The sequence below is a fragment of the Leopardus geoffroyi genome, chromosome C2, assembly GCF_018350155.1.
Source record: "Leopardus geoffroyi isolate Oge1 chromosome C2, O.geoffroyi_Oge1_pat1.0, whole genome shotgun sequence".
Classification (NCBI taxonomy): Eukaryota; Metazoa; Chordata; class Mammalia; order Carnivora; family Felidae; genus Leopardus; species Leopardus geoffroyi.
This window is the reverse complement of record NC_059333.1, coordinates 129,241,417-129,306,164: the sequence shown is the minus strand read 5'-3', so window position 1 is coordinate 129,306,164 and position 64,748 is coordinate 129,241,417. Positions and strand designations below refer to the sequence as shown.

Below are 64,748 nucleotides of genomic sequence, written 5' to 3'. Positions count from 1 at the left end.
TCCCATTTATAATAGCACCAAAAACCAGTTGATATCTAGGAACAAATCTAGGAAGGATGTTCAAGACCTATAAAGTGAACACTACAAAATATTATCAAGAGAAGAGCCAGTAAGGAAGGCCTTCATGAGTGCAGGGATATACCATATTTTTGACTTGCAAGGGTTAATATTGTGGAGATGTCAAATCCCTCCAAATTGATCTATATTTCTGTATAGTTCCAATCAAATCTCTGCAGGTATTTTTTCTGGAAATCGACATGTCAATTACAGAATGTACGTGGAACTGCAAAAACCAAAACAATAAAAACAAACATACCCAAGTCCATCTTGAAGAAGAACAAACCAAGAACTCACATTATGAGATATCAAGAGTTACAATAAAGCTGTAGGAATTGAGACAGTGAGATATACAGATCAGTAGAACAGAATGGAGAGTCCTGTAGCACATATTCGATTGCCTGATTTTTAACAAAGGTTGTACTAAAGTGCAGTGAGGAAAGAAAAATCTTTCCAGTAATGGTGCTGAGTCCATTGGACATATACATAGAAGAAAACATGAACACAGGCTCCTGTCTCACCATTCACAAACATCAATTCCAAAAATCTAGGCCACATGGTTTAGCTTTGTCTTCCATGACATTATACTAGCTCACCAAGTTATTCAGTTTATAATTATACTTATATAGCATGAATTAAAGGGCTTATAAATCCTTTGTTAAATTTAAGAAGACCTAATGAGTGAATATTTGGGACAAAAAAAAATGTCACAATAAGAGAAGTCATCTGCTTCTTTTAACTTAATTTCACTTCAAAATGAATGGAAAATAAATCTATGTATTAAAAAAATCAGTTCCAGGGGTATCTGAGTGGCTCAGTCTGTTAAGCGTCTGATTTTGGCTCAGGTCATGATCTCACAGCTTGCGAGTTCAAGCCCCGTGTCAGCTTTGTGCTGACAGCTCAGAGACTAGAGCTTGCTTTGAATTCTGTGTCTCCCTCTCTCTCTGCCCCTCCCCTGCTCATGCTCTCAAAAATAAATAAACATAAAAAAATTTTTTTTAAATCAGTTCCAGATGGATTCTAGATCTAAATGTAAGAGGAAAAACTATGAAGCTTCCAGAAGGAAACACTATTTTCACGAACTTGGTACAGGCAAAGACTTTTTAAGCATACAAAAAGTGCTACCCATAAATAAATATGTTGAAATTGACTCAAATATTTTAAATTTCTGTATATGAAAAGACACCATTTAGAGAGAGAAATGCAAACCACAAAATGTAAGAAAATATTTGAAATACATACATCCAACAAAGTTCTCATAGCTACAATATATAAAGAACTCCTACAACTCAATGAAAAAATAAGCAAATAATCCAATAGAAAATTGGGCACATCACAAAAGAAGATACGTAATTTTCCAATAAACATGATAAAGTATTCAACTTTATTACTTATCAGGGAAATTAATATTAAAACTATAATAAACTGCATCAAGTGCTCCAGAATAACTAAAATTAAAAGAAAACTTAAATTTATATCTCATCCCAAACCAAGTATTTTTAAGAATTTATTTGAGAGTGGGGTGCCTGGGTGGCGCAGTCGGTTAAGCGTCTGACTTCAGCCAGGTCACGATCTCGCGGTCCGTGAGTTCGGGCCCTGCGTCGGGCTCTGGGCTGATGGCTCAGAGCCTGGAGCCTGCTTCGGATTCTGTGTCTCCCTCTCTCTCTGCCCCTCCCCCGTTCATGCTCTGTCTCTCTCTGTCCCAAAAATAAATAAACGTTGAAGAAAAAAAAAATTAAAAAAAAAAAAAAAAGAATTTATTTGAGAAAGAGAGAGAGAGAGTGCAAATAGGAGAGGGGCAGAGAGAGAGGGGTACAGAAAATCCGAAGCAGGCTCTGCACTGACAGCAGTGAGCCCATGTGGGGCTTGAATTCACCAACCACCAAATCATGACCTGAGCTGAAGTCGGACACTCAACCAACAGAGCCACCCACGCACCCACCCAAACCAAGTATTAGTATTTGGTATAGGGCAACCCACATACTGTTGGAAGTGAAATGAGATTGGAAACTGTACAACCATGTTAAAAATTTGTTTGGCAGTTATTAAAGCAGAATATAGGAGCACCCTGTGATCCAGCAATTGCCCCCTGTTTATAGACCAACAGAAATGCATACACATGTTCACCAACAGACATGTGTGAGAACTTTCACAGCAGTATTACTTCATGATGGCCTTAAATTAAAAAAAAAAAAAAAGACAACCAAATTTCCATTAATACTCATTGATATATTCACCATTGGAATACCACAGAGCAATAAGAATGAACAAATTACAATAAAGACGCACCTCATTTGATTGCACTTTGCTTTACTGTGTTTCAGAGATACTGTGTATTATATTTCACAGATTGAAGGTATGTGGCAACCCTGTGTCGAGTAAGTCTAGGGGCGCTATTTTTTCCAACAGCATTTGCTTGCAGGGTGTCTGTGTGTCTCATTTTGGTAATTCCGACAATATTTCAAACTTTTTCATTATTATCATATTTGTTATGGTCATCTGGGATCAGTGATTATGACTTCCTGAAAGCTCAGACTGGTTAGCATTTTTAGCAATATTTTTAATTAAGGTATGTACATGTTTATAGACATAATGCCATTGCACACTTAATAGACTACAGAATGATGTAAGCATAAGTTTTATATGCTCTGGGAAACCAAAAATTCATTTGAATCCCTTCACTGGGATATTTGCTTTGTTTTGGGGATATGGAACAAACCTGCACCATCTCTGAGGTATGCCTCAGAATACATATGAAACAGCAGAGTTGACTCTCTCAAATGTCAGGTTTAGACAAAGAAGCTAGACAGAGAACAGTGCTTACTTTCTGATTTCATGTATATGAACTAAATAGCAGGTGAAACTCAACTATGGTGTTCAAAATCAGAATAATGATTACCTTTGATCATTGGTGACTATAAGGCAGATGAGGGGGCTTCCAGGGTGCTGGTAACATACTCTTTCTCTATCTTCTGAATACTGGCTACTCGGGGTGTGCTCATGTTGTGCCAATCTGGGCTGCACACTTACGATGTGTACATCTTCTATGTGTATGTTTAAATTCAACGAAAGGTTTGCATTAAAACTGTATACATTCCCTTTCCTCTAGATTAGACAAAGGAAGGCACTCCTATTCTCACTTTCAGAAATTCTAAGGTCAAAGGATTCCTTGACTCCAAGCAGCTGTAGAAGTAGATAATCCCCTTCTTGGAATCTCTGCCCTCGAGGGTCTTTGGCATGGGGTGGATGTAGCAGGTGGCTTTCAGGACTGTGTGTTCTCCTCATAGCAGGTTTAGAATAAGGGTTTACCTCTTAGCAATCCTTGGGGCAAATCCCAGGCCAGGGACATCCTGATAAGTGTCTCAACAAAGAGAGGACTTGTTCATTGTTTTCTCTGGGATGCTCTTTAGCAGGGATCACTCTTTAATCTCTGATGAGAAAGATGTAACTATTTCCAGCTTAAGTGTGGATGGGCTGTGGTCAGCCTGACAGCCTCTTTGCAAAGCACAGACCCTGTTTGTGCTTCGTATGGAGGCTCGTATGCTTTTCTCAGTGGACTCTAGCTGGTCTTCGCTCCAAAGCCCAAAGAGTCACCAGATGTGAGAGGTCCTCCCCTCACTCCACCCTGTCCCTATTCATGTGGCACATAGAGAGAGACAGTGTACATTTATTTAAATTTATTTATTTTTGAGAGAGAAAGAGAGACAAGAGAGAGAGCACGCGCACAAGCAAGGGAGGGCAGAGAAAGAGGGGGACACAGAATCTGAAGCAGGCTCCAGGCTCCGAGCTGTCAGCGCAGAAATGGATGCAAGGCTTGAACCCCCAAACTGTGAGATCATGACCTGAGCCAAAGTCGGACACTTAACCAACTGAGCCACCCAGATGCCCCTACATTTCTTAAATTGAAAGCTTAGTTGGCCAGAGGTGGTGAGAAAGGGGAGATGAATTGGGACAATCTCCCATTGGGTCGTCTAAGGATGCTGATGTCTGTAAGGTGCAGAAGGAAGAGGACAAGCTGTTTACTTTGAGGTGTGTGTGTGTGCATGTGTGTATATTACAGAGAAAGAAAGGAGAGCCAGGTTTGTATATCAAGGTGTCTTGCCCTTGACCTTGTGAATTCTGTGATTTACAATCTCTTATAACTACTTCAGCACTGTCTCTGGCTCAGTGGACGGCAGGGTTAATCTCTGCCAGAGAGAAGAATTTTTCACAATCTTAACTGGGGCTGAAAAAAAAAAAAACAATAGTTACTTAGCAAAGATTCATCCTTTTTTTTTTTTTTTTAATTTTTTTTTTTTCAACATTTATTTATTTTTGGGACAGAGAGAGACAGAGCATGAACGGGGGAGGGGCAGAGAGAGAGGGAGACACAGAATCGGAAACAGGCTCCAGGCTCTGAGCCATCAGCCCAGAGCCCGACGCGGGGCTCGAACTCACGGACCGCGAGATCGTGACCTGGCTGAAGTCGGACGCTTAACCGACTGCACCACCCAGGCGCCCCGAAGATTCATCCTTTGCACATGAGAAGAGGATGCAGAATAAAGAGTTATGATGGGCTAAAATAATATAACACAGTCTTACATTCTTAAGGCCCAAATCTGAGGATACTTTACTAGACAAGCCTCGGTTTTGTAGTTTGAATAATTGTATTGCCAGTACCAAAACTTAATTCAACAGAAAGCCTATTTAAAATGTATTCAATGTTGGAGTACTACGTGGTAATAAGAATGAAATATGGCCCTTTGTAGCAACATGGATGGAACTGGAGAGTGTTATGCTAAGTGAAATAAGCCATACAGAGAAAGGCAGATACCATATGGTTTCACTCTTATGTGGATCCTGAGAAACTTAACAGAAACCCATGGGGGAGGGGAAGGAAAAAAAAAAAAAAGAGGTTAGAGTGGGAGACAGCCAAAGCATAAGAGACTCTTAAAAACTGAGAACAAACTGAGGGTTGATGGAAGGTGGGAGGGAGGGGAGGGTGGGTGATGGGTATTGAAGAGGGCATTTTTGGGGATGAGCAGTGGGTGTTGTATGGAAACCAATTTGACAATAAATTTCATTAAAAAAAATAAATAAAATGTATTCAGTGCAAAAGACTTGAAACAATGCTTTATATGAGATGGCACCCAAATAGCCAATATGCACATAAAATGATGCTCAACTTCATTAGTCATCAGAGAAACTCAAAATTACAGTGCACAACTAGTTATACTCCCACCAAAATAGTAAAAGATGTGGAGCAACCAAACTCTCATACCCTTAAGTTGGGAGTATAAATTGGTTCAGCCACTTTGGAAAACTGTTCGGCAGTATGTATTAAAGTTAGACATACCTTCTACTTTATGACCAAGAAATTACACTTCCTGGGAAATATCCTGCAGAAATGCATACCTACATGTACTAGAAGATGTGCTATGTGCTAGGATGTTCATAGCAGGGCTCACTGGCTCTTTGTAAGAGCCCAAACTAGAAACTACTATCATCAACAGGAAAGATAAGCGAAATACAGGATAATATGCAGCACTGAGAACATGTGAAAGACAGCTATACACAACACCATAGATGATTCTTACAAATATAACAAGTGAAAGAAGCCAGACACAGCATTGTACATATCGTATGATTCCATCTCTACCAGCAAAATTCGTCCATGCTGTTAGAAGCCAAGAAAATGTGTATCTTTGTGGGGGACACGGAAAGCAACTGGAAGAAGCACTAGGGGGCCATCTCTGCTCTGTGAACGTTCTGTTTCCTGATGTGGGTGCTGGTTATACGGATGTGTTCACCTGGTCATATTTCATCAAGCTGTACATTTAGGATGTGTTAAGTTTTACGTATATTTATTGTACTTCAACAAAAGTTGTTAAAACTGCATCTAAACTTTCCCTAAGTGAAGCTCACCGACTTCAGGACTGGGAGGCAGGCTGCAGAACCAAGTAGAAGCAGCCCTCTCGGGGTTCAGCGCTTTGCCTGACCTCAGCCTTCAGCAGAGGGTTGCAGGGAACCGTGTCTTTTTTTGGGGGGTGGGGTTCCGGGAGGCGTCCGGAGTGGGCGACTTAAGAGGAAGAGTCTGAAGATGCCTGAAAATGGTGTTCAGAACTTTGTGTGTCTGTGTGCGCATGCTTTTCTGGGGGAAGAGTCCCCAGGTTTCATTCTGTGGACTGCCCCCCATTCCTCTGGAGCCTGTGTATCCTGTGCACTCCCCCCAATTCCTCTGGGGTCTGTGTTTTCCAAACATTTAAGAGCTGCATGGCTAGATGAAGGACGAGGGTCAGGGAACTTAGGTCCTAGTAACTCACCTGGGACCCAGCCGATCACCTGCCTTCTCCCTCTGTGAAGGCGGCCAGTCCAGCGGGCTCCGAGGTTACTTCCGCTTGCACCTCCGGCATGCGGACCCCTAACCCGAGAGAGTGGTGCGGTCTAGCAGCTCCCGGAGGTGGGCGGAAGGAGTGGCCGCGGGTCGGCAGGAGCGTGGCTCGAGTTTGCCGCCCTCTAGCCCTGCGGAGGGCTGGGGCTGGTCGGGGGTGTGGCGAGAACGATCTGCCCAAAAGGTGAACCCTTCGGGGGAGGCGGATCCGCTCCCCCTGGGGAGGGTCAGGTAAAGCCTGCCTCGGCTCCCGGAGCCCGCGTCAGTGTCGTATTCCTGCAGCGGACGATGAAGTTCGCCATCTGCTCCCTGCTGTGCGCAGGGACCCTGGGTGAGTGCGCACTGGGAGCTGAGTGGGGGCTAGCCCTCCAGGGCGCGGACTGGGTGCCAGCAGAGGGTCAGCCATAGTGGGACTGCACAGCCTGGGTGTTAGGGGCCCGGAAGCAGCCCAGCGCCTGGCTCGTTCCAAAGTGCCTCTGCTTGGGGGGGGCGGAAGGAGGGTCGGGAGGCTGGGGGTGGGAGTGAACCCGGGCACCTGACAAACTTTTGTAGCCTAGGGCAGGGGGCCAAATCCCGCTTGCCGCCTGATGTTGTACAGCTGGATGAGCTAATGATGGCTTTTACATCTTTAAATGATTGAAAGAAAGTGAAAAGAACAGTAGTTTTGATACATGAAAATTATATGAAATTTAAATTTCAGTGTCCATAAATAAAATTTTATTGGAACACAATCATGTTCATTCAGGTAAGTATTGTCTGTGGCTGCACTCAGGATTCAAGGACAGAATTGAGTAGTTGCCACAGAGACCTTACAGCCCACAAAGCCTAAACTATTTACTCATTAGTCCATCGCGGAAAGGAATTATGACACTTAGCCTGGAAGCTGTTGATCCTGTTCACAGTGAAGGAAATATGATCAAAGGAGAGAAGGGATTTTCCCCAGGGCTCCTGGCTCCTAAGCGGAGGAGGGGCTTAATGTCAGGTATGCTTGACCTATCAGGTATCTAACCAGAAGGGATTTTCCTGCTTTGAACTGTACATCTCCCATCCCTATCACACAACAGGGAGGTAGAGGAATGTACGAGAAAGGCAGTCACCCTAGAGTAGGATCCACTGCCACTCAGTTCTGTGTGACTCAGTTCCAGGCCATCCCTTGACCTCTCTGAACTGGTTTCCTCATTAGTTCAGTAGGCATTGCTTTTTCACAACCAACACTGCGAAATTGGAATGAGATAAAGTACCTAATGACAGAACTCTAGACACAGGTGAGTTACCACTGGTAAAAATCCTGAACATCAATGTAGCAGGCCCCTTCCTGTGCTGGGCAGGGGGAGCCCAGGGCTCTTGGCTGGGTAACTGTAGGAAGGTAGGCGATGGTACAAAGTCAATGAGCTCGTGCATGTGAAAAACAGTTGCATGGCTCAACAACTGTTGGTTCTTTCTAGCCCTGGTTCTGTCTGTTCTCAGGCTATCTTAAATAACTTCTGGAGTGGTAAGGTAGCTTACCTGAGGAGAGGGGTAACTTGGGGACGGCAGGAGGAAAAGGCAGGTAGGGCAAGGAGTGCCACATAGGGCCACACAGGGAGCTCTGCAGGGGCTGGGAAAGGCTGGAAAGGGAGTGTACAGCTGTGTTCCAACTACAGCCAGCAGGGAATCCAGAGTGAAGCTCCCTGGTTGCTCCTTAATTGCTCCTGACCAGGGCTTGTGTTGTTTTTTCTTCCTTTATCGCCTTTCCTGGAAATTCCAGGCACTGACCAAAAGGTCATTTTCCCAATCAGGTCTGTATTTACAAACCAGAGGCAAGAGCTGCCTACCTCCCCCATGCCCACCCCCATAGTCCTTCCCAGTGGGCCACTAGATATGAACCAGCCTGGAGTCTAGGATGTGCTCTCTTCAAAGCTCAGTGTTCTTTTCCGACAAAAAACTGATGGGCAATGACAGAAATGCAACCAAAATAGTTTAAAATTTAACAGATCAAAGGAAAGGGGTTTGTTTTTAGTAGACCTTGCAAGAGCCAAGAACCAGAGGGTCAGAACAGCCTGCACCTCCGCTTTGGCCTCTACCTTCTACTTCAGCCTCTCTGGGGCTTAAGAGATTTCTCCACACAATGAGCATGTGGCCACCAGAAGCTTTTCCCTCCCAGGATCAGTCTCAAATATCCACAGTGGGCTCAGATTGTCCTTTCTTGAAATTGTCACATGGCTGTCACAGAGTGTTACTGAATTGGTATAGTCTAGCTTGCTTGCACTTTCTTTCCTTTCTTTTTCTTTCTTTCTTTCTTTCCTTTCTTTTTCTTTCTTTCTTTCTTTCTTTCTTTCTTTCTTTCTTTCTTTCTTTCCTTCCTTCCTTCCTTCCTCCCTCCCTCCCTCCCCTCCTTCCTTCCTTCCTTCCTTCCTTCCTTCCTTCTTTCCTTCCTTCCTTTTTTGTTTATTTATTTTGAGAGAGAGAGAGAGACAGAGAGAGAGAGAGAGAGAGAGAGAGAGAGAGAGAATCCCCAAGCAGGCTCCGTGCCACCAGCGCACAGCCTGATGCAGGGCTCAAACTCATGAGCCACAAGATCATGACCTGAGCTGAAACCAGGAGTGGGAAGCTTAATCCACTGAGCCACCCAGGAACCCCTCTCTCTTTCTTTCTTAGAATAATTTTTACTGGGGCACCTGGGTGGCTCAGTTGTTTAAGCATCCAACTTTGGCTCAGGTCATGATCTTGTGGTTTGTGAGTTTAAGCCCTGCATCAGGCTCTGTGCTAAGAGCTCAGAGCCTGGAGCTTGCTTGCTTCAGATTGTGTCTCCCTCTCTCTCTGCCCCTCCTCTGCTCACACTCTGTCTCTGTCTTTCTCTCAAAAATGAATAAACATTTAAAAACATAAAATAATTTTTACTGAAGTATAATTTATATATAATAAAATGCACTCATTAAAAAATTTTTTTAAATGTTCACTATTTTTGAGAGAGACAGAGAGATGGAGCATGAGCAGGGAAGGGGCAGAGAAATAGGGAGACACAGAATCTGAAGCAGGCTCCAGACTCTGAGCTGTCATCACAGAGCCTGATACAGGGCTCGAATTCATGAACTGTGAGATCATGACCTGAGCCACAGTTGGATGCTTAACTGACTGAGCCACCCAGGCATCCCAGCACTCGTTTTAAGTATACATGTAGTTCAATGAATTTTGACAACTACACGTACCCATGTAACTACCATCATGATCAAGATATAGAACATTTCCATCACTCTCAAACTATCCTTTTCCTAGTCATTCCCACTCTCTATCACTCTATGTAAGTTTTGCCATTTCACATAAATGCAGTTGTACAGTACATAGACGTAGTCTTTTGAGTCTGGCTTCACTCAGTATAATTGTTTAGAGATTCCTCCACATTTTTGCATGTATTAAAGTTCATTCCTTTTTATTGATTAGTCGTATTCCGTTGTATGGCTTTACCACAGTTTGTTTACCTATTCATTCGTTGGTGGACATTTAGCTTCCCCACTTTGGGGATATTATGAATAAAGCTGCTATGAACATTAGTGTACAAGTCTTTGAGTGGACTTATGTTTTCATTCCTTTTAGGCAAATTTCTAGGAGTAAAATTGCTGGGTCATAATGTAAATATATATGTAATTAGTTAAGAAAATGCCACGCTTTTTGAGTAGTTGTACCATTTACATTGCTGCCAGCAATGTAGGAGAATTTCAGTTGCTCCACGTCCCATCAGCACTCAGTGTTGTCAGTCTTTTCCCGTTTAGTGATTTTAATAGGTGTGCTGTGGTATATCACTAGAGTTTTATTTTGTGTTTCTTTGATGAGCAATGATGTTGAACATCTCTCTATATTCTTATTGGCCACTCGTATATCTTCTTTTATGAAGTATATGTTAAAATCTTTTCCCATTTTTTTAAGTTGGGTTATTTGACTTACTATTGAGTTAAAAAGCCCTTTATATATGCTGGATACAAGTCCTTGGTCAGACTGATGTATTGCAATTATTTTTTCCAAGTTTGTGGCTTAGCTCATCATTTTCTGAATGCTATCTTCTGAAGAGCAGATGTTCTCCATTTTGATCAAGTTCACCTACCAAATCTTAAGTTTTGGATTTTATACTCTATGTCCTCTCTAAAAATATAATTGGCTACCCCTAAAGCTGCAATAACTTCTTTTGGTTTATTTTAGAGGGTTTTTTTTAAAGCTTATTTATTATTTTGGGAGAGGTAGAGAAAGAACCAGTATGGGAGAGGCAGAGAGAGGGGAGGACAGAGGATCTGAAGCAGGCTCTATGCTGACAGTCGAGAGCCCAACGTGGGGCTCAAACTCACGAACTGTGAGATCATGAAGTTGGATGCTTAACTGAGCCACCCAGGAACCCTATTTTAGAAGTTTTATAGCTTCAGCTTTTGTGTTTTGGTTTATGATACACTTTTAGTTTTTGTGTATGGTTAAAGTAAAAGCTGAGATTCATTTTTCTCACATGAATATCCAGTTATTCCAGGACTTGTTTTTGAAAAGGATATTCTTTCTCCACTGAATTACCTTAGCACCTTTGTTGAAAATCCACTGACCCGGGGCGCCTGGGTGGCGCAGTCGGTTAAGCGTCCGACTTCAGCCAGGTCACGATCTCGCGGTCCGTGAGTTTGAGCCCCGCGTTGGCTCTGGGCTGATGGCTCAGAGCTTGGAGCCTGTTTCCGATTCTGTGTCTCCCTCTCTCTCTGCCCCTCCCCCGTTCATGCTCTGTCTCTCTCTGTCCCAAAAAAAATAAATAAATAAATGTTGAAAAAAAAATTAAAAAAAAAAAAAAAGAAAGAAAATCCACTGACCCTATAAATGTGGGTCAATTTCTAGTCTCTCTATTCTGTTCTGTTAAGCTATATGTCTCTTCTTGTGCCAATATCACACTGTCTTGATTACAGTAGCTTTACAGAAAGTCTAGAAATCAGGTAGAATAAGCCCTTCAACTCTATGGTATTACATCAGTATTGGTTTGCCATTTAGATCCTTTACATATGCGTATACATTTTGAATTGGCTTATCAACTACTATAAAAATCAAGTTTAGTATTGAAATATTGTTGAGATTGCATTTAATTTATGGATCATTTTGAGAAGCGTTAGCCTTAAAAATAAAACTGTCAAGAGAACAAACTGAAGGTTGCTGGTGGAGTGTTGTGTGGGGGGATGGGCTAAATGGGCAGTGGGCATTAAAGAGGGCACTTGTTGGGATGAGCACTGTGTGTTGTATGTAACTGATGAATCACTAAATTCTATACCTGAACACACACACACACACACACACACCCCGAATAATAAAATAAAACTGTCAAGTCTGGGGGTGCCTGGGTGGTTCAGTCTGTTAAGTGTCTGACTTCAGCTTGGTTCATGGGTTTGGGCCCTGCATTGGGCTCTGTGCTGACAGCTTAGAGCATGGAGCCTGTTTTGGATTCTGTGTCTCCCCCTCTCTATGTCCCTCACACCCCCCTCAAAAAATGAATAAACATTAAAAAATTTTTTTAAACTGTCAAGTCCAAAACCTTCAGGATGCAGCAAAGGCAGCCATAGGAGGGAGGTATATTGCAATACAGGTCTACCTCAGGGAACAAGAAAAGTCTCAAATACACAACCTAATCTTACACCTAAAGGAGCTAGAAAAGGAATAGCAAATAAAGCCTAAAGCCAGAAGAAGAAGGGAAATTATAAAGATTAAAGCAGAAATAAATGATATAGAAACAACAACAACAAAAACCCCCAGTAGAACAGATCAACAAAACTAAGAGCTGGTTCTTTGAAAGAATTAATAAAATTGACAGCCCCTAGCCAGACTTATCAAAAAGAAAAGAGAAAGGACCCCCCAAAATAAAGTCACAAATAAAAGAGGAGAGATCATGATCAACACCACAGAAATACAAATAATAATAAGAGAATATTATGAAAAATTATGTGCAAAAAACTTGATAATCTGGAAGAAATGGACAAATTCCTAGAAACATAAAAACTACCAAAACTGAAACAGAAATAGAAATTTGAACAGACCCATAGCCAGCAAAGAAACTGAATCAATAATAAAAAATATTCCAACAAACAAAAGTCCGGGGCTAGATGGCTTCCCAGAGGAATTCTACCAAACATTTAATGAAGAGTTAATGCCTATTCTTCCCAAATTGTTTCGAAAAATAGAAATGGAAGAAAAACTTCCATTTCCTTCTATGAGGCTAGCATTACCTTGATTCCAAAACCAGACAAAGACCCCACTCAAAGGAGAATTACAGGCCAATATCCTTGATGAACATGCATGCAAAAATTATCAACAAGATATTAACAAATTGAATCTAACAGTACATTAAAAGAATTATTCACCATGATCAAGTGGGACTTATTTCTGGGTTGCAGGGGTGGTTCAATATTTGCAGATCAATCAACGTGACACAACACAGTAATAAAAGAAAGGATAAGAACCATATGATCCTGTCAATAGATGCAGAAAAATCATTTGACAAAATACAGCATCCATTCTTGATAAAAACTCTCAACAAAGTAGGGATAGATAGAATATTCCTCAACATCATAAAGGCCATATACACAGCTAATATCATCTTCAATGGGGAAAAACAGAGCTTTCCTTCACTGTAAGGAAAAAGACAGGGGTGTCTACTCTCACCACTACTATTTAACATAGTACTGGAAGTTTTTTAGCCTCAGCAATCAGACAACACAAAGAAATAAAAGGCATCCAAATTGGCAAGGAAGAAGTCAAACTTTCACTATTTGTGGGTGACATGATCCTCTATGTTGAAAACCCAAAGAATCCACCAAGAAATTGCTAGAACTAACACATGAATCCAGCAAAGTCACAGGATATAAAATCAATGTACAGAAATTGGTTGCATTTCTATACACCAATAATGAAGCAGCAGAAAAAGAAATCAAGGAATCGATCCCATTTACAATTGCCCCAAAACCCATAAGATATCTAGAAAGAAACCTAACCAAAGAGGTAGATGGTCTGTACTCTGAAAACTGTAGAACACTTATGAAGGAAATTGAAGAAGACACAAAGAAATGGAAATGAATTCCATGCTCATGGATAGGAAGAACAAACATTGTTAAAATATCTATACTACCCAAAGCAATCTACACATTTAATGCAATGCCAAACAGCAAAATACCAAACAGCATTTTTCACAGAGCTAGAACAAACAACGCTAACATTTGTATGGAACCACAAAAGACCCTGAATAGCCAAAGCAATTCTGAGAAAGAAAAGCAAAGCTGGAGGCATCACAATTCAGGACTTCAAGCTATATTACAAAGCTGCAGTCATCAAGACAGTATGGTATTAGCAAAAAAAAATAATAATAATAAAATAAAAAAAATAAAACCCAGACACATAGATCAATGGAACAGAATAGAAAACCCAGAAATGGACACACAACTATATGGTCAACTAATCTTCGACAGAGCTGGAAAGAATATCCAAAAGACACTCTCCTTAACAAATTGTGTTGGGAAAACTGGACAGAAACATGTAGAAGAATGAAACTCGACTACTTTCTTACACCATACACAAAAATAAATTCAAAATGGATGAAAGACCTAAATATGAGACAGGAAACTATCATAATGCTAAAGGAGAAAACAGGCAGGAATCTCTTTGACCTCAGCTGCAGCAACTTCTTACTAGACATCTTGCCAAAGGCAAGGGAAACAAAAGTAAACAGAAACTGTTGGGACCTCATCAAGATAAAAAGTGTCTGCACAGCAAAGGAAATAATCAACAAAACTAAAAGGCAGCCTAAGTAATGGGAGAAGATATTTTCAAACTACATATCTGATGAAGGGTTAGTATCCAAAATCTTGAAAGAACTTACCAAACTCAACACCCAAAAAACAAATAATCCAGTGAAGAAATGGGCAGAAGACATGAACAGACACTTTTCCAAAGAAGATATCCAGATGGCTAACAGGCACATGAAAAGATGCTTAATATCACTCATCACCAGGGAAATACAAATTGAAACCATGATGAGATACCACCTCACACCTGTCAGAATGGCTAAAATTAACACAAGAAACAACAGGTGTTGGTGAGGATGTGGAGAAAGGAGTATCCTCTTACACTGTTGGTGGGAATCCAAACTGGCATAGCCACTCTGGAAAACAGTATGGGGGGTCTTCAAAAAGTGAAAAATAGAATAACCCTATGACCCAGCAATTACAGTACTAGGTATTTACCCAACAGACACAAAACACAGATTCAAAAGGGTACATGAACCCCTATGTTTATAGCAGCATTATTAACAATAGCCAAAATATGGAAAGGGCCCAAGTGTCCATCGAATGATGAATGGATAAAGAAGGTGTGGTGTATATACACACAATGGAACATTACTCAGCCATCAAGAAGGATGAAATCTTGCCATTTGCAATGATGTGGATGGAGCTAGAGTGTATTATACTGAGCAAAATAAGTCAGAGAAAGACAAATACCATATGATTTCACTCATATGTGGAATTTAAGAAACAAAACAGATGAACATATGGGAGGGGGGAAAAGAAAAAAAAAAGAGAGGGTAACTAACCATAAGAGACTCTTAAAAATAGAGAACAAACTGAGGGTTGATGGAGGGAGGTGGGGGGGATGGGCTAGATGTGTGATGGGTATTAGGAGGGCACTTGTGATAAACACTGGGTGTTGTGTGCAAGTAATGAATGACTGAAGTCTACTCCTGAAACCAATATTGCACTGTATATTAACTAAGTAGAATTTAAATAAAAAATTGAAAAAAATTGTCAGTTATTTTACCAGCAAAAATGGGTTTCTTTGGGAATAGCAGAAAATCACATTTCAGGACATGCAAGCTATGGCAAAACCATAGGCAAGACTAGAGGACAAAAGACAGGAGTTTTTGTTTTTGTTTTTGTTTTTGTTTTTCCCCCCGTAGAGAAAGGGGGAAGTTGGGAGGGGCTAAGGGTAGTGGCTTTTCATTGGCTAAGTTGTGATAGTCTCTCATTAGCTAGGCTGTTTCCTGGCAAGGAGAAAATATTTCTTCCTCCTGCTAGGGCAGTAAAGTATAGGCTTCTTCCTGTTAGGAATGCAGGGTACCTCTCTTCCTTTTTGGGTATGCAATCCACAAGGAGTGGTAAGGTGTGAGAGCTCCCACTTCTGGCCTTCTGGCTTTATTTTATTTTTATTTATTTATTTTATATGTATGCTTTTTTTAAACTTTATTTATTTATTTTGAGATAGAGACAGCATGAATGGGGAAGGGGCAGAGAGAGAGGGAGAGAGAGAGAATCCCAAGCAGGCTACACACTGTTAGTGCAAAGCCCAACGGGGCTTGATCTCACCAACCGTGAGAATATGACCTGAGCCAGAAAGTACAAGTCAGACACTCAAGTGACTGAGCCATCAGGCACCCCCTGGCTTTACTTTAAAAATGAAGTTTTCTTTACTTGGTTTCACTGAAGAATTTCATCTTAATAATATTGAGTTTTGTAGTTCATGAGCATTCTGTATCTGTTTAGTCTTCTTTCATTTATCTTAGGAATATTTTGTAGTTTTTATTGAATAAGTGTTATTGATAATTTGTTAAAATTATCCCTAGATGTTTCATATTTTTGGATGCCATTGTAAGTGGTATATAAAATTTTTTCATTTTACAGTTTTTTTCTTTTTACTATCATCAAAATTTTATTGATTCTAGTATATCAAATCAAATCCTGTGACCTCTCTAAAATCATTTATTAGTTCCAGTAGCTTTTTTGCAGGGTCTTTAAATTTTTCTGTATAGACAAACATTATCTGTGGATAAAGACAATTTTATACTTTCTTTTCCAACTGGTATCCCTTTTTTCCCATTTTATACCTTATTAAAATGGCTAAGACCTCTTATACAATGTTAAATAGAAATGATGAAAGTATATGTCTTTGCCTTGTTTCTCAACTGGAGAAGCATTAAATCTTTCCCCATTAGGCATGATGTTAGTTGTATGTTTTTGAAGATGCTTTTATCAGGTTGAGGACACTCCCCTTCTATACCAAGTTTGCTTGGAGTGTTGAATTGACAACTACGTCTTCTGTATCTTATCAAGATAATCACGGATTTTTAAATTTTGCAGTATGGTGAGTTTTACTGATTGGTTTTGCATAGTAAAGAATTTTGTAAAGAATTTTTGTGTCTATGATATTTGCCTATAGTTTTCTTTTCTTGTAACATCTTTGTTTGGATTTGATATCAACTTAATACAGCCTTAGAAAATTAGTAAGGAAATCATGCCATTTGCCGCAATGTGGATGGAACTGGAAGGTATTATGCTAAGTGAAATAAGTCAGTCAGAGAAAGACAGATATCATATGTTTACACTCAGATGTGGATATTGAGAAACTTAACAGAAGACCATGGGGGAATGGAAGGGGGAAATAACAGTTAAAAACAGAGAGGGTGGGAGGCAAACCATAAGAAACTCTTAAATATAGAGAACAAACTGAGGGTTGATGTGGGGTTAAGGGGAGAGGAGAAAATGGGTGATGGGCATTGAGGAGGGCACATGTTGGGACGAGCACTGGGTGTTTTATGTAAGCAATGAACCATGGGAACCTTCCCCCAAAACCAAGAGCACACTTTACACACTGTATGTAAGCCAATTTGACAATAAATTATGTTAAAAAAAAAAAAAAGGAGTTTTCCTCCCTTCTTTATTTTATAAAATAGTTTGTGCAGCATTCGTATCTTTCTTTTTTAAGTGTTTGATAGAATTCACCAGTATGTCACTTGGGTCTGGCACTTTCTTTAACATGTATTTGTAGTGCAAATTTGCTGTCACCAAATTCCCTCAACATTTTTTGCCTGAAAAAGTTTATTTTTGCCTCCAGTTCTGAAAGTTAATTTCATTGGATATAGATTTCTAGGTTAACAGGTTATTTTTATTTTAGCATTTTGTCTATGACTTAATCTTGATTCTGACAAAAAAGTCTGTGGTATTCATTATCTTTGTTCCTCTAAATTTATCTCTTTTCTCTGGTTGCTCTAGAACTGAGTTTATAGTTTTCATAACATTTGGGAAAATTCTGCCCAAATATTTCTTCACATATTTTTTCAGCCCCCCTCCCCACGTTTTCCCATAGGACTGACTGCAGTTACATATATATTAGATCACTTGACATTGGGTGACAAGTCACTGAGGCTCTGTTTATTGGTTTTTCATCCTTTTTTTCCCCCTCCCTGAGCTTCATTTCAGAGAGTTTCAAGTAATGTCTTCCAGATTATCTTTTTTCTATTGCAGTATGTAATCTGCTGTTATTCTCATTCAGTTAAATGTTCATTTCAGATGTTCTTTTTTTTTTTTTTAAGTTTATTTGTTTATTTTGAGAGAGAGCAAGCAAGTGTGAGCAGCGGGTGGGGCAGAGAGAGAGAGGAGAGAGAATCCCAAGCAGTCTCTGCACTGTGTGGAGAGCCCCCTGTCATGGGGCTCCATCCCACAAACCTTGAGATCATGACATGAGCTGAAATCAAGAGTCAGATGCTCAACTCACTGTGCCACCCAGGTGCCCCTCAGACGTTCTGTTTTTTTTTGTCTCTAGCAATTCCTTTTAGCTCTTTTTATAGCTTACATTGGTTTCCTCATTATGTTCATGCTTTCCTTTGAATCTCTGAGCATACTTATAATACTTAAAATAGCTGTTTTAAAGTTATTTTCTGTTATTTTCATCATCCCTTTTACTTCTAGTTCTGATTCTGTTGACTGTTTTCCTCTTGATTATGGGTTACATTTTCCTGCTTCTTCACCTGCATAGTAATTTTGTGGGTTGCCAGACATTGTGAATTTTACCTTGCTGAGTATTGAAATTTGGTGTGTACAGTGTGTGTGTGTGTGTGTGTGTGTGTGTGTGTGTAATGAATTTTGTTGTTTTTATTTAAAGAGTGTTAAACTTTGTTCTGGCAGGCAGTCATATGATCTGCAGATCAGCTTAATTCTTTCAAAACTAGTTTCTAAGATTTTTAGTCTGTGTCTAGAATATTCTTTATTGTAGGGTAGTTTAACCTACTTCTGGAACTTTAATAACTGTACTATTTATTCAATGAGATTTTTATCCACTCTGAATCATGGGAACTTGAAATGATTCCTGACCTCATTCAAGTTCTGGAAAATGTTTGGCTTAAGCTCCCCATTGAATTTTCTTTCTCTAGCAGTTGTTATTGCCTGGCTTCTACAATGCTCAAGTTGGAATTTAGCCAGAATCTCAAATGTATGTAGACTCTAGATTTCAATCTCCTCTCTCTCTCTTCTCTCCTTTTTGGCATTCACTACTGTTTGCTAATCTGTGCTACAAATTCTAATTGCCTTAGCCTTACCTAAATATGATCTCTGTGTCCTCAACTTGGTAAGACAGTCAGGCTACTTGGTTTTCTTCTCTCTGCTCTGCCATCTGGAAATCTGGTCCAGAAAGAAAGTTAGGATGATTATAGGACTCACTTTATTTGTTTTCCTTCTCTCAGAGATCACAGTCCTGCACCTCCCATTGTCCAATATTTTATGTTATATTATGTTATGTTATGTTATGCTATGTTTTTATTTTAATTCCAGTTAGTTAACATACAGTATTAGTTTCAGGTCTACGATATAGTGATCAAACAATTCCATACATCACCTGGTGCTCATCATGACAAGTGCATTCCTTAATCCACATCAGGATTTTAACCCATTCCCTCCCACCCCCACCCCCTCTGGTAACCATCAGATTATTCTCTATAATTAAGAGTCTGTGTTTTCCTTTGTCTCTCTCTCTTATTTTTTCCCTTTGCCTGTTTTCTTCCCTAAATTCCAGATTTGAGTGAAATCATATAATATTATTTTTCTCTGACTGATTTATTTTACTTAGCATTATACTCTTTAGCTCTGTGCATGTCATTGCAAATGGCAAGATTTCACTCTTTTTTTTTTTAATTTCATCCTTTTCTATAGCTGAATAATATTCCATTGCTGTCTATTGTTGATGGACACTTGGGCTGCTTTCATATCTTAGGTATTGTAAATAATGCTGCTATAAATATAGGGGTGCATGTATCCCTTTGAATTAGTGTTCTTGTATCGTTTGGGTAGATACCAAGTATTGTGATTTCTGGAATCTAGGGTAAGTCCTATTTTTAACTTTTTGAGGAACCTCTATACTGTTTTCCACAGTGGCTGTACCAGTTTGCACTCCCACCAGTAGTGCATGAGTGTTCCTTTTACTCCATATCCTTGCCAACACCTGTTTCTTTTGTTGTTAATTTTAGCCATTCTGATAGGTGTGAGGTAATATCTCATTGTAGATATTTGATTTGCATTTCCCTCATGGTGAGTGATATTGGGCATCTTTTCATGTGTCTGTTGGCCATCTGGACGTCTTCTTTGGAAAAATTTCTGTTCATGTCTTCTGCCCATTTTTAATTAGATTATTTGTTTTTTGAGTGTTGAGTTTTTGTAACTTCTTTATATATTTTGGATACTAACTCTTTATTGGAGATGGTTTGGTTGTTATTTCTCATCTCTCATTTGTGATTTTATTTATTTGAGTCCTTCCTCTTTGTTTCATGGTAAGTCTGGCTAGAGGTTTTTTGATTTTTTTTAAATCTTTTTTCAAAGAACCAGCTCCTGGTTTCATTGATCTGTTCTATTGTTTTTTTTTAGTTTCTATAACATTTATGTCTGCTCTAATATTTATTATTTCCTTCCTTCTGCTGGTTTTTGGTTTGGTTTTGTTGTTCCTTTTTTTTTTTTTTTTTAGCTCCTTTAGGCACAAGGTTAGATTGTTTATTTGAGATTTTTCTTGTTCCTTGAGGTAGGCCTGTATTGCTATAAATTTCCCTCTTAGAAACACTTGTGCTGCATTCCAGAGGTTTCCATGGACTTTTTAATTTCTCTTTTGATTTCCTGGCTGACCTATTCATTGTTTAGTAGCATGTTATTTAACCTCCATGTATTTGTGGTCTTTCCAGATTTTTTCTTGTGGTTGATTTCTAGTTTCATAACGTTGTGGTTAGAAGAGATGCATGGTATGATTTTGACCTTCTTGGATTTGTTGAGATTTGTTTTGTGGGCTAATATGTGATCTATTCAGGAGAATGTTCCATGTGCACTTGAAAAGAATATGTATTCTGCTGTTTTAGGATGGAATGTTCTGAATATATCTGTTAAGTCCATCTGGTCCAGTATATCCTTCAAAGCCATTGTTTCCTTGTTGATGTTCTGTTTAGATGATCCATCCATTTATGTAAGTGGGGTGTTAAAGTCACTATTATTATTGTATTATCGATTAGTTCCTTTACATTTGTTATTAACTGATTTATGGTTTTGGGTGCTTCTATGTTGGGTGTATAAGTATTTATAATTGTTATATCTTCTTGTTGGATTATTCCCTTTATTATTGTATAGTGCTGTTTTTTTGTCTCTTGTTATGGTTTTTGTTTTAAAGTCTACTTTGTCCCATATAAGTATTGCTACTCTGGTTTTCTTTTGCCCATAATCCAATAACTTAAAACTTTTCTTCACATGTTTTTTTCCACACTGTGTATGTGTGTGTGTGTGTGTGTTTTAGTTGTTTAAAGTACTAGAACAAGTCCCATATCAGTTACTCCTTTATAGGTAGAAGCAAAAGTCCATCTTCCCTTTTTTTGTTTTGTTTTGCTTCTGTCAAGACTTTCACTTTTCCCCTAATAATACAAACTTCATTTGCCCTGTTTTGCAATCACAGTTAAAAAAAAATTAGAAGTGCAGAAACTAGTTTTAATCATTTGAACATAAGCACAGTGGTGACTGAAAATATAAACTTTCAAAAAGGCTTTCCCAAAAACTGCATACCTTTGATAAAGAAAAACAAACCCTACAGTTGGATATAGTAGCTCTTTGTATAACTTAACCTGCTTACAAAGCATTTTCATTTATAGAGTTGTATTGTCTCTACTGTTGCCAGTTATTTCTAAGCACAAAATGTTTTAGCAATGTATATTAGGAAGCAGATTAAACATGCTTTGAAAGTTTCAAAATGAAAATGAAAGCTAATACTCCAAATGTTTCTATTCTGCACATGGGCACATGGCCTCTATAGTTCCATTTCCTAGCTTGCTCTCCTTCCTTGGGCTGCTACTCTCAAAGGCTTTTTCCGATAGGGTTGAGGAGCTCCATATGTCATTCTGTGTTTCATATGGGATTCTGTCTAAGGTAATTTGGCATCTCCTGTCCTGTTTCTTTTGATGTTTCTTACTCACAGACACTTAAAAGGCAGTGCAGATTTTGGAGTCAAACAGATTTGGGTAGTTCAAATATTAGCTTTGTCTCAAGTTATTTTATGTCCCTGATAGTTTTTTTTCCTTAAATTTCATCCACAAACAGAAACGCTAGTGTTTAAATGGCAGGAGATTTGTGGACCTTAGAGCAGAGTAATGTGCTTGGCACACTGCCTGACATACAGGACTTCATCCAAAACTGGGATTTGCTACTGCTGTACTTTCATCTTCTAGATTTTATTTAAAATAACATTTGGCTCAAATACTACAGATTTGTAAGCAGCATTTTGCCTTTAAAATAGTCTCTAAACTTATTACTACAGCTTAAAATGAAATAAACATGTACTGATTTTAGTGCCCCAGCAATTAGTACCATATAAGGTTAGAGTATCTAATGTCAAAAGAATGACTAAGTCAGTAGGCTGAAGATTCCTTCCCATAGGTTTTTCTTTTAAGTTTATTTATTTATTTTGAGAGAATGAAAGAGCAAGAGGAGGGGAGGGGAAGAGAGAGAGAATCTCAAGCAGGTTCCACACTGTCAGTGCAGACAGAGCCCAATGTGGGGCTCGAACTCATGAACCACGAGATCATGAGCTGAGCCAAAATCAAGAGTTGGATGCTTAACCGACTGAGTCACCCAGCCACCCTCCCACCTTTTATATTTTTTCTTTTCTGAGGTGACATTAATTAACATAAAATTAATCATTTAAAAGTATACAATTCAGTGGCATTTAGTATACTCACAGTGTTGTGTAACTACCATCTCTATCTAGTTCCAAAAGAAAATCCTGTGCCCATTAAGCAGTCAGTACCCATTCCCCTCTCTCCCAGCCCCTGGCAACCACCAGTTTGTTTTGTGTCTCTATAGATTTACCTATTCTAGATATTTCATATGAGTAGGATTATATAATGTGTAGCCTTTTGTGACCGGCTTCTTTCATTTAACATATTATTTTCGAGGTTCATCCATGTTGTAGCATATAGCAATACTTCATTCTTTCTATGGCAGAATAATATTTCATTGTATGGATATACTATATTTTGTTTATCCATTCACCCATTGATGTACATTTAGGTTGTTTCTGCCTTTCTTGACCATCGTGAATAGTGCTACTATGAATATTCATGTATGTGTATTTGAGTACCTGCTTCCAATTCTTTGGGATATATACTGAGGGGTGGGATTTCTGGGTCATGTGGTAATTCTGTTTAGCTTTTGGGAGGTGCTTTTGGGTTTGTTTCTCCAAGGGGAAAGGCACAATCAGAGAAATGGGACCTGAAAACTCAGGTGAGCCATGCAGCCAACACAATTTTTGTCTATTCCACTCAGGCAACCATTTACCTTGTCTTTAACTGCCAGCAGAGAAAGATGAGTGCTGTGGGTTCCTTACACCTCTGGCATCTGTCCCCTAGGTCTGTGTCTGGCTGTCCCTGGGAAAACTGTGAGGTGGTGCACTGTCTCAAATCATGAGGCCAGTAAGTGCTCTGATTTCAGTGACAATATGAAAAAAGTCCTTCCAGCAGATGGTCCTCATGTCACCTGTGTGAAGAAAGCCTCTCACTTTGAGTGCATCAAGTCCATTTGGGTAAGTCACAGCTGCCCAAAGGAGAATGGAAGAAAATCCATACTTCCTTTTTCTGTACTTGTTAGTGTTTATTGCTTCAGAACAACTTTCTTCCCACAGGAATTAGACCATACTTTAAAGGAGAAGGAAATAAGCTAAAGACCTGAAAGTACAGGGACCGTGTAGAGAGAAAAATATAGGTGCTCAACATTCATTAATAGTAAAAGCAATAATAGTAATTAAACAACTAATAGAGAAGGATTCAGTGAAAATGCCAACAGGAAAGCTAAGCCAGAATTGCACTGGAGTCAGAAATAAGAAGCTGTCGTATCACCATTATTATTTAACATTGTTTTTGGAATTTTCCAGTAATGCAATAAGATACAAAATACATATGAAGTAGAAAGAAACAAATAAAATATCAATATTTTCAGATGATTGCATTCCTGGAAAGTAGGGTAGAATCAAGAAAAATATTACTATAATGAACTATTGGGACCTCATCAAGATAAAAATCTTCTGCATGGCAAAGGAAACAACAAAACTAAAAGGCAACTGATGGGATGGGAGAAGATATTTGCAAATGACTTATCAGATTAAAGGCTAGTATCCAAAATCTATGAAGAACTTATCAAACTCAACAATCCCCCCCAAAAAAACAATAATCCAGTGGAGAAATGGGCAAAAGACATGAATAGATACTTTTCTAGAGACGACATCCAGATGGCTAGTAGACACACGAAAAAAATGCTCAACATCACTCATCATCAGAGAAATACAAATCAAGAGCACAATGAAATAACCACCTCACACCAGTCAGGCTAAAATTAACAACTTGGGCAACAACAGATGCTGGCGAGGATGCAGAGAAAGAGGAACATTTTGCATTTGTGGTGGGAATGCAAACTGATGCAGCCACTCTGGGAAACAGTATGGAGGTTCCACAAAAAAATGAAAAATAGAATTACCCTACAATCCAGCAATTGCACTAAGTATTTATTCAAAGGATACAGGTATGCTGTTTCAAAGGGGCACACGTACCCCAATGTTTGGAAAGAGCCCAAATGTCCATTGACAGATGAATGGATAAAGATGTGGTATATATATATATATATATATATATATATATATATATATATATATACACACACATACATATACATACACACACACAATGGAGTGTTATTTGGCAATAAAAAAAAAAAAGAAATATTGCCATTTGCAAAAACGTGGATGGAACTAGAGGGTATTATGCAAAGCAAAATTAGCCAGTCAGAGAAAGACAAATATCATATGACTTCACTCATATGTGGAATTTAAGATACAAAACAGATTAACAGAAGGGAAGGGAAGCAAAAATAATATAAAAACATGGAGGGGGCAAAACAAGAGATTAAAAAAAAAATTTTTTTAACGTTTATTTTTGGGAGAGGGAAACAGAGTGTGAGTGGGGGAGAGGCAGAGAGAGAGGGAGACACAGAATCTGAAGCAGGCTCCAGGCTCTGAGCTGTTAGCACAGAGCCCGATGCAGGGCTCAAATCCATGAGCAGTGGGATCATGACCTGAGCCAAAGTTAGAGGCCCAACCAACTGAACCACCCAGGCGCCCCTAAGAGACTCTTAAATATAGACAACAAACTGAGGGTTGCTGGAGGGGTTGTGGGTGGAAGGATAGGTTAAATGGGCAAGGAGCATTAAGGAGGACACTTGTTGAGATGAGCACTGGGTGTTATATGCAGGGGATAAACCACTGGATTCTACTCCTGAAATTATTATTGCACTATATGCTAACTAAGTTGGATGTAAATTAAAATGAAACAAAAAAAAACAAACTTAAAACCCAATAATAATGAGACAACCCAATTTTTTAAATAAGCAAAAGATTTGAACAGACATCCACTCACATACAGATGGCAAATTAGCACATAAAAGTATATCCAAAGTTATTAGTCATTATAGAAATGCAAATCAAGACAATAGCACTACTTATCTACTAATATGGTCAAAATAAAATACACAGATCACATTAAGTGTTAATAAGGATTTAGAGCAACTGAAACCCTCAGATAGTGCTGGTGTGAATGCAAAATAGCATATCTAGAAAACAGTTTGGAACTTTCTCCTGAAGTTAAATATACAATTACCATACTACCCTTTTTGTGTATCTACTCCCCCGCAAAATAAAACATATGTCTACATAAGCACCTGTATGTTAATGTTTACAGTTGCTTTTTTCATAATGTTAAAATTAAAAACAATTCAAATGTCCATCAACTGGTTAATAAATAAACAAATTGTGGTACAACTATAAAAAAAGAAAAATTTTACTACAATTATTTATGAATGAATAAATTAGTTTGGCAAAAGATAAACATATCACAATGTCATTTTCATATACAACAGTCATTAGTTGGGGAAAAGTAACCCAAATTTATGACTTATTTTTATTTAAAATAATGTACTATAGAGGCACCTGGGTGGATCAGCTGGTTGAGCATCCAACTTCAGTTCAGGTCATGATGTCACGGTTCATGGGTTCGAGCCCCACACTGGGCTCTGGGGTGACAGTGTACAGCGTGCTTAGGATTCTCTGTCCCATTCTCTGTGTGCCTCCCCTACTTGTGTGCTCTCTCTCTCTCTTTCTCTAAAATAAATAAACATTAAAAAATTTTAAATAACATACTATAATTCTATTATGCTACAATATAATCTACTATAATGTAATAGAAAAATGTTTCAGGAAAAAAATCATGACAGATCTGCAAGATTTTAACAAATATAGATTCCGCAGTGGAGGGACAACACACGACAGCCTTGTGAGCGTCCTCTCTCAGCACAGAGCCTGGCTCTCTCTCCCCTGTGGCCCAGCCTTCCTGTCCCAGTTGAACAACTGGAGGTGAGGTCAGTGACCTGAGGCTCACAGACCCTGACAGATGTGGTGTAAACCCGGTTGGACCTGCCCTGCAGTCGTGGTGTTTCCTGTGTCATCAAGTCAGGCTATTTAGTCCTGAGAAGAGTGTTTTTTTAGAGAGAAAATGGAAGATGGCAGCGTAGGAGGACACTGGGCTCACCGAGTCCTGCTGACCACTTAGATTCCACCCACATCTGCCTAAATAACCCAGAAAACTGCCAGAAGACTAGCAGAATGGACTCTCCGGAGCCAAGCATAGACGAGAGGCCCACAGAAGAGGGGCCCCTCCTGAAGCGGACCACCGAAGGCAAAGTGAGCTGAGTCTGCTCCTCCTGCCTCTGTGCACCTTGTGGATCCACCCCGGCTAATACGCCAGATCCCATCGAAGCAGTACCACAAGCCTGGTAGTGTGCAAGTAGCCCAGACAGAGGCCACACCACTCCACAGTGAGTCCTGCCCCTGGGAGAGGGGAAGATAAGGTACACACCAGTCTGACTGTGGCCCCAGCAGTGGGCTGGGGGGCAGACATCAGGTCTGACTGTGGCCCCGCCCACCAATGCAAGTTACTCCAGACAGCACAGAGGAAGAGACCTGCAGTTCCTCGCCACTCCAGGGACTATCCAAAATGATGAGACAGAGGAATTCTCCTCAAAAGAAACTCCAGGAAGTAGCGACAGCTAATGAATTGATCAAAAATGATTTAAGCAATGTAACATAAAATGAATTTAAAATAATAGTCATAAAATTAATAGCTGGGCTTGAAAAAAGTATAGAGGACAGCAGAGAAGCTATTACTACAGAGATCAAGGGATTAAGAAACAGTCAGGAGGAGCTAAAAAATGCTATAAATGACCTGCAAAATAAAATGGAGGTGACCACAGCTTGGATTGAAGAGGCAGAGGAGAGAATAGGTGAATTAGAAGATAAAATTATGGAAAAAGAGGAAACTGAGAAAAAGAGAGAGAAAAAAATCCAAGAGTATGAGGGGAGAATTAGAGAAATAAGTGACAAATTAAATGTAATAACATATGCATAATTGGGATTCCAGAGGAGGAAGAGAGAGGGAAAGGTCCTGAAGGTGTACTTGAAATCATAGCTGAGAACTTCCCTGATCTGGGGAAGGAAAAAGGCATTGAAATCCAAGAGGCACAGAGAACTCCCTTCAGACATAACTTGAATCGATCTTCTGCACGACATATCATAGTCAAACTGGCAAAATACAAGGATAAAGAGAATATTCAGAAAGCAGCTAGGGATAAGCATGCTATAACATATAAAGGGAGACTGATAAGACTAGTGATGGATTTATCTACTGAAACTTGGCAGGCCAGAAAGGAATGGCAGGAAATCTTCAATGTGATGAACAGAAAAAATATGCAGCTGAGAATCCTTTATCCAGCAAGTCTATCATTTAGGATAGAAGGAGAGATAAAGGTCTTCCCAAACAAACAAAAACTGAAGGAATTCGTCACCACTAAACAAGCCCTACAAGAGATTCTAAGGGGGATCCTGTGAGACAAGGTACCAGAGGCATCACTACAAGCATGAAACCTACAGACATCACAATGACTCTAAACCCACATCTTTCTATAATAACACTGAATGTAAATAGATTAAATGCTCCAACCAAAAGACATAGGGTATCAGAATGGATAAAAAAACAAGACCCATCTATTTGCCGTCTACAAGAGATTAATTTTAGACCTGAGGACACCTTCAACTTGAAAGTGAGGGGATGGAGAACTATCTATCATGCTACTGGAAGTCAAAAGAAAGCTGGAGTAGCCATACTTATATCAGAGAAATTAGACTTTAAATTAAAGGCTGTAACAAGAGATGAAGAAGGGCATTATATAATAATCACAGGGTCTATCCATCAGGAAGAGCTAACAATTATAAATGTCTATGCGCTGAATACCGGAGCCCCCAAATATATAAAACAATTACTCGTAAACATAAGCAACCTTATTGATAAGAACGTGGTATGCAGGGGACTTTAGTACCCCACTTACAACAATGGATAGATCATTTAGACACAGGATCAATAAAGAAACAAAGGCCCTGAATGATACATTGGAACAGATGGACTTGACAGATATATTTAGAACTCTGCATCCCAAAGCAACAGCATATACTTTCTTCTCGAGTGCACATGGAACCTTCTCCAAGAGAGATCACATACTGGGTCACAAAACAGTCCTTCATAAGTATACAAGAATTGAGATCATACCATGCACACTTTCAGACCACATTGCTATGAAACTTGAAATCAACCACAGGAAAAAGTCTGGAAAACCTCCAAAAGCATGGAGGTTAAAGAACACCCTACTAAAGAATGAATGGGTCAACCAGGCAATTAGAGAAGAAATTAAGAAATATATGGAAACAAATGAAAATGAAAATACAGCAATCCAAACGCTTTGGGATGCAGCGAAGGCAGTCTTGAGAGGAAAATACATTGCAGTCCAGGCCTATCTCAAGAAACAAGAAAAATCCCAAATACAAAATCTAACAGCACACCTAAAGGAAATAGAAGCAGAATGGCAAAAGACACCCCAAACCCAGCAGAGGAAGAGAAATAATAGAGATCAGAGCAGAAATAAGCAATACAGAATCTAAAAAAAACTGTAGAGCAGATCAATGAAACCAACAGTTGGTTTTTTGAAAAAATAAACAAAATTGATGAACCTCTAGCCAGGCTTCTCAAAAAGAAAAGGGAGATGACCCAAATAGATACAATCATGAATGAAAATGGAATTATTACAACCAATCCCTCAGAAATACAAGCAATTATCAGGGAATACTATGAAAAATTATATGCCAACAAACTGGACAACCTGGAAGAAATGGACAAATTCCTAAGCACCCACACACTTCCAAAACTCAATCAGGAAGAAATAGAAGCTTGAACAGACCCATAACCAGCAAAGAAATTGAATCAGTTATCAAAAATCTCACAACAAATAAGAGTCTAGGACCAGATGGCTTCCCAGGGGAGTTCTACCAGACATTTAAAGCAGAAATAATACCTATCCTTCTCAAGCTATTCCAAAAAATAGAAAGGGAAGGGAAACTTCAAGACTCATTCTATGAAGCCAGAATTACTTTGATTCCTAAACCAGACAGAGACCCAGTAAAAAAAGAGAACTACCGGCCAATATCCCTGATGAAGATGGATGCAAAAATTCTCAATAAGATACTAGCAAAACGAATTCAACAGCATATAAAAAGAATTATTCACCATGATCAAGTGGGTTTCATTCCCGGGCTGCAGGGCTGGTTCAACCATTCACAAATCAATCAATGTGATACATCACATTAATGAAAGAAAAGATAAGAACCATATGATCCTGTCAATCAATGCAGAGAAAGAATTTGACAAAATTCAGCATCCTTTCTTAATAAAAACCCTTGAGAAAGTTGGGATAGAAGGAACATACTTAAACATCATAAAAGCCATTTATGAAAAGCCCACAGCTAACATCATCCTCACTGGGGAAAAACTGAGAGCTTTTCCCCTGAGATCAGGAACACGACAGGGATGTCCACTCTCACCGCTGTTGTTTAACATAGTGTTGGAAGTTCTAGCATCAGCAATCAGACAACAAAAGGAAATCAAAGGCATCAAAATTGGCAAAGATGAAGTTAAGCTTTCACTTTTTGCAGATGACATGGTATTATACATGGAAAATCCAATAGACTCCACCACAAGTCTTCCAGAACTGATACATGAATTCAGCAAAGTTGCAGGATACAAAATCAATGTACAGAAATCAGTTGAATTCTTATACACTAATAATGAAGCAACAGAAAGACAAATAAAGAAACTGATCCCATTCACAATTGCACCAAGAAGCATAAAATACCTAGGAATAAACCTAACCAAAGATGTCAAAGATCTGTATGCTGAAAACTATAGATAGCTTATGAAGGTAATTGAACAAGATATAAAGAAATGGAAAAACATTCCATGCTCATGGGTTGGAAGAATAAATATTGTCAAAATGTCAATACTACCCAAAGCTATCTACACATTCAATGCAATCCCAGTCAAAATTGCACCAGCATTCTTCTCGAAGCTAGAACAAGCAATCCTAAAATTTGTATGGAACCACAAAAGGCCCCGAATAGCCAAGGTAATTTTGAAGAAGAAGACCAAAGCAGGAGGCATTACAATCCCAGACTTTAGCCTCTGCTGCAAAGCTGTAATCATCAAGACAGCATGGTATTGGCACAAAAACAGACACATAGACCAATGGAATAGAATAGAAACCCCAGAACTAGACCCACAAAAGTATGGCCAATTAATCTTTGACAAAGCAGGAAAGAATATCCAATGGAAAAAAGACAGTCTCTAACGAATGGTGCCGGGAGAACTGGACGGCAACATGCAGAAGAATGAAACTAGACCACTTTCTTACACCATTCCCAAAAACAAACTCAAAATGGATAAAGGACCATTTTGAATGTGAGACAGGAAACCATCAAAACCCTAGAGGAGAAAGCAGGAAAAAACCACTCTGACCTCAGCCACAGCAACTTCTTACTTGACACATCCCCAAGGGCAAGGGAATTAAAAGCAAAAATGAACTATTGGGACCTCATGAAGATAAAAAGCTTCTGCACAGCAAAGGAAATAATCAACAAAACTAAAAGGCAACCAACGGAATAGGAAAAGATATTTGCAAATGACATATTGGACAAAGGGCTAGTATCCAAAATCTGTAAAGAGCTCACCAAACTCCACACCCGAAAAACAAATAATCCAGTGAAGAAATGGGCAGAAAACATGAATAGACACTTCTCTAAAGAAGACATCCTGATGGCCAACAGGCACATGAAAAAATGCTCAACGTCGCTCCTCATCAGGGAAATACAAATCAAAACCACACTCAGATATCACCTCAGGCCAGTCAGAGTGGCTAAAATGAACAAATCAGGAGACTGGATGAGGATGTGGAGAAACGGGAACCCTCTTGCACTGTTGGTGGGAATGCAAACTGGTGCAGCAGCTCTGGAAAACTGTGGAGATTCCTCAAAAAATTAAAAATAGACCTACCCTATGACCCAGCAGTAGCACTGCTAGGAATTTACCCAAGGGGTACAAGAGTGCTGATGCATAGGGGCACTTGTACCCCAGTGTTTATAGCAGCACTCTCAATAATAGTCAAATTATGGAAAGAGCCTAAATGTCCCATCAACTGACGAATGGATAAAGAAATTGTGGTTTATATACACAATGGAATACTCTGTGGCAATGAGAATGAATGAAATATGTCCCTTTGTAGCAACGTGGATGGAACTGGAGAGTGTTATGTTAAGTGAAATAATTCATACAGAGAAAGGCAGATACCATATGCTTTCACTCTATAGGATCCTGAGAAACTCAACAGAAGTCTATGGGGGAGGGGGAAAAAAAAAGAGGTTAGAGAGGGAGAGAGCCAAAGCATAAGAGACTCTTAAAAACAGAATAAACTGAGGGTTGATGGGGGGTGGGAGGGAGGGGAGGGTGGGTATTGAGGAGGGCACCTTCTGGGATGAGCACTGGGTATTGTATGGAAACCAATTTGACAATAAATTTCATATTAAAAAAAACAAATATAATACAAAGGTCTAGGATAAATGAACAATATTTATTAATAAACACATATGACATATTCCTAGATGGGAAGATTAAATATCAAATACTTGCATATTTTCTCAAAGTTAATAAGTTTAATATAACTTTCATCAAAGTATAGTCCTTTTAGAAGTATCAAATAATTACAAAATCTTAAGAAAAAGCACATGGATAAGAATATAAATAGTATTTTATTTATTTAAAAAAATTTTTTAACGTTCATTCATTTTTGAGAGATAGAGACAGAGTGCGAGTGGGGGAGGGGCAGAGAGAGAGGGAGACACAGAATCCAAAGCAGGCTCCAGGCTCTGAGCTGTCAGCACAGGGCCCAACGCGGGGCTCAAACCCACGAACTGTGAGATCATGACCTGAGCCAAAGTCGGATGCTCAACTGACTGAGCCACCCAGGCACCCCTATAAATAGTATTTTAAAAAAGAAAATTAGCAAGGGAGTGGTGGAGGCCTACCTGAAACTATAAAATATTTAAATAGCAGTATTACAAAGACCAGGGTCCTGGTGCAGATGTTAGGAGGCCTGAAAGCAAACAAAATTCATACATATTCACAGCTTGCTATATATATATATTCATCTATCTAGTTGTCCACATGATATGATGCAGATGTCAGCTATGATCAATATCCAACATCAGGGCACTAGGGCCATAGGCTTAATAAATTTAGGTAAGATACATGTAGATTTACACAGATATGTATGATAAGGTATAGATTTACACTGATATGTGTGATAAGGCAAACTTTCTAAGTAAATGACTAAGAAAAGATTCTTTAGCGAGACAACTGGGTACCTCTTTTTTTTTTTTTAATGTTTGTTTATTTAGTTTTGAGAGAGGTGGGGAGGAAGGGACAGAGAATCCCAAGTAGGCTCCGCACTGTCAGTATAGAGCTGGATGTGGGGCTCAAACTCACCAACCATGAGGTCGTGACGTGAGCTGAAACCAAGAGTCGGACACTCAACCGACTGAGCCACCCAGGTGTCCCCTGGGTAACTCTTCAGCAACAAAATTAAGCGAAGTGTTTAATCCATTTACCAAACAAACTCTCAGTTTGACGCAATTTGACTAATATAGATAGACATAACAAGATAAATCACAGAGGTAGATAAGCTTGGAAATGTAAAAGTTTTAAATCTTTGACAAAAAAAGATTTTAAGACCTTAAGCATACAAAAATATATTCACATCAACTATGACAAAACAGCATAATGTAAAAACTAGATTAAGATATCATTTAAATTTGTAAAAAATGCTTAAGGATAACAAGCTATAGACAAACCACTTGCAGAAAAGAAATTACAACTAATAAAAGATATAAACAATAAAGGAAAAAATGTTCATACTTTTTAATGATCAAATGCAAATAAAGCCATTGTTTAAAAAAATTTTTTTTAATGTTTATTTATTTTTGAGAGAAATAGAGAGAAACAGAGTGTGAGCAGGGGATGGGTAGACAGAAGAGGGAGAAACAGAATCCAAAGCAGGCTCTAGGCCCTGAGCTGTCAGCACAGAGCCTGATGCAGGGCTCCAACCCACAAACCTGAGATCATGACCTGGGCCGAAGTCAGACTCTTAACGGACTGAGCCACCCAGGGGCCCCTGAATAAAGCCATCCTTAAAGTAACAGTTTATACCTAGAAATGTAATAACATTTCTTAAATGATGGAATTTCTTGCTGGTAGGTTTCTGTGACATTAATATGCATTGTTATTGGTATTATGAATTATAAATTCTGTGTCATTTCTGGAAGACAATTGGGAAATATTCAGTAAGGGTCAAAAACATGAATACAAACTTTTATTTATTTATTTTTCTAATTCATCTATGGGGGGGATTGATTTGTTACAAGAATTTGACCTTATGCAGTTGCCGAAGCAGGTTATACAGTCTCTATTAAGACTACTGACTTTTCATAAGCCGTTGGAGCTTGAGGAGGAGGCAGCCAGGAAGGGAAGATGTAGGTAAAGTGGGGGAAGAGCAAGAACAATCTGGAACCACCAGTAATGAGCTGGAGCCCATGGGTATGAACTGAAACCCATGTATGTAATTGCTTCTGACCTTGATGGTATTCACTAGGCCCAGTGGCCTTCTTGTCCTTTTACCTTTATACTAAATGCCTCTTTTACCTAAGTTAATTTAAATTGAGTTCTGATACATGCAACAGAGTATTAATTATATACTATATATATAAATACATAAATAAAATTCATGTGTAAGAAAAATGGGAGGAGGAAAAAGGAGGCAAGTATATAGAAACACAACACTAAATTCAGAAAAAGCCAAGTTACTTCAAATGTGAATTGATAAATGAATTTAAAAAATTATTTCTAAGGACAGCTGGGTGGCTCAGTTGGTTAAGGGTCCAACTCTTGTTTTCAGCTCAGGTCATGATCTCATGGTTGTGAGATTGAGCCCCGTGTCGGGCTCTGTGCTGTGTGGAGCCTGCTTAAGATTCTCTCTCTCTCTCTCTCTCTCTCTCTCTCTCTATCTCTCTCTGCCCCTCCCCTGCTCATTCTCTCTCTTTAAAAAAAAAAAAAAGGTTTCCATGATGGGTTGAGAAATGATCTACCTCACTTCTGAGAAGAGGCTGTAAGGTTGCTGCTTCTCACAAGAAGGAAGGAATCCTAGGCTGACAGATACTTGAAGAGAGAATCCAGATCTGTGAGTGCAAGCCATAACTTCTTATGGATGGAAATATTTGACAATTCACTCACTAACTTCTCCAACAAACATTTATTGAACACTTACCTATAGGAGGTGCTTCTCTAGGTTCTGAGATACAGCAGGAAAAAGCCAACCAAACAAAAAAAGTATCCCCACCTTGGTGGAGCTTGTATTCCAAAGGGGAAGGAATTTACAATGAATGGTTGTCAGGTGGTTGACTGAAGGAAAAAGCAAAGGGGGAGCTCAGCATTTGTGCATGGAGTGGTTGTATTAAGATGTGGTTGGAGAGAGCCTTGCTGAGAAGGTGACATTTGAGTGGACAATAAGGAGGGAATGAGGTCTGACCCATGCAGATATCTATGGGTCAAGTGTTCCTGGCAGAGGGCTAGGTTAGGGGCTCCATTCATGGTCTGGTCTCTTCTCTTTCAGGCAAATGAAGCAGATGCTGTGACTGTCGAAGGAGGTTTGGTGTTTGAGGCAGGCCTGCTCCCCTTTGACCTGAAGCCCATTGTGGCAGAATTCTTTGGGTCAAAAGATGGTGCGTTCTCCCTGGGGTCCCAGGTGTCTGGTCTGACACTGCAGCCATGGGGGGAGGCAGGGTCTCTGTCAGCCTGTAGGGAACAGAGTTGCTGGAGCTCTTTGGATTGAAGGAGTCTGTCATCTATGCTGACCTACGAGGGCTAGAATGTTGACTCTCCCTGGGAAATTGTGAACTGTATGCATCCTGATCGAAATGCCCTTGGTAATGCTGGATAAGAGGGGACAGTGCTGTCCAGAGTCCATCACTTACCCAGTGGGGTTGCACCATTGAGTGGCCCTTCTCTGGAGACACACCGATCTGGACAGCCTCTTCGCTGTGCTAATTCCCCTGCAGTTGCTACAGAACATGGATCTGTGAATGATGTGAGGAGAGATTTGGGGGGAGTTGAAGAATAAGGCTTTGCCTCCTCCCATATTTGTCCATAACTGTCATCAGTGGGTACATGAGCACAGCCTACCTCAATCTGTGTCCAACTTTCAGGGCTCTGTCAAAATCCCGGGGTTACCCCTGCATCCTTCCTCTCACACCTTTACCATTGTGTCTGGGCTGCAGGCAAAGAAACAGAGAAAGAAGAAAAGCCTTTGGGGAGAAACAGTAACATCACAATGACTGGGAGCTGAAGGTCTCCCTAAGAATGCCCTGCAGGCCCTGTAGTAGCCGGTGGCCCCAACCCGATGTCTCCACTGGCTACAAGGGGCTGGCTTAAAGGAGCTAGTGTTCATTGCCCTGAAAATGGACTCCACCCCCCCCACACTCCTATTAATCAAAGGCCAATTTTTTTCTTTTTTTACCTGTTCACCAGGAGATGGTGCAGGTCCTAAGATTTCCTGAAGTTGCCCATTGCACACACTCTGGAAGATTAGTTAGCAATAATGTGGTGTCTTCCTTTGGTCCTCCTTTCACTCTTTTCCTTTGCAGATCCACAAACCTACCATTATGCTGTAGCTGTGGTGAAGAAGGACAGCGACTTCCAGCTGAACCAGCTCCGAGGCAAGAAGTCTTGCCACACGGGCCTAGGATGGTCTGCTGGGTGGAACATCCCCATTGGGGTACTTCTTCCTTCTGACTCCATTGAAAAAGGTAGGCTTGCTAGGGCTGGGTGCCCTCAGGCAGGACTCCTACGCCAGTCACCCACATAGATTGTGTTGGGGCCATATAATCACTATCAGGCACTGAGTTTCATGAACTACAAGGTGAGGAGAGGACAGCCTGATTTAAATGTGACTAGCTGGGTTTGCTGCACCAGCAACCCTCGGGAACTGGCAGCTGAGTCTTCTCTCGGCAAAGGTCCCTTGGTCTCTGAGCTTCTGAAAGCCCCACATTCATTGTAACCCCAGCAGTTTGGCTTGACAAGGGCCATCCCTGGGGCTCATGAGAAAGGGGAACTCCCTTCCAGCTTCCCAGGAAGGCTTATAGTCACACCACCGGCAGTCAGGCCTCAGTGCCTGGGGTGAGGGTTTGGGATGGGGGCAACAAGCGAGGAGCAGACTGGAGCCAAGAATTTTTTATGTCCTTTTTGTTCAGTTATGATGAGCCAAGGGAGTCTAGGGTGCCTCGTTAGCCTTTGAAAGACGATGGGCAAATATTTCTGTGCTTTTGATCCCTGCCAACTCTGCAGCATCCATGTTTTGCCCGTGATAGAAACAAGGGGCTTTTGGGGTCAGATGGAGTGCCAAAGCCTGGGCCATAGCTCTGGCCCTGTTTGCCCTTTCTTGGGGTCTCTTTTGCCTCCATGTCTGACACTGCTGGACATCTGTCTGAAAAGTTATGACTGTTGGCCTACCCCCTACCAACCACCAGGCAAATTATCCCAACCCTCTCCCATGGATTCCTGGAACTACCATCAACTACCATAGCTCCTGGATCCAAAGGGGAGAGGGGTGGGTGGGACCATGTCCTGAGGTAAGAAAGGGCAATTGGAGCTCCTGCAGTGTCTAGAGTTCTGTCTGCCACAGCTAGAGCCTCCATGGTGGTGAGTTAACAAGGTGAGCGGTCCCTTGGTTCAGTGTAGGTAGGTGGCTCTCTGCAGTGGACATGCTAGGGACCCCAGGCCCACACATTGGTGTGATGTCTGAACACATGGGGACCCTGGGGCATCCACTTCTTTGGCTATGGGCACTGTTGGCCACCTCTGGACATCTGCTTCCTTAGGACAGTCTTGGGAAGTATGTACAGCCTCATGGGATCTCACAGAGGGCCACTCACTCACACACATACACAACCCAGAGGCCCCCAGCCAGTTCATGCCCTGAGGTCCATATGTCTGTGTTGAGCAGCCACAGCAGAAATGGCCGAGTTCTTCTCCGGCAGCTGTGTCCCCTGTGCGAACAGGACAGCGTTCCCCAGACTGTGTCAACTGTGTGTGGGGAAAGGGACAGACAAGTGTGCCTGCTCCTTCCAGGAACCGTACTTCGGCTACTCAGGTGCCTTCAAGTGAGTGGGGCCCTCCTGCTTCTCCTCACCCTGATGATGGGGAAACTAAGGCACAGGGAATAGACAGGGCCTGCTCAGACCACCTAGAGTGTCAGTGTGAAACCCAGGGTCCTGAGTGCCTCCCATGGCCCACCCTTACTCCTAACCATCCTGAGGAGCAGCCTTCTGTGTGGGAGCCCCTCTCTGCCCCCCAGGGAGCCTGTGTGCTCCCTCCTGGACCAGGGAGGGCTTGGGGAACAGACCTATCTCTAGGTCTCTGGGATCCACACACACAGGCTTGGGCTTCCAGCTGGGCCAAAGGCCAAGACCTCCCAGCTTGCTTATTTCTGGCAGAGCATCTCCTTGTGTCAGGGACATGTGCTCGCCTATCCCCACCTCCCTCTCAGCCCTCTGTAGGCACCTTTCCATGTCTGTAAGAGAAATGGCTACTGGTCAAAACCAGAACAAAACTGGCTGGGAATCCAAGGCTATCCTGAGTTTTTATCCTCCATGTATCGGGCTTTATTAAAAAAAACAAAAAATCAATCACTTTAGGCTGCCTTTGAAGGGGAAAGTGCGGGTCCTTCCTTCACACCATCCCTCCCTAGAATCACCTGGGTTGTGGCTTACAGAGCTCCTGCCTACTTTAGACCCGGGTTGGCTGTGGAGGTTCAAAAGCCCCTCAGACAGGGCCATTGCCTCTGTGAGGACACACTGAAGTCCGGGAAACTGTGGGCAAAGCCGCGTGAGCCAGTGGTCAGGGCAGAGCCTCAGAGGGGTTGCCAGGGCAGGAGTGAGCCCAAGTCATGGACAGTGGCCTGACTATCGCTGTCCCATTCCTCAGGTGTCTGCAGGATGGTGTGGGGGATGTGGCCTTCGTGAGGCATATGACAGTGTTTGGTAAGTGCTGGATGGAGGGAGAATCATGTGAGCCATACCCTGGCCAGGGGAACTGGTTCTTATCTGAAAGTTTCCTAACATCTAGAGATGGGTGATGACAAGACCGTTAATGATACGGGAGAGTTTCTGTATAAAAATCATTTCTGTTATTTGTACTTGGTTTAGTGTTCAATTTGTTCAGTTTGCAAATCTACTAAACGAATTGAAACAGTATTTAACAATTAATAAAACAAGTTGTAATAATTCAATTCTCTTAGCCACTGCAATATCCATTTCAAATGTAATCACATTCTCCCGAATTCTTCAGTATAAATGGCTCCTAAATGCTTCAAACACCTTAAACAAACACACAAATTATTATAATGATTTCAGAACTTATTAGCACATCTACAACTAGAGGTGTTGCAAAAGCATTATTACTGTGGACAAAAATGTATTTCTTTTGTGTTTCTACATTGAAAAAAATAAACCCTTTTAAGAGTTTTGGGCCGGGTCGCCTGGGTGGCTCAGTCGGTTGAGCGGCCGATTTCGGCTCAAGTCATGAACTCACTGATTGTGAGTTTGAGCCCCACATTGGCCTCTGTGCTGACAGCTCAGAGCCTGGAGCCTGCTTTGGATCTTGTGTCTCCTCTCTCTGTTGCTCCCCCACTTTCTCATTCTCTCTCAAAAATAAAGATTAAAAAATTAAAAAAAAAAAAGAGTTTTGGGCCATTTACCAGAAAGAAACAAAAAAACCAAAATAATATTTCAGGCAAATTGAAGTTACAGAATCTGGGTTTTGTTTTGTAACCAATCAAATTTCTATCACATGCAGAATACACTTGTATTGTTCAAGATGTTTAAACCAAATGAATATTCAGTATGCTAGGTTCATTTTTAAGATAAATGTCTGCTACCTCAAAGGAAACTTTAAGTCATCACTTTTCACAGAGCTCCTTACAACACAGTGTCTTTCTCTAGCATGAAAGAGGAGTTCAAGGTCCTTTGTTGCTTTGTTCAGCTATTCACAATTCACAGTCCCCTCATTATTACACACTGACCTGGTTTGTTAGCATTTTGGCAACTGACGCATGTCTTATTAATAATCAGTAAATTTGATTAGTGGGGTCATTCATGGGTTTCATTTCCCAGAATCAAGCTGTTCCAGATAATTGTCATTGTTATTTCCTCTGGTTGCTCAAGTGGTCACAGTTACTGTGCCAGTGGGCAGAGTCTTCTAGCACTCACCCTGAAGCATTTGAAAACATCTTCACTTTCTGAAAACAACAGGTTGTCCCAGCTTGTCCTCATTTACTTTTAGTGAAAGTCATTTGCCTGCTAATATAGATCACTCATTGCCTTCGAAAAAAAAGTTAATTTATTTACTTTGAGAAAGAAAGAGAAAGAGAGAGAGACAGAGAGAGAGTCAGCAGGGGAGGGGCAGAGAGAGAGAGGACAGAGGATCCAAAGCAGGCTCTGTTCTGACAGCAGCGAGCCCAATGCAGGGCTTGAACTCATGAACTGTGAGATCATGACCTGAGCCAAAGTCGGACGCTTAGCCAACTGAGCCACCCAGGAACCCCCACTCATTGCCTTTTAAGTAGAAGTTTATAAGAGACTATCCATCAGGCTTTTGGGGTACAAGTGAGTGTTGGGGAGCTGCTGCTACCACTGGGACCTTGAGGTAAAGTTCTTTCTGGAGCTATTAGACCATATTGATTTTTTTTAATTGAATTCTGGTATTACTAAATCATTAAAATTTTTTCTTTCAATATAAAGATTTAAAATGTATTTTCTCTTCGACATACCTAACTTGTAACCTTATACAAGAACTCTAATTGTACTCCTTCCCTTTCAGTGTGAGAGTTTATGAACCCCAAAGACCTTCTCTATGAGTTTTCTAGGGCTGCCGTGACAAAATACCACAAACTGGGTGGCTTAAGCAATAGAAGTTTATTGTCTCACAGTTTGAGAGGCTAGAAGTCCAAGATCAAGGTGTGAGTAGGGTGGGTTCCTTCTGGAGGTTCTGAGGGGGAATCTGTTCTTTGCCTCTCCCCTAGCTTTCTGGTGGTTTGCCGGCAATCTTTGGTGTCCCTTGGCTTGTGGTCACACCGGCCCAACCTAAGTCCTTCTCTTCACATGGCATTCTCCCTGCGTGTGTATCATTTTTATCAGCATACCAGTCATGCTGGAGTAGGGGCTCACACTACTGTAGTGTGACCTCATCTTAGCTAATGACAGCTGCAATGACTCTATTTCCAAGTAAGGCCACGTTCTCAGGTAACGGGCATTTAGGACTTCAATGTAGGAATTTCAGGGGACACAATTCAACCCAGAACACTTTCAAATACCAAGACAAGGGGAACCAAACAGTCTGTTTCCCTCACAAGGTTTTCTGGCCCTCTTTGTACCTGTAGAGTACCCTGACTGGGGCCCTATGCCTCCTTCAACTCTTTTACCACCTTTCCCCAGCAGGCTCTGCCTCCAGGGGAGGATTGCCATTTTAGTGGGGGACCTGGACTGTCCTCGCATGGTGATGCATCAGCCTCAGACTAGCTGACAAGTTACCTTAACTCTCTGAGCCTACGTTTCCTCATCTCTAGAATGGCATCATCATATCACTGGCCTCCCCAGTTGCTATGAGGATTAAATGAAAGCCTTCAGCACAGTCTTTGGTGTGCTGTGAGTGCTCAGAAAACATTTGCTGTCATCATTCATATCGGCAGAGTTACAGACATGTGGGGTAGTCAGAGGGGTCCTGGGCCAAACAGACTTCCCGGTCCCGGGTCTATCTGCAGTGAGAACCAGGCATTTCACCTCCTGAGGCCTCAGGTTCCTCATATGTATAAAATGTATTTGGAAAAAATGTTCTTTCAGTCCTCTTTAGGTTGTTAAAAAATTATTAAAGACAAATTAGGTGATACAAACACATTTTAACATTTCATGAAGTTGACAGTCTCCTTTTGGAGAGCTGAAAAATGGGGTGGAAGTCAGGGAGCTTCTATAAATGAATAAAGGACAAGGAAGAGACAAATAGACTATTGACTGGGGCCATATAGTCAACTTTGTCTAGGTTAGAAGGCCCAGGGTTGGCTTGGTGTTCGGGGACTTGCTGATTTGAATAGACTTTGTTTCTGGTCAAGCAGAGCATTTACAGGGACACAAAAGCTGATCTAAATTTTGGTTTACTTATGTGGTACCTCAGCAGGACTAGCTCCATCTTGGGCCTAGAAAGTTATTACAATAAGGTCAAATAGTGTCTGTGATTCAGGGAGCAGCAGGGACCACAGCTCATAGCTCTGTCTACAGTTGGCTCATCTGGGCTTTCTTCCCCCAGAGAACCTGCCAAACAAAGCTGACAGGGACCAGTATGAGCTGCTCTGCCTGGACAACTCCCGGAAGTCAGTGGATGAATACAAGGACTGTCACCTGGCCCATTTCCCTTCTCATGCTGTCGTGGCTCGAAAGGTGGGGGGCAAGGAGGACTTGATCTGGGAGCTTCTCAACCAGGCCCAGGTATTCCCACCCACCATCCTCCCTTCCTGCTTGGGGGAGGGGGTGTCCCTGCTTGGATTTGGGGCATTTTCCTACATTCCCTTCTAGCTACTCTGGAAGTTCTTCTGGGTGTAGGACAGGAACCATGTCACACATCATCTGCTTCACTGAAAAGCCACTCAGTCTGTATACGTTACAGACAGCAGAGGCCATAAAACCCTCACCTTATATCATTGACCTCCTGGTCCAAAGACTCTATAGAAGTGCCTCATTGCTCCATTTTTTTCTTTTCAGTTCTAAAGGGTCCTCACGATGCAGGGCAGGTGCCCCTCCTCTATGGAGTATTCTCCTATTATCTTACTGGCATGTGATCCTGCCCTCCTAACTTCCCTCAGTGGCAGGTTCTCTCGCCATGAGCGTTCTCTCTGTCTGGTGTTGGTGGCAGCCTCTACCATCCAGCCCTTATTCATCCTCTGACCCCTCTCTCTTGGCGCTCCCTGCTCAGCACTGGGGATTCAGAGATGAAGGGCACAATGACTTGCCCTTGAGTTGCTCCCAGATGAGTGTGGGAGACGTGATGAATATACATACAAACTATCACCAGATGAAATGGTACAACCTTGGGGACCTGGATTGTGTACTTTGTAGAGGTCAGAGGAACTAATTTGTAGGGTATATCTGGGAAGATTCTTGAGCCCTGGGAAGTAAGCTGTGTGTACCCCTAAGAAGTACAGGAGGTTGCCAGAGGTCACATTTCATGTACAGCCACTGCAAAAGCAAAAAGTGGACAGACATTGGAAAGACCTTGGGGGTAGGTACAATAGTCAGGAATGGCTTTGGGCCAGCTAGTGGGAGTTGTAGGCAAAGGGCCCTTCCATTGCTTGGAGGCCGGAAAGTTTCCAGCTGGTCCTTCAGTGGTAGGCCTGAGGTAGGAGAGGAGCCCAGGACTCCTGATGTCCAGGCTCAGTGGCAGGTGCTGGACCACTAGCCGCTCCAGGACGAAGACCACTAGAGCCACTAGAGCCACTAATGGCCAGGAATAAGGCAGCCTTCACTGCCTGTCACATGGGAACATGACACTGTGGAGGAGCAGCCGCCTGGCATACAGCAACCCATACCTCTTGGTGCGAATCTCAGGGGGACAGCCCCTGGCGGTTTCCCTGAAGCCGCACATGGCAGACCAGCTGGGATTTGGGTAAAGTATTCCCTGGAGAGAGACGTGAGAAGCCCAGGAACCACAGGGACGTTGGTGGGCCAGGCGCTTTGTCTTTACTCTCAGGTGCTCATGTTTTTTCGTTTTCAGTTTTCCTTATTTGGTTTTGGGTTTGTTTTCCCTTTCCCTTGCTATGCCAGCCTCCCTCCTTCTCTGTTTGTTTTATCCTTTGAACAGGAACATTTTGGAAAAGACAAGTCAACAGAATTCCAGCTCTTTGCCTCTCCTCATGGGAAGGACTTGCTGTTTACAGATGCTACCGATGGGTTTTTAAGAGTCCCTCCTAAGATGGATGCCAAGCTATACCTGGGATACAAATATTTTGCTGCCATTCAGCGTCTAAGGATAGGTGTGTAAGGTTCTGGGAGGACAGCAGAGCAGGAAAGCCAGAGAAGCTTTCCCAGTGCCTGCAAGCCTCATCCTACCCAACCTTCACTGGCCCGTGGAGCCTAAGGGAGCTACCAACTGCATTGGGTTAGTGAGGGGATTTTCTGCTGAGCTGCAGAAAAGGCCTGAATTATGAGATCACAAAAGGGTTTTGAAGACCTTCAGGTTACAGTCAATTTGAAGTAATGATGGTTCTCAGTCCTGTGTATTAACCAGGGTCACCTTCCCAGTGCCCAGGAGAAATAGCACATCCCAAACTGATGTGGGAACATGGCCTCTGCCACTATTAGGAATGAAACTAGGATTTCAGAGGGTGTTAATTCAGCTCTTGCCTTCCTCTGGATCCCTATGGCTCATTTTTTCTTTCTTTCCTTCCTTATTTTTTTCTTCATTTAGTCAACCAATAGTTATTGAGCACCCACAAAAGCCACTGTGTTAGATGTGGGTATACTGTGGTGAGCAGATATTGGGTGAGGGGAGAACAATTAGGCCTACCCCAAAGATAACACATGACTACCAACTGGGGAATGCTGCTGGATGGGAGAACCCAGTCCTGTCAGAGAAAACCCCGGAAGGTCCTGACCTGGGCTGGTGCTCAGAAAACCCTCCCCTCAGAAGGGTGTACTTGAGGAGGTGAGGTCAGTAGGGAGAGGGACTGCTCTGCCTTCATTGTTCCTTCTGACTACTGAGTTCCCCATTTCTCCCAGAGGGTGATAGGCAGGGAATGAGCAGGGATGTCTCATGCCCACTCTGCTGCTGTCAGTGAGGACACCATTGGGCAGCCATTCTGCAGTCAGTGGCACTAACCTCCCAGACGTATGTGAGGACTTATTTTGCATGCTGGGCTTTTCTCCACCTGTCCTAGGTGTGGAAGACTCCCAGAGGGTGCTGTGGTGTGCAGTGGGCCACCATGAGAGGGTCAAGTGCGATGAGTGGAGTGCTGTAAGTGGTGGCGCCTTACAGTGTACCATGGAGGAGACCATTGAGAACTGCATCGCTGCCATAGTGGTAAGGAGGGCCCTACCTCCACAGCTGGGCTTGAACACCCAGATACATGGCCTCTCTGCCCTTTTCCCATATGTCTTCCTGTCAGCCATGAGGCTAAGATGTACCTGTTGTGTGCTGCCCCACCCCCTCCTCAGCCCCTCGCAACTTCACCCAATGCACCCCTCCAGCTCAGGCTGGCCCAAGACCCAGACTCCTTAGGTACTTAGCTCTGGAGTCCTGGGAGCTTTGGGAAGTGGGGTGGCATCCCAGGGTGTGGATTATGAAAGCAAATCAGCCTTCTCAGTCCTTGAGTCATTAAGTTTAACTTTTTTCTGGTGCCAAAAATATTACATGCTACAAAAGAAATGAAAGATAAATAAAATCATTCACAACATCATAACTCAGAGATCATGACCACATAATTTCTGAGTTATGAAGTTGTGTTGTTATTAACTTTCCTTTCTTTAAGAGCAGACAATATTTTTGTGACTAGAAAAAATAAATTTATGGGGCACCTGGGTGGCTCAGTCATTTGAGCTTTTGACTTCTGCTCAGATCATGATCTCGTGGTTAGTGAGTTTGAGCCCCACATAGGGCTTGCTGCTGTCAGCCTGTCAGTGCAGAGCCTGCTTCTGTCCCCTCACTTTGCCCCCTCCCCCACTGGTATTCTCTCAAAAATACATAAACATTAAAAAAAAAAAAGAAAATTATAAATAAAATACTAAAAAATTGACAGAAACCTAGGAGACACACAGTCTTCTTGAAGAAAGAAGATCTGTATTTTGGTAAGCCTTCCTGGGAATAACCCGTACATTAAGATCTGGCAATTTATACAGTCTCCTAAATTTGTCGGTTACAAATTTTAAATGAATTTGAGTGCTCGGGATATTGCCTAGCATATAGTAAGCAGCCAATAAATGTTATCTATTGTTATTATTATTTAAAGTCAGCACAGAAGGTGTACTTTCTTAGATAATGAAATATTTGTTTAAAATATATTTTTAATGGCTGCATAATATTCCACCAAGTATTTCAGCCTCAATTTATTTAACTAATTTCTAAATGCCTACATTTGATTTATTCTCAAATCCTTTGATATTGTAGATAATATGGATTGAATATTTTTGTTCTATGACCTCAGTATTCCCGGGTGTATCTTTAATAGTAATGATAGCTAATATTTGTGAAGCTACTATGAGCCAAGTATGTTTATGAGCTCCTATCTTGTATTAACTCATTTAATCCTCACAATAAGCTCATGAGCCCATTTTATGGATGAAAAAAATATATAGAATAGTTTTGAGGTATGTGTCCTTTAAAATAGATCCTGGAGACTGCGTGGTATAGTGGTCATGAGCTAAGGAATGAAACTATGTTTTAGTCTTAGTGACTGTCTATTAGAGGAATTATTTAAGCTGTCTCTGATATAGTTCACTAATGTATAAAAGGGGGAGGATTATAGTACCTACCTTGTTGGATTTTGTGAGGAATACATGAGATAATCACTGGAAGGTGTTTCAAAAGGACCTGGCGTATAGTAAGGGCTTGGTAATTTTTTGTTTCTATAGTTGCTACTATTTTAAGATAAATTTCTAGTAAGGCAGTTAATAGATCAAAAGCGAAGCATGTGTATGTATCTGTGTGTTTTTATCACAGTGACCTATCTATACATTTTTTGCTCTGCTGTTGGAAAATTTCATTGATTTAAACAATAACCTAACCATTAATGAATTATTTAACTGGAGAAATTAATTGTTTATCGAATGTCTCTGTTGTGATAGTGCTCTGATTTAGTGCTAATGGGATTATGGGAACAGAGTTGAACTCCACCATAGAGAAGAAAACATGTTTCATAGAAACATTAGTAAATACGGTCTCTGAATCTGGCCATGTAGATGGCTGAGTAGTAACAGTCACAAATAAAATGTGTTAAGGACATGTCCAGTACTCAACATGGGACTAATGAGAGGTCAGAGATGCCAGGGAGCATGATCTGGGTTGGGTGCTTGCTCCTGGGTCAACATGTCCAGCTTTCTAAACCCTGTGGTTATATGGCAGAAGTTTTGATTAATCAAAAGTACATGTGACATAAAGCTAATGAGACAGAAAACCTCTGAGGGTCAGTGAGACAGGAAACAGCCTCACTTTTGTGCTACTGATTTATTTCTTCAGAAAGGAGAGGCTGATGCCATGACTTTGGATGGAGGCTTCATCTACATAGCGGGCCAGTGTGGTCTAGTGCCTGTCCTGGCAGAGAACTACAGTAAGTGGAGGCGGTGCCTCTCGCTGTTTTATTTCCTCGAGGCCATTGACATGAAAGATGAAGAAACGATTTAGTTCACTGTTGAGATAATAACTACTGTTGGAATGTAAGAGGCTAGCAGATAATATCCTCTTTCCCCAGAGCCAGAACCAATGAAGATATGGATACAGGAATAAGGCAGAATGAGATCAAAGGAGATCTTTATTACTTAAAAGGTGATATTGGAGGGCATGGTACAGAGCTGGCTGCAGGGCTTGCCAAATTGCCCTTGAGTTAGAGTTACCCACTAGTTCAGGAGAACGGGTCTGTTGGCTTACCCCATGGCTGAGGGCAGAGGAGAACACATATTGTCATAAATCTTCATTGAAAAGATCCAAACCAACCTCTCCCCACTCTCTTCAATAAAGAAAGGAGGGGCTGAGCCACATGAACTTCAATACTTGTGCCAAATTTACTAGTCCAAAATCAACTCACCCTAGCTGCACCGGAAGATTGAGGGGTGATGCTACAGGGTCATGTTCTTTAGTGCGGATCCTTTCACATAAAAAAATAAAGCTGGGAAAAAGAGAATTTCACCAATATAATTTATGAAGTACCCCATTGGTTAGGTGGTGAGCAGGAAACCATACATTATTCTTCAATACAGAAAAACTCTGCTAAGTAAATAATGGTAGCTCCATTTTGCTGATATAAAAACTAAGGCTTAGAGAAGTTAAATGATGTGTCCAAGGTAGAATGAAGACCGTATCTAGGGTTTTCTGACTCCATGGATTCGATTTTTCCCCTCCAACATAACGAGAATATGATTGCCTGCCACAGTCCAGGGTTCTGCAGAGAAGAAGGATGTCAGGATGATTTCAATCACATAGCAAATGCAGAAAGATCTTTGCCGGGATCTTCAGTGGCCTCTGCCCCTCTTGAAAGGGCGTCTCATTTTCTTTCTCTGTAACCCCCTGAGTGTTGGGGAGATTCTGAGGTGGAACCTAATGTTCAAATAGCAAAGGTCAGGCAGAGAGGGGTAAAATAGGCCTACAGAAACTTGCTTGTTGATAACCAATGACACACTGCTTAATTTTATCCTTCACTCTTGAGATTGAGAAGCTCATGACTTTGGACTGAGTAATAGGAGAGTTTCATGCCATTATCTTGGTTTTTGTTTTTTTTTTTTTTTTCTTTTTAGTGCCTAAGGATGAGTCTAGGTGTGTGAATACACCCATGGAAGGTGAGTCAGAATCAGTAACACTGGGGTCAAAGATAAAGGCCATTGTTGGGGGAGAGGGTGGGGAGAGTCTTAAAAATAAACCAAAGTTATTAGAGTTGTAAGAAAATAAGAAGGATGATGAGGAGAAGCCGCCAGTACCACAGCTTATTGTTAAGGAGCAAATCCGTCACGAAGCTGTAGCAATAATTCCCATTTGTAGGGTATGTTACAGTCAACAAAGGACTCCTGCCTGCACTATTCTCCTTTAGCCTTCTCAGCGGTCCTCTAGGATGTGGGCATCATTATCCCGTGTTGTGTAGATGGGGAAAGTGAGGCTCAGGGCTGCACAGCCAGGGAGTGCCTGCACCTGGGCTAGAGAAGAGGTAGTGTGACTGGAATCCCTTGCCCTTCCCGACACACCACCCCGCTCCTTGTCACATGCTGCCTGCCCATCTCTGCACCAGGAGGCAGGAGCCTGTTCCAGGCACTTCCGGGCCAAGTGGAGGCCTCATGAGAGAGGAGAGTCATACCTGCTCTAATGAAGAGGAGGAGGAAGATGAGCTCAACCCTTTAGCTTTTGGCCAGCTGATTTTAATAGCAGAGGAGCTGACCTCATCTTTAGAGTAGACCAGGTGACAAGTTCTCCCATCTGTGTCTCCACAAGGGCAGAGAGGGTCTGAATCTGTCCTTGAAGTACCTACTCTTGGAAAATGGATCAGTGTTTCTTAATCTAGTGTAGCACCTGGACCAGCTGCATCAGCATCACCTGAGAACTTATGAGGAATGCAAATTCTTGGGCTCCACCCCAAATCCACTGAGTCAAAAACTCCAAGGATGGGGCTACTGTTGTGTGTTTTTTTTTTTTTAATTTTTTTTTCAACGTTTATTCATTTTTGGGACAGAGAGAGACAGAGCATGAACGGGGGAGGGGCAGAGAGAGAGGGAGACACAGAATCGGAAACAGGCTCCAGGCTCTGAGCCATCAGCCCAGAGCCTGATGCGGGGCTCGAACTCACGGACCGCGAGATCGTGACCTGGCTGAAGTCGGACGCCTAACCGACTGCGCCACCCAGGCGCCCCTACTGTTGTGTGTTTTAACAAGTCCTCCAGCTGATTCTGATACACATTAGGTTTTGAAAACAACAGTGACAGAGGATCCTGAGGTGAAAACAGATGCTTGCCTGGGCTTGGAGCACCCCAGCACCAGCAACATCTCTGTTCCCTGCTAAGAATGGAGTCATAGAGGCCCCGCTGTGCCCACACTCCACCAAGCTGCCTGGGGTGCAAAGCAGCTCCCCTGCAGCAGCTCCCCTTCATGTGCAACAGAACCCAAGCCCTAGGGTATGCTGCCCCTCTCCCCCTCTGCTTTCATGGCTAACAGTCTTCAGTGAGTTGTGTCTTCACCCTCAATCCTAAGGGCTGGCATTTTTCTCAGCCATGCAGTCTATCGATTGGAGAATATGTGAAGTCAGAAGGAACTCTGCTTGAAGAATGGTTGACATTGCCAGGAACTTCAGTGATAGGCAAATGCAGGTGGACAAAGATGCTTAGAAGACAGTTCAGGGTGGCTGACTGGGATGGAGAAGGTTAGATGTGAGTAGAGATGGAGAGGTATCAACCCCAAAGCCACACACACACACACACACACACACACACACACACACACACCAGATGACAGTAATTGATGCTATTTGTGCAGAAACAGCTGCACCTCAGGAAAGGCACTGTAACAGAATTTGGCTGCTGGAATGGCGTAATAGAGCACATTCTGGTAAGCAAGGGTTTGCTGTGGCCTTGGGAGAATCTGTTGCAGTGAAAGAAGGGCTCTGGTACTGCTTGTGCCACAAGCAGCGTAGCTGGAAACCCAGCAGTGTAACTTCCCCGTCCTAGTCTAATGTACAATGTGCCCATATTAGCACATCTGACCCCCCTAAATCAGCCCCTGGGATGAGTATCATTGCCACCATTCTACTGAGGAGAAACTGGGGATCTAGATATGAAGTGACTTGTCTGAGGTCATTTAGGAAGTAACTGGCAAGGCAGATCTTCCACCTGCCATGTTGACTTCCAATTTTTCTAGGCTTGAATATTTAGAGACCTGAATCACAACAGCAAGAGAGGGAGTGTAGTGGGGAGAGGGGTTCGGAGAGGGCGGTGGAGAACCATACCAGCTTCTAATTCTGAAGATTTATGATTCTAATCTTCTTATAAATTTAGGTTTGCTGTTTAGGCCTCACTCCATAAGCACATTCAGTATTGGGATAGGAATATATGAAATATCAGTGGTGTTCCCATTATTTTCAGGAACAAGACAAGAAGGCCTACTCCCACCAAAGACACTGGGCATTACTTTGAAAGTGAATGCAGTATAATTAGGAATATATGTATATTCCTAATTATATATATACATATATTCCTAATTATATATATATATATATTCCTAATTATATATATATACACATATGTATATATACATATGTATATATACACATATGTATATATACATATGTATATATATATAATTAGAAAAGAATTTTTAATATTTGGAAAAAGATTAAATTGTCACAATTAGAGAAAACAATATTGTCATGTCTAGAAAATCAGAAACTTAACTTTATTTCTTTTTAAAGTTTATTTATTTTGAGAGAGAGAACACAAGCGGAGGAGGGGCAGAGAGAGATAGGGAGAGAGAGAATCCCAAGCAGGCTCTGCAGTGCAGAGCCTGATGCAGGGCTCAAATTCACAAACCATGAGATCATGGCCTGAGCTGAAGTCAGCCACTTAATGGACTGAGCCACCCAGGAGCCCTGAGATTTAATTTTAAAAAAGAAGTCATTAAAGCTCTTTCTTTATGACTTAACGTTCAACAGAAATATTTCAACAGGTGCACACTTATATGTATAAAAATTTATGCAGATGATATGTAATCTGGCAAAGTGGGTCACAACATAAATGCCCACCAGTAGGAGGATTACAAAATATGGTATTTCCATATAGTGGAACATAACTTAGATTTAACCAATAAACAGAATGAGATAGTTGTATCTATTTCTGCTGAATCGAAAAGGTGCCTACAATATATCATCTTATAGTAAAGAATGTATAGCAGGATAAAACTGAAAGTATGAAATACATGTGTAAAAATTTCTGGATGCATGCATGTAGACATGTCTGGAGCGCAGTCGTCAGACTGTTTGGCCCCATACTTAATAATGATAGTTATTGGAAGGGTCTTCTGCTAAAGTAAGGTGAGGGGTTCAAGCTATTCCCCCTCCCCTGAGAGAGTGGCAGGAGGGGCTAACTGTAGCAGCTCTAGAATACATTTTCAGAGGGTCCTGGAGCTACTGAAATTGCATCTTGGTATCTGTGTTGCAAGGTTATTACGTCGTGGCAGTGGTTAAGAAACCAAGTGCCGACCTCACCTGGAACTCCCTGCAAGGCAGGAAGTCCTGTCACCTCGCAGTTGGTACTTCTGCAGGCTGGAACATTCCCATGGGTTTAATATACAACAAAACTGGGTCCTGTAAATTTGGTAAGTATGTTCTGGGAGGTGGTGTGGCAGCCCCTTCCTTGGGCCTGTGCCTGTGTAGGAGAGAAATTCAGTTCAATGGCAAGGAATGCCAAGGAATGATATAAGTGGGTAGTGGGGTCAAGGGCTGGGCAGACATTACAGGTGAGCTTCACCTCTGCTTGAATGGGTGCTCCCCTTTCTCCTCACCTCCTCACTTCTGAGGGGAGAGGCTTGGCCCAAAGGGCAGATATCAGGGAAATACCCCTTTCTTTATGTATTACCACTAGCTCGGGGAACAAGCCTGGGGTTACAGAGCAAGAGTAGTGTGTGTGTGTGTGTGTGTGTGTTGTATTGTTTTCCCATATAAACTAGATTGGCTGCTTTTTAAAAACTGAAAACCCTATACCAGTAAGTCCTTGGACACTTTATCTTTCACTTTCACCCTTATCTCCCTTAGATTCTCATATTCGTCATTTTAGCAACACTCTTGTCAATACCTAAAAGGCCCTTGGTCCCCTGCTTTCTCTCGCCATCTCACAAATCCCATTCCTATGCAAAGCCCATTCCCTGCTCTCTTCACCCTCTGCACCTTAACAGCTAAACATGGCTGGAGAAGTCACAGGGCCCAGCAGTTCATTCCGCTGGAAATGCTCTAGCTGCTGGCCTCAGTGGGCCCCTGGCACTCATGAGCACCCCCACTGTGTCTCTACGCCAACCACCCCCCCCCCCGCACACTTCCTAATAATTATCCTAATGTCCTCACTGTCCACACATTTCCATCCCACACCCATCTACCAAGTTTCTCAGCAGATGACTTATCTCAGCCGCAGAGACAATTGAAATGATCAGAAAAATTTCCCCTCACCATCCCACTGCCGAAGCTGTGGGCCTACTGATGGCTATATCTACTCAGCCTCCCTCCACCTGTGTTTTGCGTGGGGGCCCCTCCCCCACACCCTTCCCTAGAGCCTCACCCTTTTGGTTACTTCTTCCTCTGGTGTAGCCAACAATTTCTTTCAACATTGAACTCACCCAATGTTTTCCATTTTTAAAAGTCCAGCCTCTCTCAGCAGTCTCCTCCCACTTTTGACTTGTTTCTCCACCTCTTTACTGCCAGACTTCTTAACAGCAAGGTCTGAGCCAATCACCTCCCACTTACTCCTCTGCTCCCTGCCTTCTGGCTTCCCTGTGTCATTGCATAAGGAAGAACTCTGATCAAGGCTACCCATGACCTCCATGTTGCTCAGCTGAAAGGTCATGCTCCACTCCATTCCTCCATGACTTTTCTTTCTTCAAATCACCTTAAAACACTATCTCCTGACTTTTGTGAAAACACACTGGTTTGGTTTTTCTCCTACCCCTACAAAATGCACTTTCCCATTCTGGGTAATAAATGTTTCAGTTGCTTAAAAAAATTTTTTTCTCCTACTCTAAACTCAATCCTCAGGCACTCATATCCATACCTACAGCCTTAATTACTATCTAAACAAATAATACTATACATACAAAACTAGGCACATAACCAGTAGTAGATAAATGTTTGCTGCTATCACTATTATTAGTATTATGTCTATATGTTGATAACTATTACATTGTTATCCCTAGCACAGATCACTCCTTGACCTCCAGAACTGCCTATTTGACATTATCTAGTTGAATATCTCAAAAGCACATTAAGCTCAAAACAGAATGCATCATCTCTGCTGAGCCTGGTCCTGTTCCAAAGCTGCCTAGCTCGGTGGAGGACCCTATAGTCCATCCACTTGTGCCAGCTGGAAACCAAGCTGTCATCCTGCATGTACCCATCCATCACCAGTGATGTCAGTTCTCCGCGCCCCCACCTCACCACCATCTCCCTCACATTAGCGCTACCCTAGTCCAAGCTGCCTTCATCTCTCCTGGGCTACAACAGTAACCTGCTGCCTGCACACCACATCTGGGCTGGATTCCATCCATCCTGTTGCCAGACCAATCTTTGCAAAGTGCAGACCTGCTATATCCTGCCCACTATACCTGGTCTACCATTGCTACAGCCCTTCAGAAGCTCCTCATTTCTCTAAGGATAAAAAACAAAATCTACACAAAGGTATAAAAGGGGATCTGGACCTTGCCTTCTCCCCACTGACTCTTGCAGTGGGTGGTCCAGCTCAACGACCTCTATTAACCTTTCTGTGTCATTTGCTCCCCACCCCAACTCCTGCCCTAGGCCTTTGCAGATGCTTCCCTGTCTGGAAAACCTTTTCCTATTCATTCTTCACCTCTCTACTTAAGGCCTCTCCCTGACTCCCAGGTCTGCACTAGATTCCTTTATCTGAAGGTGTAGAACCATATTCTTCTTTCCCAGAGCAAGTGGGGGTTGGTGGGGGTAGGTGGATAAATTCACTGGTGTGGCTACTTAAATTATGACTGTTGCTCACAAGCTTGGGTTCCCGGACCGCAGGGCCTATGTAACGTCCTTACCACAGTGCCCTGGGGCTCAGCACAGTGCTTGGCAGCTGGGTCTCTCAGGCCCCTTCCTGGATCTGGAGTCAAGATGGAATACCTTGTAAGGAAAGGCAAGGGAAGCAGAGGGCAGGAAAAATGGGGGACAATTTCAACCAGCTGGGACTTTCAGTTTTGTTGTGTCTCTTAGGATTACAACTGTGTCTGTCCTTCCACACCTCTGCCCTGTGCCACTTCTATTCCACAGACCCTTGTCCCAACTTCAGCCAGTTCCCCTTTACTCTAGTTGCAACCTTTATTTTTTAGTTCCCTAAGGTTCTTATTTCTAATAATATGGTACCAAACACCTGAATGTGGCAATTCTAGGGATAAAATCTGGGGCTCTCTTTCTAACATAGGCAGGCAGAGCTGACCTCCTCTGTTTTCCTGCACAGATGAATTCTTCAGTCAAAGCTGTGCCCCTGGGTCTGATCCAGATTCCAGTCTCTGTGCTCTGTGCAGTGGTGGCAACGACCCAGCCCATACTTGTGCTCCCAACAACCATGAGGGATACTATGGCTCCAGTGGGGCATTCAGGTGAGTAGTGTCTATGCACCTTTCTCTTTGGCACCAACCCAGTGAACTTCTTGTCCTTTCATCTTTTCTATCGCCCCAGCATCTGGGAACTGCATTTAAGAGGAGCCAGAATTAGAAAACAAAACTGTAGATTCCCACCGGCCCCAAGGACTCAAGTCCAGCTCCTTTCTGGAACACTTTTCTGCAGACCCACCAGACTTAGGGCACCTGAGGAGAGGCAAGAATGAGGGGTACAGGGTCACAGCCATGCTTCTACTTTTGTTCTTTTCTTCTGTGTGATTGTGGACAAGTCATGGAATCTTTCAGAGTCTCAGGTTAAAATCAGAGGAGGGGTACTGGGCGTGTGCTTCTTACATCTGGCTGATGAGTACATTTTAAAAATAGATATTCCTAGGCTCCCCATCCATTCAAGAAACAGTTATTGAGCACCTAGTATGTGGCAGGCACTGGTCTAGGTAGAGGGGTTAGAGCAGCAACAAGACACATGTAGGTCCTGCTCCCTGTCTCCTCTCATGAGGAGAGTAGGACAATAAATATAAATGAAGGGCCAATCACTTCCTGACTGAGGTAGGAGCTACAAAGGAACAGAAGGGGGTAGTGTGGTAGTGACTTGGATAGTGGACAGTTTTGATAACAGCAAGTGGAAGGGACTGTATGAATTGAGGATTAAATATTGACAGGGAAGGGCACCAGGGTGGCTCAGTGGGTTGGGCGTCCAACTTCAGCTCAGGTCATGATCTCATGGTACATGCATTCGAGCCCGGCCTCAGGCTCTGTGCTGACAGCTCAAGGCCTGGAGCCTGTCTCAGATTCTGTCTCCCTCTCTCTCTGCCCCTCCCCTGCTCACATTCTCTCTCTTGCCTCAAAAATAAACATTAAAAAAAGTTTTTAATATTGACAGGGAGTCAGACCTCAGAAAATCTGGAGGAAGAGTATTAAGGAAGAAGGAACAGCAAGGATACAGGCATGGGGCAGGACAAATTGTGCCGTGTTTGAGGCCAGAAAAGGCCATGATGGGGAGGGGGGGTGGTGCATGGGTGAGAGGGGATCAGGGGTGTGCAGAGCTGGAGCTGCGGCATTGAATATGTCTCTGTGCCCTATCAACCTGATCAGGGAGGTAGATTTAATTCTAAGTGTGCTGAGCAGTACGGGACACTTTGAGGCAGTAGGCATGTTGTATGAATCAGGGTTGTGTGGAGAATGTGTGAGCCTCTAGGAAGGGCCCCTTTATTTGTCACACTGCCAGATGACTTTGTCCTACCATCTCTAAAATGTTCTCTTTCATAAGCCATACATAAATTACATATTTTCACAGATCCACTACAACACTATATACTGAACATGAAACCTAGGCTAACGTAGTTTTTGTTTTTGTTTTTACATCAGAAAGTGCATTGGTATTAGGGTTGATGGTCTCCTTGGCACTAATATAATATTACAGAGGACTGGAATTGTCAGAGCTGTGTCTTGAAACACAACTTGTTCTCATCCCCAAATGAAGGACCAGTTTTCAGTCCTTCCATTGCTTCATCTACCAGACCAGTGTCATTGGTACCACCCATCACTTCCTCCCAATGGATGCATTTTCCTCCTTGGCTCCAGGACACCACACTCTTTGGATTCCCTCCTCCCTCTCCTGCTATTGCACCTGTCTCTTTGTTGGTTCCGCCTCACTTCCCCATCCTCAATATGTTGGTGTACCCCAGGGCTCTGTCTTTGGACTTCTCTCTTCATGCTCACACCTTTGGTGGTTTTATCTACTCTCGATCCATCTACATGCTGACAATTCCCAAACTTATGTTCCTGTTCTCTTCAGAACTCCAGATGAAACTCCAGACTGCCTAGTGGGCATCTCCACTTGGATTTCTAATCACTGTCTCAAATTTAAATGTCCCAAACTGAGCTTCTAAAATTTCACATACTCCCACCCAAACCTGTACCTCCAGCAGTCTTACCCACATCAGTTACAGGCAACTCCATTTTTCCTTTTGGAAAAAAGTCAGAACCTTAGTGTCTGCTATCTATGTCTACTTTCTTTCTCTCAGACTCCATATCTGGTCCTTCATCAAATCATGTTGACTCTACCTGCAAAGGGTAACCAGAATTGACCTCATCACCCATCTCCACTGATATCACCTTGATCCAAACCACCATCATCTCTCTCCAGATTGTTATCATACATTCTTAAAGGGTTAGGAGGCATCTGCTCTATCCTCTTCTCCCTCCTACATCCAGTCTATTCCCAACATATCAGCAAGAGTGATTCTGTTAGAATATAAATCAGAGTATCACACTTCTCTGCTTAAAACCTTCCAGTAATTTCCCGTATCACTCAAAGTAAAATTTAGGGTCCTTCTTTGACCTATAAGGCCTCTTTATGACCTGGGAAGGCCCTTTGTGACCTCATCTCCTACATCTTTCCCCTTGCTGTATCTACTTCAGCCATCTTGGCATCCTAGCTATTCCCTGAAGACATCAGGCACACTCCTGCCTCAGTGTCTTTGTACTTGCTCTTATTCCCACTTAGAGTATTCTTCCTCCTAATATCATAGCTAGTTGCCTCATTTTCTTTAGGATTTATCAGGGAGTCTTTCCTGGCCACTGTAATTTCACATACACACACATATGCCCTTACCAATATTTCACATCCCCCTTTCTTGCTTTATGGTTTTTTTTAAAGCACTTTTCACTCTATAGAATACTATATATTTTATCTACTTGTTTAATTTGTTTTCTTTAATGTAATGAATAAAGACTCCTTTGGTTGCAAGTGAAAAAACCCAAGGAGCTTCCACCTTGTAAGGACTAAGATTTGAGCCTCAGGAGACAGCCAAGATACTATAAAGCAAGAGTTGCCAGATAAAATTTAGCATGTCCAGCCAAATTAGAATTCTAGATAAACAGTGAATTAATTTTTAGCATAAGGGAACATACCCTGCTTCTCTCTCTCTCCCTCTCCCTTCCCCCCGTCCCCTCCACATCTGCCTCATTTTGTCTTTCCCTGCAGGATGGTTTTCTCTATTTTTCAGTCTACATGGAAGGAAATGTCTGTGATTAACATTATTACAGAAGCAGTAAAGCACAGACTATAATATGTTCGTCCCAATTCTCAAGAAATGGGATTGTCAGCCCAGTTCCAGTGAAAGTTTGAGTTCACACAACTCATGCAGTGATGTTGCATTGTAAAGTTTTAGCTGCTTCCACCGTGACCAGGTCGATTGGGGGAGATGGGGGAAGGAGTCAGTTCTCAAAATATTAAAGCTTGGTAGACAAACAAAAGTCAATAATTTTTAAATAAAATTATATAAAGGGAATTTTGTTTTCCTAGATACAAAAATTATGTTGTAATACTATATAATACTGCAATATTATGATCAGTACAGAGTTGTTTATGTGCAAGAATGACAAATCAGTGGTAGAGAATAGACTTCCAACACTTATACGTGGACACATTATATCTGGTCTATAACAGAGATAACATTTCAAACTGGGGAAAGGATGAACTTGAGAGACCAGATAAAATGAGTATAGTGAACTGGCCCCTGGATCTGGTGGGAGCAGATTCAATAGTGAGTCAATCCCATAAACTGACCAGCAGGGGTCAGTGAAGGTGGTGAGAAGAGATGCTGATTGTAAGTGCAATGATTACTTGTAGGTGTTTAGATGAGTCCGGGAGGGAGGCCCATTGCTGAGGGCAATGTGGGATCAAAACAGGGATTATTGTTTTTTAAAAAAGAAAAGTATAAATGCTGACAAAAAGAGCCCAGGGAACAGGGAAAGACTCCAATTGCATAAGAGAAAGAGGAAAACTATGAGAAAGTGCCTGAGAGTATGGGCAGGAATGGGATGCAAGGCACCTGGGGAGGACACCTGCTGGGAGGGAGACCTTTGTTTCTTCTCTGTGCCTGATGGGCAGGAGAAGAGCACTGGAGACTTGGACTAACAGATTTGGCTGGAAGAAAGCCCATGTGATGTTATCTGTGCTTTCTCTGGGAAGCAGGAGGACATGTCAGAGTGAGTATTGGGGAGAGGGAATATGGAGAGATAGAAGTATGTGGAAATTTGGAAAACATTTTAGTCACTGCTCTATAGAATGGGGAGGTGGCTATCTGAAATAGTGGTTCTCACCACTACAGCACAGAATCTCCTGGGGAGATTGTTAAAACACAGATTGCTGGGCCCCACCCCCAGATGTTTCTAATCTAGTAGGTCTGGGGTGGGGCCCAAGAATTCACATTTCTAAAAGATTCACAGCTGGTACCTATACTGCTGATCCCAGCTCACACTTTGAGAATCACAGATCTAGAGTAGAGCAAGGAACACAGGAATGCCCCAGAGAAGTTAATGATCGGGAGGGTCTCTGGTCTGCCTCCCTGCTGAGGTACAGACACACCTGAGGCAGATGATCGTGCTTATTCAGGACTGGGACTATATGGAGAGTGGGTGGAGGAAAGAAATAGGGCAAGACTTAGGAAAATTGAATGGGAGTAACTGATCCTAGCTAAGTATAGAGGGACCTGAAGTTAGAGAAAACTGGAGAGGTGCTCCTGATAATGAATCATTAGTATCAATTGCCAACTGACTGGATGTCATAGAACTGATTTTTAGTATGTTCAACATTTCTCATAAAAAATGGACCTTAAACACAGAGAAACATTTTTCAGGGGATTAATCATGAAAACATATCTAAGTGGTGCACATTAACTTTTATTAAAGCTGACTAGACATCTGAATGTGAAAAGACTCCTTCAAAATCATGTCTTCCATGCTGACTTTAATCTCTAATGTGAGTTTTTAAAATTTTTTTTTAACATTTATTCATTTTTGAGAGACAGACAGAGCATGAGTGGGGGAGGGGCAGAGAGAGAGGGGGAGACACAGAATCCAAAGCAGGCTCCAGGCTCTGAGCTGTCAGCACAGAACCCGACGCAGAGTTCAAACTCATGGACCGTGAGACCATGACCTGAGCTGAAGTCAGACGCTTAACCAACTGAGCCACCCAGGCGCCCCTCTGATGTGAGTTCTGATCCAACCAAAGAGCCGTTCTTGAATATCCCTGTTAATAGGAGAACACAAGCATCTTCTCTGGAGAAACCAATCAGTATTTCAAATAAGGAACCAAACAAGGGTTATTATCTACAATAGAAACAAAATGAGCAGATTTCTTTTTCAATGTTTGTTTATTTTTGAGAGAGAGATGTAGACAGAGCATGAGCATGGGAGGGGCAGAGAGAGAGGGAGACACAGAATTTGAAGCAGACTCCAGGCTCTGAGCTATCAGCACAGAGCCCATCGTGGGACTTGAACCCACGAACCATGAGATCATAACCTGAGCCAAAGTCGGATGCAACTGAGCCACCCAGGCACCCCAGGCAGATTTCTTTTTCTATTACATTTCCCCTCTAATTCCCAGGGACAGTTGGGTGTTACAGTTGTGTGTGTGGATGTGGTCAGTGTTAGGTGTGCCTGGTGGCTCTGGTGGAGGGGGTGTGAACCCCTAGGTGGTTCCCTCTGGTTGTCTCTCCCTCTCACTCCTATTGATCCTCCTCACTAACTGGACCCTTGCTGTGCAGGTGTCTGGTTGAGAAGGGAGACGTGGCCTTTGTGAAGGATCACACGGTCTTTCAGAACACTGATGGTATGTGTCTGTACTGTCCTTTCCTCCCTTGGAAAAAATCTGAGTCTCTTATGGGAAGTCACTCCCCAGTCAGGTAACCAGGAAAGTTTATTAAAGCGTGTCTAGCTCCCTTAATATATAGGCAATCCTTAAATATTCTGGATACAAGTTTTTATCAGCTATATGGATTGAAAATATCTTGTCCCTCTCTGAAAGACTTTTCACTTTCTTAATGATGTCTTTTGATTAACATTTACATTTTTAATATAGTTAAAATTTAATTTTTAATATAGTTCAACCAATCTTCTCCTTTTTGGCTAGTGCTTTTTTGGGGGATGTTTAAGAAATCTTTGCCTTTAACAGGACCGAAAATGAATTTTCTTTTCTATTTTATTTTTAAAGCCTTATTATTTCATTCTTCCATGTCTCTATGATTCTCCCAGACATTGGTGGTTGGTCATATCCCCCCGGTGAGGCCACCTTGACCAAAGCTGTCTGCTGTGGCTGACCCACCTTCCTTCCCCCTAGGAAAGAACACTGAAGCATGGGCTAAGGATCTGAAGCATGAAGACTTTGAGCTGCTGTGCCTCGATGGTACCAGGAAACCTGTGACTGAAGCTCAGAGCTGCCACCTGGCCAGAGTCCCAAATCATGCTGTGGTCTCAAGGAAAGATAAGGCAGATTTTGTAAGCAGAATTCTCTTCAACCAACAGGTATGGCCACACAGGAGGTCCTGTCCACACAGTCCTCCCAACTGAGTGCTCAGGTCAGTTGCAGAGCTGATAGGCACACCCAGCCCAGTCTCATACCCTTTCTCCCTGGGACTTTATCCCTGGGATGTGGAACTAGATTCTTGCAACCCTGCCTCTGATGAAAGCAGAAAGCTAGATGGTGGCCATGTTCACTTTGTGCTCTGGGGCTGTCTAGGGTATCAAAGTGGACTGAAAAAGCCTTGGACATGTGAATATCTGAAGTATCTCCCTGAGACTCACTTGCTTCTCTGAGCAGACTCCTGGTACCTCCTGGACTTGTTCAGTTCCTCCATGAGAGCTGTCTCTTTCTTCTTCTGTCACAGAAATAAGGGTGTTGGCTCAGAGGCCTTAACACAAGGGTGAGGTATTTGTGGGAAGAGCAGAATGGAGGCTGTTCTACCTGACCTAGGGTGGGTCCCAATGCATTAATGAACCTGGGCAGGCCAAGCACTGTTTCAGGCTTCATGAAAGTTCCAGAGCTAACATTCAAACAACTCATGACCTCTACAGGCAGCCAACAAGGGCTATGGAGTAGCAGGATGCCTAAATCAAATGATCTTAAGGAAAACCCAAAGCTTCATCTGCCTTTTGCACTCACACACCCCATTCCTGGAAGAGCCCCAGATGAACATTCCATGTCTTCGCATATGCTGCCCACACATCCCAGTTAAAGGATTATGACCCAGGGAGAACTGGCAAAACAAAAGGCTCTCGGTCATGGACTTTTGAAGGGGTGCATCTCCCAAAGGGCAAGCTGCCCCCATGGCTACAGGGGGGCTGAACGAAAGAAAGGAGAGGAGGGGCAGGAAGAGATGGAAATGTTCAGGTGCCTGGGGCAGATCTAGGGAATAGCAGAGGCAAGACAGCAAGGGCTTCGGGCAGCAGGAAGACAGGCAAGTGTGACCCAGAAAGTTGAAAATATCCAGCAGTGATTGGTGGAACTGTGATATAGTGGCCAACTTGAAGCTTTTCCTATTTAGCAGTTAATTTACATACATCATCTTACTATTTAGGGTTATTATCTTTGTTTACAAATGAGTAAACAAGGTTTACTGAGCTTAGTAAAGAATTTTCCTACAGTCACATGACAAACAAAAGCTAGGCCCAGGATCTGAACCCAGAGGCCATGCTCTTTGCCATTAATGGTGCCTCCCAAACTGTTGCTGTGCCCCAGGGTTCCAGGTGCTGGAGCTAAGCAGCCCAGCAGACTTAGATCTTCTGAGGCAGAATACACAACCTTGTGCTCCCTGGTGCTGCTGCTCACTCTCTGCCTGTCTGTCTGTCTGTCTGTCTGACTCAGGAGCTCTTTGGAAGAAATGGGTTTGAATACAGGATGTTCCAGATGTTTGAATCCTCAAACAAGGATCTGCTTTTCAGTGATGACACTGCATGTTTGGCTAACCTTCAGGATGAAACAACTTACAGAAAATACTTAGGACCAGAGTATCTTATGGCCATTGCTAACATGAAACCATGTTTACACTCTGGTGAGTAGAGTATTAAGGACCATCGTAAGCCAAGCCCTGGGCCTGTACTGATAGGAACATAAAGATGGAGAGGGCTTGCTCCTGGCCCTGCAGGAGGATTCAGACTTACCAGTGAAGCAACTCAATTAGACAACAGTATAAGACTACCTGAGAAAAGACCAAATCATTTGAAGGAGACAGAGAGTACAATAGAACTTGAGATCATTTGGAAATTGGACTTGTTTACTTGTGCATTTCCATTTTTTTTTTGCTAACAAAATGAAAAGGTACACATGTGTGAGCACTTCAGTATAGGGAGAAGGTTGGGAGATGACTCACAGCATGACTCATAGAGGATCAATTTTCAAAGATTTTAAGTCAAATGTATAAATAATATTAATAGAAACAAAATGAACTTAGCACTATAATATGCCTTTATATGTATATTTTATATATATGTATATTTATATTTAAATATATAAATAAATATATATTAAAATGGCATAGTTTATACATGCATATATATGTTTTTATATATGTGTATGTATTTTAGAATGGCATAGCTGCCTCAAAAAGGATTCAGTTGGAGAAATAAAATTAGAGCTGGGATAATCAAATTGCTGGGGGTGTGCCTGAATTTTTGTTGAATTATATTATGTGTTGGAGATGATGAGAGCAGGAGGAAAGGAAAATGTTGGTATTTAAGTATAGCACTGACATCAGGAGATAGACAGAGATTTTTAAAAAAATTGTTATTACCTAGCATTTACTTTTAGAAAAGAGGAACAGAATTGTGTTTAGCAAGCATAGGCAGTACCTGAAGTTCTTTCTCTTATGTTTTGCTTCACAGAACTTCTGGATGCCTGTACATTCCACGTACATTAAACACTGATCAAAGTGGACAACCATATGGGGATTCTCAGTGCCTGAGATATGGTGGGGCCACATTCTCACTTGTCTGCATCTGGGCCTGTGTTAACCTCAGTTATTTTGTAATTATGTGCTGGAACTGATAAAAAAATTAAAATGAATGAAAATTATTGTGTCTTCTCAGAAAACTTCATTAAATGTTCTCAGATTTCTTTTGAGGGGAGAAAACTATGTCTTTATACTAGAGTTATGCTTCTGAATCTAATATCTATTAAATTGTACCTTTGTAAAGAACTGTATAAGACTAGCTCATCTTCCCTCCCCATTCTTTATTTTACCCAAGAGTCAAGTCACTTAAATAGAATATAAGCAATAAATATGTCTGAAGGGAGTCTGAGTGGTGATTACAAGTGTGCCCCAAAAAAAAAAAAAAAAAAAAAAAGCATCAGTGTGTGCTGTATCAAGGACTTACATAATAAAAACAAAGGCTAAGGAACGAGTTTGTGTATTTTAAAAACATATTTGAACATTTAAAATTCACAATGTTAAGTGGAATCAAAATCCTGACTCAGATTAATTGGAAAACATTAAAATTACTGCAAAAAAATCTAATCTTACTACCCTTTTATAGTCAACTTCCTTAAAGTGGGATTTATACTCATTTCTTTTAAGTTAGTTTCTTATCAGAGATTTTGTCATACCTAGTGTTACCATAATTGCAGCTTATGATAGTGCCTCAGTAAAAGTTGAATGGGAGCCTAAGTTATACATTGTTAAATGTTAGTTTTATGAGTGTGGACTTGTGCTTCTGCCTGTGAAAGAGTAACCAGTACAGGACTTGCCATCCTTCCATGTACACTTGAAAAAAATATGTATTCTGTATTTTGGGGTGTAATTCTATCGTGTGTAGATCTGTAATATATAGTGTAGTTCTATAAACAGCAATTAGGTTAGGTTGGTTAATGTTATTGTTCAAATCTTCTGTCTTAACTCATTTTCTATCTACTTTTTCATTAATCACCGAGAGAAGAGGATTGAAATCTCTAGCTGTAAGTATGGATCTGCTCATTTCTCTTTCCAGTTCAGTCAGATTTTGCTTTATATATTTTGTTCTGTTAGGTCACACACATTTAGGATGTTAGGCTTTCTTGATGAATTGGCTGCTTTATCATTATGAAATGTTCCTATGTCCCTGGTAATACTTCTTGTCTTAAGTCTACTTTATTGGATATTAATATGCCCACTTCACCTTTCTTATGACTAGTGTGTGCTTGGTCATATTGTTTGCCATTCTTTTACCTTAATCCATCTGTTTATATTAAGGGGGGTTTCTTATAAAGAGCATAGGGTTGGGTCTTTCTTTTTTCATTCAGTGCAATAATCTTTATCCTTTTAAAGGATGTATTTAGTTCATTTATATATAATGTAGTTATTAATATTTGTTTTCTATCTGTCTCATCTGTTCTTTGTTTCTTACTTCCTCTTTTCTGCCTTCTGTTGGATTGTTTTTTAGTATTCCATTTTATCTTCTCTACTGGCTTTTACCTATTCTTTTATTTTTTAATGTCTTCTCCAAAGTTTGCAATACTTATCTTTGTTTTAATACTAGTGTCAGATAATGTTATACCAGGATACAAAATTAATATAGAGAAATCTGTTACATTTGTATACAATAATAAAG

The 64,748-nt window shown here is 41.6% G+C and overlaps 1 protein-coding gene across 1 annotated transcript; it reads left to right on the top strand.

Moving 5' to 3' along the window:
- Positions 1-6,587: 6,587 nt before the first annotated feature.
- Positions 6,588-63,237, top strand: LOC123611546 (inhibitor of carbonic anhydrase-like). Its single transcript, XM_045503593.1, has 17 exons — positions 6,588-6,758; positions 23,097-23,269; positions 34,885-34,993; positions 35,915-36,076; positions 37,273-37,429; positions 38,253-38,308; positions 41,625-41,803; positions 43,173-43,344; positions 44,248-44,390; positions 46,542-46,632; positions 47,813-47,854; positions 51,210-51,365; positions 54,221-54,362; positions 59,936-60,000; positions 60,508-60,692; positions 62,032-62,218; positions 63,048-63,237. Exons 1-17 carry the CDS (start codon positions 6,716-6,718, stop codon positions 63,080-63,082), a joined length of 2,097 nt encoding a protein of 698 aa, XP_045359549.1. The 5' UTR covers positions 6,588-6,715; the 3' UTR covers positions 63,083-63,237.
- The last annotated feature ends 1,511 nt before the right edge of the window (positions 63,238-64,748 follow it).

Excerpts from the sequence above, each read along its gene's own strand:
- LOC123611546 (XM_045503593.1), top strand. The coding sequence starts at position 6,716 with ATGAAGTTCGCCATCTGCTCCCTGCTGTGCGCAGGGACCCTGG. Across the intron at positions 37,430-38,252 it reads GGCTACTCAGGTGCCTTCAA|GTGTCTGCAGGATGGTGTGG; the intron begins GTGAGTGGGGCC and ends CCCATTCCTCAG. Across the intron at positions 60,001-60,507 it reads GGTCTTTCAGAACACTGATG|GAAAGAACACTGAAGCATGG; the intron begins GTATGTGTCTGT and ends CCTTCCCCCTAG.